Below are 72,089 nucleotides of genomic sequence, written 5' to 3' on the forward strand. Positions count from 1 at the left end.
GCTTTGTTTTGTTTGATCTAGAATTTACTAGATACAACTAAGATTCACCCCTTTAAACTTATCATTAATTGGTTTAGCATTTATTTGCTCAAACACCATTAATACTTTTGAGGCAAAGTACAAGTTAACTGTAGAAATTATTCTGTAGGAAGCTCTAATTCGACACCCGTGTTTGGGGCTTCACTGGTACTTCAGGTTTTGTTGTTAATAATCAAGTTTATGTTCTGACAATGCTTGACGTAGGGGGAATTTGTAAACATTTAAATTTTATAGAATTTAATTCGATAAAATAAGATGGATTATAATTTAAATATATTAGTACAAATAAATATTTTGGATTAATATAATTGGATTAATTATATAAGTCCAATATAATTGGGCCAGCCCATTTAATTGGGCTATAAATGATGAGCTCACTTTATTAGGCCCAAGATATCATCTTCCTAAAGGCCCTGTTTGGTGCCACGTGTGAAATGACGTGGCACGCCAAGACAAACGAAAGAGCCAATAGGACCGCGCCATATATCAAAATGACAATGCATGCCAAGTTAAATTAAATGGCCAATAAAGTTGCACCACATGTTTAAGTGACATGTTCTGGCCAATCAAATGTGGCCTTGTCACGCTTCAATCTGATTGGTCGGAAAGAGTTTGTTCTCATCAAAACTCTTCTCTTCCCCAACTATAAAAAGGGGTCTTCATAACTCAGAAAAGACGCTAGAAGTTATAGCAAGAAGCAAGAGAGAGCTCGTGGATCAAACACTGTAAATTCCTCCACAAGTTTCAAGCAATCAAGTTCAAGTTCAAGAAATCAAGTTCAAGCTCGAGAAATCAAGTTCAAGTTCAAGAAATCAAGAAATCAAGTTCAAGCTCGAGAATGAAGAACAAATCAATGTTCAAGGAGTATGAGTTCAAATCAAAGTTCGTGTTAGTTAAATTCAAGATCATCGTTCGTGGCAACAAATATAGATTCAAATCAAGCTCAAAGGCCCTTGAATTTATTTACTTTTGGAAAGAAGAATTAGAGAAATCCTGAAGATTGTAACACTCATATTGTTTGAAATAAAATACTGTGATTGTTGCAATATTTTTCGGTCTCGATTATTTTCTTGACGTAATTTATTGTCTACAGATGTATTACAATAGAATGAAAGCCTCTATTTATACTAGAGTTATGGGGTGTATGATCTACAAGTTATGCCCCATTAATTGCTAATATTAATGATATAATAAAAGGTAATAAAAAGTTAATAAAGAATAATAAAGGCTAATAAAGGCTGGAGATATCTTGGGGTATTTTGTAATGTTTCTGTAACAGTTATATCTTGAATTGCTATTTATCCGGCCACATGTTTGTATCCGGTGTCACCATCTTATCCGGCCACAGGTTTGTAGCCAATGTCAACATGATTGAAACACTGCTGACTGGTCATCCTTGATACGTGTTGCTATTTCACCCTACTTCTGAGACCAATTTTTATCATATACATATAGTTCTCTCACTTTCCAGTTACTCACTGTGAAGTTACCGGAAAGTAGAATTTTCACCCTTGTTACTGCCTCATTAAAAATCGTGCAGGAAAAATCTAATCTGGATAAAAACCAGATGAAGGAAAAAAGAGTGCAGAGCTTAGGGATTCATATGATAACTCCATCACTTATTATTCTTTCGTCCATGATCGATTGGCGCTGAATCTAGTACCACCATCATAGAAAACTTGATATCGGGTTTTTAGTACCCACCTGGAACTTTTAATCTTTGAATTTTGACTCTTGAATTTTTAGTTGTACTTAAAAACATTTCTTTGAGCTTTGACTTTTGGATTTTTTAGTTGTACCCAAAAGCGTTTCTTTGAGTTTTTAATTGCACCAAAATCTTTAATAACCTCGCGCTTAGAGACTGGGAATATTAATGACCAGTAGTTTTGTACTTCTGATTTTGATAAAATTCGGGAATTTATTGCTTCCGGTTAACTTTATGATTGGGAAACAAGACAACCGACCTTTAGCCATTTGATTGGATGGCTTCATAAGAGAAGGACCTTATGTTTACGATGCTTATGAAGCGGCCATCTCATGTTCATCCGGACACAGTTATTCGGACTCGTAATCCTTATTTGCTTTTGAGTGTGAGCAAATTTTAAGAATGGTTTTGTTCATTCAGTCATATCCGATAATATTCTAGAAGGTGCAAAGTTTTGCTTCATTCCATTCCTTGAACATACACAAGTGTTTATAGCTTTGCATATACAATAGTTTGCAGAAAATGAACAAATACTTTGCAAGAGAATTACGGTCGGGTTGATGTTTATTGGGTCTGGCCCGTTCTAGAATATGATTCCTTCTATTTCTTTTTTTCGGGGCTGATATGGCAGTCCCCAGTCCTTTTATTTATTCCGAAACCACTTCGGGCAATTTTCGATATCCTGTACGGACTGTGTCTGGGCCATCTTCAGATGTTTCCGGTACTTGTTGCGGTTTCTGCTGCTCCAATGCAACAGTCCCCATCGTTCGTAGACATTACTAGTTATTTTTGGGCGACTCGCTACGGGAACGCTCCTCCCTCCTATCAGTCCGGGACCTTAATTGGTATGGTTCAAATTGGTGTCCAAAATGCCTTTGATTAAAGTTCAGTTGACCTTGATTCTGGGCTGTAGAAGATGTCGATGTAATTATCTGATCATTTCTACGCGAATCTTTGACTCGTATATGTTATAAACATCTATCCACGTTGTTGCTTGAAATTCCAACAAACTCTCTTTCAACTTCCTCGAGGCATCGGAGGTTGAGGGATTAAGATACCCCTGGTAAATGCTTCTGTCGCCCACTTATCCGGTACCACTAGCAACATCATCCTCTCCTTTTGAAATCGGATCACGAACTCTCATAGCAACTCTGAGTCTTTTTGAGCAATTCTGAATATACCTGCTTTCCTAGCTTGAACTTTTCTTGCTCCAGCGTGAGTTTTGATGAAAGAATCTACAAGCATTTCAAAAGAATCAATTGAGTATTTGGATAAAAGTGAATACCATGTTAAAGCCCTTTTTGTTAGAGTTTCGCCAAATTTCCTTAACAAGACTGATTGGATCTCATGCGGAGCCAAATTATTTCTCTTCAGGGCTGTAGTGTAAGTTGTGATATGCTCTTGTCGATCTAAAGTTCCATCACACTTCGGAATGTTTGGCATCTTAAATCTTTTTTGAATCAACTCTGGAGCCGCACTTGGTTTGAGCGGTAACTGAAAACACTTTCTCGAGTCCAGACCCTTAAGTACCGGAGGTGCCCCCCAAATTTTATCCATCCGGGCATGAAACCCTTTAGCATTTAAATCCATTCGAGAATTTATTTCTCTCATACATCTCATGAGTTCGTCTTTGAAAGAATCGTCTGCGTTTTTTTCATTTTCAGATCCACTACCGGCACCATCTGCTTGATTGTTGTTTGTTCTGAACTCCCCTCGGTAACGATGTTACTGATTCTTGGTGCAGCTTGATTTATAGGAACGTCAGGAGGGACTCAAATTCCACCATTTGAATTATTTGTAGCCTCCGATATTACTTGTTGAAGCTCAGTCATTATCTGGTCCTATCTTGAGAGATGATTCATAATTTTCCGTTGTTGTGCTCTCAACATTATCACAATATCGACAACAAATGCATCATCCATATCATCAGGGGTAGGACTTCTTGTCCTCCTAATATTTTTATTTACCCGGTTAGGAGTTGACTTATTTCCATCGAGACAGGTTTCACTGGTTGAACCATCATATTGATTTCCTTCATGTAGATTATCCACGAGCTCGATATCATTATTTGTCCCAACATTGAGCGAGTTGTTGATATCATTAAGTTCCATAGTTGCTTTATGCTTACAACAGAAAAACATTAAAGTACGTTAATAAAAGATGAACAGATCAAAATAATACCACAATTTTCTAAATCCCACGGTGGGCACCAAACTGTTTACCCGTAAAACGGTACAGTTGAATTTGTAACATGGTTTATAGACACGTGAATTATTTTGACCCAATAAAATGAAGTAATGAGGTGCAAATAGAGTAAATAAGAATAATTGAAGTAGAGACATGCCTGAGCTTCAGAATGTTCCCACTAGGATCAATAATGAAAAATTTCGTCAACACTTGTATAAAGCTTGAGAGAAAGAATACTAGTCTTTTGCTATCAGTATTTCTTAATGTCTTACAATAGAATGAAAGCCTCTATTTATACTAGAGTTATGAGGTGTATTGTCTACAAATTATGCCCCATTAATTACTAATATAAATGATATAATAAATGAAAATTATCAAATATATCCTTATACTATCAAAAATAGTTTAAATATACCCATCGTTATACTATTTGGTCATTTCGGACCCTACCATTATACTATGTAACAAATACACTTATTTTGGACGGAACATCATGTGGTTGCACCAGACTAAATCAACCCATCCTATTTCTTTTAACCCGATTCATTTAAAAAACCACTACCCGACCCAAAGTCCACCCTCGTTGCTTCTCTCTGCTCTTTTCCTCCTCTCTTCTTCCTCACCTTACTGTTTGACTATGGCCTGGACTTCCACATGTGAACTCGCCAAAAATTACGGGGAATCTTCAGATTGTCACCCCGCACCTTCTCTTCCCCTTTCCTATACCTACACACATTTTTATTTGATTTATCAGTCTGAAGACGAAATAGATAGTTGAAACTCCGACCATCCAATTTTTTCAGCTTCGACGACCCTCTGACGACTTCTTACCCTATGCTGCTGCCTCGTCCTTTATTTCTTGTGTTTGTCACTGACAAGTAAACTTGTGTTTATTTTTGTTTTCACTAGATGAAAGGGCTCTTTTAAAAATGGATGTGATGTTCTTCCTTATGAATCTCTTTATATTTTTTTGAGTTTTTATTTAATGGATCTGTCTAATGTGAAATATGAGGTATCAATTGGTAAATTTTTACCAGATTCTGATGCTCTAGGTTAAAGGCATAAAAGTTCTCTTCTATACTTCCATAAATTCCAAGTCCATGGAATTATATGGTTGAATTATATATATTTAAGGAAGCAAACTAGTATGAGTTCTACCGGTAATGGTGTTTTGCAGTGTGTTACATGATTGGGCCTTTTATTTTGGTCAGGTGGCTCTTTTAAAGTGAATCTGGTTAAAAGAAATGGCTTGGATTGAATTAATTAGGTGCAGCCACGTGACATTCCATCTAAAATAAGGGCATATTTATTCTATAGTATAACGATAGGGTTCAAAATGACCAAATAGTTTAACGAAGGGTATATTTAAACTATTTTTGATAGTATGGGATATATTTGACCCTTTCTTCGTATAATAAAAAGTAATAAAAAGGTGATAAAGAGTAATAAAGGATAATAAAGCCTACTAAAGGCTAATAAAGACCTAAGGAATCTTGGAGTCTTCTATAATGTTTCTGTAACAGTCATATCTTGAATTGCTTCTTATCCGGCCACAGGTTTGTATCCGGTGTCAACATCTTATACGGTCACATATTTGTATCTAGTGTCAACATAGTTGAATCATTGTTGATTGGTTATCCTTAACACGTGTTGCTTTCTAATGCATCCTACTTTTGAGACCGATTTTTATCGTATGTAACGGTAACATACAACTCCTAAGTACTCGAGGATTTGTTAAAAAAAGAATTTCGGAACTCTTAGTGTCTCTTTATGCATTTTTCTATTTTATTTGTGCAGACGAGTTACATTTTAGGAGAGCAAATTGATTTTGAAAAAGTTGATCAGAGTGTTGTTAACCGATGTATAGTATTCGAGCTTTAAATTTAATGTTAATATATCTTTAAGTTATGCGCTTGACTAACCAAGGATATTCCCTCTCTCTTTATATATATATATATATATATATATATATATATATATATATATATATATCAAGAAAAAATTTAGGTACAAAATTTTTAATCACTATATGATGATAGATGGACAGACTCTACAAAATTAATAATAGAATTAACAGAAGTAGACATGACAAATAATGGAGGAATATTTTATTGTAGTCCAAATAATATGATAAATCTTGTAGAATTTGGAAAGCATATTAAAATAGGAATATATATATATATATATATATATATATATATATATATATATATAGATAGATAGATAGATAGATAGATAGATAGATAGATAGATAGATAGATAGAGAGAGAGAGAGAGAGAGAGAGAGAGAGANTGTGCTTGTAACTCTAAGTTAAGGACTACTTGTCCTTAATTTCTATGCTTGTAACTCTAAGTTAAGGATCAAGTGTCCTTAATTTTTGAACTTCTAACTCTAAGTTTAGGACCAAGTGTCCTTAACTTATGAGCTTGTTAATGTAAGTTCAGGACTAGTTGTCCTTAATTTATGAGCTTGTAAGTCTAAGTTAAGGACTACTTGTCCTTAGTTTTTGAACTTGTAACTCTAAGTTTAGGACCAAGTGTCCTTAACTTATGAGCTTGTTAATGTAAGTTCAGGACTAGCTGTCGTTAATTTATGAACTTGTAAGTCTAAGTTAAGGACTACTTGTCCTTAATTTTTGAACTTGTAACTCTAAGTTTAGGACTACCTGTCCTTAACTTTTGAACTTGTAGCTCTAAGTTCAGGACTACATGTCCTTAACTTCTGAACTTGGAACTCCAAGTTCAGGACTACCTATCCTTAATTTCTGTGCTTGTGACTCTAAGTTAAGGACTATCTGTCCTTAATTTCCATGCTTGTAACTCTATGTTAAGGACCAAGTGTCCTTAATTTTTGAAGTTCTAACTCTAAGTTCAAGACCAAGTACCTACCACAACCATGACTCTTTATGTCTTCTGCTATGCATTTTGTGTAACCCGGTAACACCTAGAATTGCACTGACTGTATTTGCCTCGCCAAAAACATCAAGATTACAATTATCAAAATCAATATTAATAGCAAAATTGGGAATAATAATTGATAGATACTTTATATTGTTTTAGGGTATGATTACGAAAATGAGTTGAAAAAGAAAGGGCAGTATATGTTCACAGGAACAAGACTTTTTGATTTGATTGAGAGTGGGAAGAATTTGATAGTTGTCAGCACAAGTTGGACGTTATCTTCATTATTGGTATACCAGGACTTGATAGAGGGTTTGGGAAGGAAAAAAGATAGAAGAAAGGGTAACAGTCTTTTCATATTAATTTTAATAGACTAGTGGCTACTATTGCTAAGCATTAAAAATGCTGGATAAAAAGTAAATACCACTTTAAAAAGTGGCTACCCCACACAACTTTTACTTTATCCGTTCGGCCAAAAGTGTGTATATATATATATATATAGATAGATAGATAGATAGATAGATAGATAGATAGATAGAGAGAGAGAGAGAGAGAGAGAGAGAGAGAGAGTTCTTATTTTAAAAGTATGTCTAATATCTTGAATTGCATAGTTCGACTTAGAACAGTGTTCCTGAAGTTAAACTTTAAGAAGTGAACTATAATCACAATGTTCTAAAGTTCAAGAAGTGGATATTTTACGCTTTTGATTTTTTTGATTATTTTCAAAATACTTTACAAACACTAACAATGTTTCAAACAACAACGAACTTCAGACAATTTTTTATTTAAAAATATCATATGTGTTTGGAGTTTGATTTGATTTATCAGACCAAATAATTCCTGACATTTTCGAATGAACTTTGGTCTAACTAGTTTTACCAATGATACATTATTTCACTAACGATATTTGAATTTTCATTTGATTATATTTTACCGATGGTTCCTCAAAAATCATTTATATTACTCTCCTTTATTTCTCGATTGGTACCTCAATTTCATTTATGCCATTTAAGCCTATTAGCGACAAAGTAAATATAAGATATTATGGGGCTTCATAGATTTAAGATTGATTACATAAATGAATTTTTGGAGATTTACGAACTTAAGGTATAGTTAATCTCACAAATCTGTTGGCCAACGCCTGAACATCTATAGCTAACGGTCTCTTCACAGCTGGAATGAATGCTAAACTCCCCATGATTGGTTCTTTTTATTTGTTACGATAGCAATAATTCTTTCACAACTAGCTGCCAAGGCTTTTGCTAAGCAACATCAAATCAAACTCATTAACATGACAATGTTAATAGGAGCCACTGAGATTTCTTCTTCTAACTCCTTCCTAAGTTGGAGGAACTAATAATCTAATATCATGTTTGGCCAAACTTCTAAAACCAACTTATTTTGAAATGTATTTTTTTTTTCAAAAGTACTTTTCAAAAAAAATACTTTTGGTAAGAAGCAACTTGTGTTTAACTAATTAATTTAAAAAGCACGTTTGAGCAACAATTAGTATTTGACTGAAGCTTTTAAAAAAATGCTTCTAATAGCTTGTTTGGCCAAAACACGTTTTTTCCTTCTAACGTTGAAGTGTTTGGTTAAGCTTTTAGAAGAAAAAAAGGTGCTTTTGAATAGAAGCATAAGTATTTTTTGAGAAGCAGAAAAAAGTAATTTCTCCCGATAAACACTTTTTAAAATAACACATTTGAGAAACATACACTTAAAAGCACTTCTAAAAGCCTGGCCAAACACTAATTGCTGCTCAAAAGTACTTTTTAAATTAATTAGCCAAACACAAATTTTTTCCTACCGAAAGTTCTTTTACAAAAAGCACATTTGAGAAAAAACACTTCTCAAAATAAGCTGATTTTAGAAGCTTGGCCAAACATGCTATAACCGTATTTTCTGAAAAGTACTTTTGAGGAGAACGATACTTTTTTTGCTTCTCAATAACTTGTTTCTTCTTATAATCCAAAGTACTATTCTTTCCGGGAGAAATTAAAAAATAGCCAGATTTACAAGTGGTCGTTCAAAAATAGCCAGTTTCAAAAGTAATCGAAATTTAGCCACTTTTCATGTAAAGATAAATGTGAGCGAAAACACTGTTCAAAACCCGAAAAATACGCCAGTATATTATGCTGGAGTTCCAGCATAAGTATACTTGAACTCCAGCATATTATACTAGAGTTCCAGGATAAGTATGCTGGAACTCCAGCATAATATGATGGACTTCCAGCATAAGTATACTAGAACTCCAGCATAATATACTGGAGTTCCAACAAAGTATACCGGTCCAGTATAATATGCTGGAAGTTCATACACAAGTGCTCGAATCTCCAATATTTATGCTGGAACTTTCCGTGTGTTGGAGTTCCAGCATAATATGCTGGAAGTTCATACACAGGTACACCGAACTCCAGTATATTATGCTGGACGGTCTCTGTTGCAGCAAAATAGTGGCTATTTTTCATTGACTTGGTAAACGCTGGCTATTTTTTAATGACCAGTCCGAAAACTGACTAGACCGTGCTATTTTTACTTTCTTTCCTTCTAAGAACTTGGCCAAACACTTTAATTTTGAAAAAAATACTTTTGGCCCAAAAACAGGGGGCAAAGATTGGCCAAACAGGCTATAAGTGGCCACAAGTATAATATTGCTTTTAAAAAGTGGCTACGCCTTGAATAGCGCTGTGCAAATACTCTGCCCCATTTTACGGTGTGTTGTCGCGTGGCCAGTTATATGAACTCGGCCCAATAGCCGCTCCAACTCCAAGCCCCAAATTTTCCTCAACAAATTCAAAATCCCCAACTGATATCCCTCTCTCAGCACAGCACAAAATGGTTAAATCCAAAAAATCCTTTTCAAATCTCCATTTATGATATCTCTCCTTCAGGCCAACGCACTATTTCATCCGTATCTTCTATCCGGCTCGGCGGAACCCTACACCAGGTGGCGGCCGACGGCAAGGCAATTTCTCCGGCCTCATTCAAAACCCTATGTATAAATAAAACCCTAGCTACTCTCATTGTTAACATGGCCGGGGGACCGATTCGGGAGCAAGCTCTACCGCTACTCGCAGCCGCTAATAACCACGGTGATTTGACAGTAAAGCTATCTTCGTTGAAGCAACTGAAAGATATACTGTTATCAGCTGAGCCATCACAGGTTGCTGAGCTTTTCCCTTATTTAATAGACCTTAAGTCATCGCCCCAAAGTCTCGTTCGCAAATGCCTCATTGAGTAAGTTAATCCTTTTCCATTTTGTATGGTACTAGTACAATTAGGAACTCAACCATTTTTTATATAGTTCGTAAATATGTATAAATTTTATTTTAAATTTAAAAGTATCAGCATTGAGATAAAATATTGAACTTTTGGGAGTACATGGTAGTGTCTCTTTTGGTGATAGGGAGTGGTAAATAGTGGGTGCTTGAATCAAATTGGCTTAGTTTCTGCTAAGGAAATAAATTATTGCACCTTTTTGTGTGATTGAATTGGTTCGTTAGATTTGTATTAGAAGTTTATTGGTATGTTAGGTACAAATATATGTTTCAAGGTAGCGGAGGGTGTTGCATTTATGTATTTCCCTTTTTGTGATTGACAAGGATTGATAATTACAGCTTGACACCTTCTTTTGCACATAATAAAGGTAGGTCTTGCTAAAATTTAATTACTCCTGGACAGGAGAGGTTGCTCTAGCTGTCAGAGCCATCTGCTTCTAACCAAGAGGTTGGGCGGTCAAGTCAGCAAGGGGGTGGGGGTGGAACAGGGAATTCCACTCTTCGTCCCTGAGTAGGGGTATTTATTTGGGGGTGGGGTACCAAATGAAAAACATAATAAAATTGATTACTTGCTGTTGCAATTGGTAGTTGGTAAGTTGCTGTCAGCTGATGCTAGAATAGAGTTGTAACAAATGTGCTTGCATGCGATTGGTATTCTGATTTTATGGATATTGGTTTTTTCTCGATATTGTTTTCGTCATTCTAACCTTATTGTACATCTATGTCAGGGTAATTGAGGTGGTTGGGATGAAAGCAAAAGAGCATTCATTGGTGTTAATGCCCGTGTTATTCGCATGTTTAAAAGATACAAGTTCCATGGTGACAAAGCAATCAATTATATCTGGCATGAAAATCTATTGTGGCGTGTTGGAGGAATTATCATATCAGGTCACATGCTTGTTCATAGTTCTGCATTTGCTTCTTTTGCTCTATCTTGTTGACTGAGCCTTCATGCAGCATAGGCTTGTTCCACTCTGATCTTTAGTCATGGCTGTAAATCTTCTGAGGAGATCTTTGGTCTCTTCATCCCTTATCCCCTCCAAAAAAAAGGTTTGGTCTCTGCAATGCGAGTCTTGTGACTTGGGCCACCTCATTTGTTTTCTGATGTTTTAGACTTGTTAGTATTTTACCATAAATGCATAAATTTCATCTGTGCTCAATCAGAAGCTTGGATGATAACGTGTTGGTTAGGGATGATAAGATTTAAAGGAGGCCGAAGGCTAATCTTGTAGGCTCTCTTTCAAGTTTGGAGACACAATGTTTGGTTCTGAAATCTTCTTTTCGTGCTAGTTCTTTCTGAAAGATTTTAAAACCAAAAATGTAGTAAACAGATGCTAGTTAACATAGCTTGACATTTCTATGTAATCATATAGTGGTATTCCCTTTGTTCATTTAGTAATTATTCATTCACTCTAGAAAGCAAAGTGAAGTTTGGTCGGTTGACGGCAGATTAAGTATTTTTGTGCCTGACTAGTGCCATTAGTGATTGCTGTACTATAGAGGGTTGTGCGGTATAAAGAACGTGTTGGCAGGGAGGTTGATGCTATAAGATGTGCTTTTAATACCTTAATGCTTCATGCCTATCTTGTCAGGTTCTTGAAACTATGCTAGATTTTGTTTTAACAGAACTTATCTTTTTGTGTCTGATATGCATTAGAGTCGCTAGCTTTGGTTGGGTGTGTGGTTGTGTGTATGTATATTATCTTTAAGTTTATCCTCCCCATCCTTGTGCACTTTCTGTTACTCCTTCAGTCCCAATTTATGTGGCATCGTTTGACTTTGCCCGTAAATTATGAAAGGACTTTTTAAAATTTGTGGTCTAAAATTAACCTTAGACATTTGTGGCCATAAATCATCTCTCTAAGGGTAAAATGGAAACTTTGACGTTAAATTGTTTCTAAACAAAGAAAGGCGACGTTCTTTTTGAGACGGACAAAAAAGGAAAGAGTGCGACAGAAATTGGGACAGAGGGAGTACATGTTTAATTTGTCATTCTGTTCAAGCTTATCTTCTTCTCTAATACACTTGAGGTTCTAAATCCTTCTTTTATAAATTATAGTTTTACCGGCATGGTATAGTTGAGAGGTGGCTTGATGAGCTATGGACATGGATGGTCAAGTTCAAGGATGCTGTCTTTGGCTTTCTTTTTGAGGTATCTTGTTTTGCTCGTGTAGTGTGTGCTTGTTGGCTAGTGGACTTAATTATCAATTTTGTTGTCACTTAGATCTAGGAACCGCAGCACCTTTTTGAATTCGTCCTCACAGCAACTTGCCAAAATGTTTATTCTAAAGCTTATCCTTTTCCTCTCCGTTGCTAAACGGTTTACAGTTTTACCTTGTAGAGGTTCCAACAAACTTCATATTGGACATCATCAGGATCATGATATTTTATGAACTTTTAAGACAGAATCATAATATTTTGGTGAACTAATAAAAAAGGATCATAATATTTTGTGAATGTTTTACAAATAATAAACTAGAACTTTTTGGCTGTTGGATATCTCTAATATGGTGAGAAGATTCATCCTTCCGTAGGTACTTATTTATTTACTAGACTGGTATGCCCGTGCAAATGCACGGGCCTGACGTGTGAGTCAACGCATTATGTTTGCCCAGAACAATGAAACTAAAAAAACATAATCTAACAAATTATGAACAACAAATTAAAGAAAGAATCTAGAAAGTCAGTTAGCATTTGGCACGAATAGATAAATTGAAGAATATTGTAAAGCACAAATTAAAAAGCCTTTTATTGAATTGATATAACAATCTGGTAAACTTGAAATCCTAGACCTGTATCTTTGCAACCAATATATGAGATTTAGTGAATATGTTGCTTTACAACTCAAGATCAGTCAAAAAGAAAAAAAAACAAATTATGTTGACACTAGAGTCTTTCATTTTTAGTTATAGAATGACCAATAATCTGGAAGAACATAATGTAGAAGATTTTATGAGAACAGAGATCGGAGAGAACACATGGTTCAATTTGTTTTTTTCTTCCTTAAGTTTCAACGCAAAATTAAGCAAATGAAGTATCTACTTGAAAAAATGGAACAACCTTCTACTGTTGTAGGAGAAAGAAAATAATACACTTTCAGCTTACTTAGCTAGCACTGAAAATAAGTCCAAGAATATTAATCAGCTAAATAACTGATCATCAATAGCTCCAGTAACTAACTGGAGCTTGTGGCTTCTCGTTAATTAATGAGTTCAACTTGTGATGTCTTCCCTTCCGCAGAGCATACCTGTGCTTCCTGCTCCAGTGAGCTAAGACCTCTTTGCTGCAAGCTTTAACCCAAACTTCAACAACCTCAAATCTAGAAACATTTGCCAACTTATGAATAGTGGAAATAAAGCTAAGAGAAGCAAGGCCTTCTAACTATTTTTGTCACAAAATGTCTAACACAATATGTTCGGTATGTGCTGAATTCATGGAATTAACCGACAACTCCGATATAGCAGTTGACTAAGCCTAAGCACATAAAGTTAAAATTAATAAAGTTTCGATATGAAGCACTTAATGGCCTCGAAAACTATTGGTCCATCCGTCTATGATGTAAGAAAACACAGCACCACAACTTAGAGACACGAAAGTAGTAGCATGCACCAAGAAAGATAAATAAAATAAAAGGTTCACGACTGGTTGGTAACAAATGAATCACGACAGACATCATTTTGTATGAGAAGAAAGCACCAAAGCAAATTTATTTGAGTCTTACTTATCATTCATGAACTTCCAAAATATTGGACCATCATTTATCTTTTTGTCCTTGACTCCATGCAAGTCATATTTTAACAATTTGGTACATTGCCTGAAAATTCTCTTTAGTTAATTAAAAGGTAACCCACGATGATCAACCTAATATTCCCTGCCTATTTTAAAAACTTGACCTTCAAGCCTTTATAGAAAGGTTTTCTTTATCTAAGTTTTAACGAATATAAACTAATACTCTGTAATTATTTAAGCCTATATACGATATCTTTTCAATCTGTAACTCTAGTTATCACATTTTTCTTCCTAAAGACTCGAGAGTGATATAAATTAAGCCTACTAATTCATACTCTTTCAGTTATTATTTGGCATTTCTTTTATCTAACCATTCTTCTTTTCGATATTTTACACCAATATATAACCATTTCTTATAATTCTAGTATAAAATTTATCCTAAGTTGCTTCTCTTTATCACTATCCTAGTCGTGAGAAGCCAAGTTTTACAGGATAGGGATTGATATAAGAATATGTACCGCAGAGCATTGTCTCACCGTTCACCAAACATGTGGTTAAGAATTTAGAAGCCAACTATTCAGTCTACCAAAGGTTACAGAATGATCTCTCCTTGTTCCACTTTTACATGGTTGTTTGATGTTTGCTTCATTTAGTGGGGTTTTTAAAACAACTTTCTTTGAGACAAAGATCGTCGGAAAAGTTTTTCCATATTAGTAGTATACTCTAACCTTCAATTAATGTCGATAAATGGTATATATATCATCCTGAAATAGAGAATATCGTTTATTTGTCTGTCTTTATTATTGTTATGGTGGAACTCATCTTACATATTGGATTTTCTAAAACCAAATTCACAAAAGAGTTAGTTATAAGAGCATGCATATGCAGAAATACCGAATAGACCAAAGCAAGAAGCCCAAAAAATTAAGCTCACAGCCATGGAAATTGTAGTAGATCAAAGACAAGAACCGAGACCCAAGCACTCAAGCAGAAAGACTACGCAATCACCGAAAAGTAAAGCTATGGAAAAGAAAGTGAGACAAACGTAAGAAGAGAAAATAAAAAAATCGAAGGCTATTAAAGGTTGCAGATGGCTGTTCTTCAGGAAAGGAGAAGAATAAAAGCAAAATAAGATTCATACAGTGAAATCCAATAAAACAAAATAAAGAAGAAATAAGAGGAACAAACCTCCTGCAAAAATGTTCCATTCTCAGAAACTCTCCGGAATACTCTGCTATCTTTGAGTGAAGATCAGTTAGAAAAGTGATGAGAATAGGGAAAGCAATGTATTGGACAGGGAAGAAGAGAATGGAGACTGAAAGAGTTCGAACCACGTGTTTTTCATCTGAAGCAATAGGAAGGTAAATGAAACTTCTCAACAGACAGCTGGTTTGCTGGAAAAAAAGCTGTACTACACGTGTTGATAGGATTAGAGAAAAACAGTAAACTGCCAATAAAATAGGCCCGAGTGCATAGTACAAGTTGGAAATGCAGTGTTCGTCCTTCTTGAACATTTATATATAGTAGTAATTTATTTGTTTATTTATTTATTCATTCTGGACTTCTGGTTTGGGGTGGGGTGGGAAGTAAAATTATCTCTTTACCCTATGTGACTAGCTGCTAGGTTACTACAGGAGGAGCGGTCTATTCAAAGAAGGAAATGTAAGCAAGAGAATGCCCTTTTAGTTCCTTAGATTAACTATATCGTTTCTTTCATCGTTATGAAGCTCAGGGTCTATTTAAAAAGCGGTCCAAGTCTATCGAGCTTTAAAGTGTGGGCCAGTGTTGTGAAGAGCGTGAGCGAGGAAAAGCGACAAGCCCCTTTTCGCTTAAAGCGAGAAGCGAGAAGCGAAGTGCTCGCTTTTTTGAAGTGAAGCGGAATTTAAAAAAAAAAAAAAAAATAAAAAAAATACTGCATAGGCAATAATGGCAGTAGCTAAAACGAAAAAATTTGGCAGCATTTCGCTGCAATTTAAGACTCAAAAACAGTAAACGAAAAAGAAGAAAAGAAGAAGAGGATGAGAAAAGAAGAATTGAAGGGAAAAGAAAAAAATTGCCAGCGAATGCAATTTTGAGACTGAAACAGTGAAAGAAGAAGAAGAACTTGAAATCACATACCTGGGCTTGCTCTTGATGAACTTGAAGTTGAAAAGTGCAGAAAATGGGAATCCTAGTTGCCTGTTGTTCTCTGCTGCTCGATGGTCTTTTAAAAAAAAGAGAGCTTTTCTAACTTTTAATGCTGGCAGCCGTAATATGTAGAAGCGCTCGCTTCCGTCGCTTCTAATGCTTCTAACGCTTCTCGCTTTTTTTGCGAAGCGCTCGCTTTACTCAACCTGCTACGCTTCACATCACAGAAGCACCCGAGGTAACGCTTTGCTTCGCTTCACGCTTTAAGCGCTGAAGCTAGCGCTTTTCACAACACTGGTGTGGGCTTTAGTTAAAAAAAGCGCAACAAAGAAAAAATAAAAATGTATATGTAATGCAAAGAAAAGTGACAATTTAATTCATAATGATCTCCTCAACAATTAATATATCTTTTTGCCAATCATATTTATTGTTTTGTACACCGCTTTATTCAAGATAGAACTTATAGGCAATGAGGTGCAGGCCTTAGTGTCTTGCCTACATTGAAGCGCAGCGTAAGTGAGGCGAAGCGCAGCCTAAGTGAGGCGAAGCGCATACCCTGATCTTTTCTGAGCTTCAGGGATTAAGCCCGCCTCAAATGAGAGTATGAAAATACATATTCTCGACCTTTTGGCTTAGATCAAGTTAGTATGTATGAAATGACGAGTCACTTTCTCCCGCTTTGTGCCTGTGTGTCTGTGTTAGAATATGTCCTGCACAGTAGGTGTCTGTGTTAGAATATGTCCTGCCCGCCCTACTGTGCAGGATAGGAGAGAAGGAAATTATCAGAGAATGTTTAAGTTGTGAGGGAGAGTCTGGTTATCTAACGTGAAGAAGATGAAGTAGATGTAAGATTTAAAACAGGCTTCTGTCAAGTTCTGCAAAAAAGGGAATCTAAGTTTAACTTTGTGCCTAGGTGTCAAATGATGATTTACTCTTTGCATTTATGTACCTATTTTAGCCTCATTTTAGTAGCCAGTTTCGGAAGTTACTGCATTTTGGAAATAAGGAGATGAATGGATATCTGCGAGCATGAGGTTTACTTATATATATTGTCCAGTCTCGAACCTTGAAGTGCAGTGTTTCATGATGATGTCTTTGTGAGATGTGCTACCAATTGTTTACCTAATTTAGACTTACGGTTCCTTGTATTTTGCTCTGTTAATCTCTGGGGTGCAGGAGGGCTTAGCAAAGGGGAAGTAGAAGAAAAAATAAATCCATTTTCGGGTCTCCCTGATTTGCTTTAGGGATGTCCTTCCGCTAATTGTTTGGCACATACAAATGACATGCTTTTTGGATATGTTTTTACAGGCAGGCCCAATTGGTACAAAACTGCTGGCATTGAAGTTTCTCGAAACGTATATTTTACTTTTCACACCGGATACAAATGATTCTGAAAAGTATGTAGCACAAGGTAAATTTTTACAGAACATCAAGGATGGGAAGATTTATCATGATTCGCTATTATTAAATGTAGCTTATCAGCAAAGAATCACTAGGATAGTTTTATTCCTTTATCCGTTTTCCATGTTTTCTGTTTGCTGATTCTGATATTTGTTTGTGCTTTTAATGCGTCATTTATTTATGCCTGCAGCTAAGCATGGATGGAGTTTTAATATTTCATGGGTAGTTGGTCATCACCCTGTTCTTGATCCGGCTGTTCTTACATCAGATGCCAAAAATACTGTTGGCACTCTATTGGATTTATTGCGCTCAGCTAGTTCTCTTCCTGGTTTACTAACTATTTCTGTAATTAATAGGTGAGCTTTTATCTGTTTTACTCAAAAACTTGTATTATTTATTCGGTAAGTGCTATGCTTGATCTCCAGGGATGATTCGAAATTCATCTATTCTAGTTGAAAGATTTCTGTGTGTTGTTCATTCTTTTCTGTATGAGAGGAGTCCTATTTGTGAATGGATAGAGGTTGAGAAAATAGACTTGAAGAAGTTAGTGTTAGTTCAAGGTTAGGAAATTGCATGAGTTGCAGTTTCAGATTGAGGGCTGTCAATACCGAGATCGGCTGATAAGTTTCTAGTTAGGGTGGGTTTGTTGGTGCCATTATTGGTGATGCTGATCACCTAGGGTACATTCACTAGGAGCTTTGAATTCCTTTACGTCATACATAAGCCACATTTTTCTTCTGTAGAATATAAGGAGCACATATGAACAAGATCTGTGTTGTGAGTGTGCTTCTCATGTTGAAGTTATATATGTGGAGCCGTGGAGGTCTTTTAAGACTATGTGGATTTTCTGCGTCAATGCCTGTAAGGACTTTGGGCCACAGTGTTAAGTGGGTAATGCCTAACAGTGTTAAGAGCTTGTTGGAACAATGGCATCATCAGAAAATGGCAAAAAGGAACAAACAGTATGGAGGACAATTCTTTTGTGTTTTATGGACAATATGGCTGGAAAGAAATAGTGTTTGTTTTGAGGGGAGATGACAACATGTTTTCAGAATTAAGAATAGCTGTCTTTTGAACTTGTATTTTTGGTGTAATACAAGTACTATTGAAACTATGGAGCAATACTTGGACTTTTTAGAAGAGATAGGAGATTTGTAGTTGCCATGTAAGTGGCTTCGGCAGATGCTGGACTGATGTAACTTGTACCATCTTGGTACCTTCTTAATAAGATCTGACCTTATAAAAAACAAGGACTTAGGGCCACAGCTACTTAGAAAACTACATTCTGCTAAGTTGTGATTTTTCTGCAATGTGATATGCTCTTCTAGGATATATTAATAAATTGTTTTGCAGATTATGACTGAACTCAATAAAAAAATACAATCCCGCCACTATTAACTGCTAGAAAGATCTCTCCCTGTCTGTTTCTTTTTCTTTTTGGAACGAATTTCTTCTATGTTTTTCAGAAATGTAGTAGATAGGTTTTGACAACAAATTGGTGTGGCATCAATGAAATGATCTTTGAGTTATCATGAAAAAACATGCTTTGAAAGAATAAACTGCTTAAGAGCAAGGTATGTATTATGTAATGAAGATAATTGAGTTATTATCTTTCTGCTTAGGGAAAGCCAATCTTTCTGGTATTTGTTAAATCACTATAAGCAAAGGAGTACCTTTGCTCAGCTTCTCTATCCTCTTTATTTTTTTGGTGTTGAAATGTGTGAAATATATTGTACTTAAAGGTGATATGCAAAAGTCATGCTTCGAGCTAGGTACTAACATTTAAGTGCTCTATCTGTGATTCTGCAACTGTAAAATTGTTACGGTAAAAAACTTCAAGTATGGAAGCAAATCAAAAGAGAACAAACTTTTATGGACGCAAGTGCTTATTATCATAAGGAGGCAGATTTAACATTCAAATCAGATAATACGTCTTAACCCACCTCTGTAAATATAATGCTGTTGTATTCTGAAAGAAATGAGCTGAGGGAGAGAAAAAGTTCTCTACCAGCAAAGTAAGAATGCGTCCTGGTACATCCAACAGTGTGATCAATGTGTCGCTGTTTTGCACCTATTTAATGTTTTAGGACCTCTGCACATAACATTAAAAGAAGAGATGGAAATAACAAACTTCTCTAACTGGTTGTGCAAGCATGCAATCAAGTTGAAATTGAAGTGTAGGGTCGGTGTTTAAGTAATTGTCTAGAATGGTGTTGTTTGGAGTTAATTAAATCTTATTACTTTATAAAAAAATGATTATGCTTATGTAGAGTTTTCTTCTAAGAAGTGAAAACATATGGGCTGTTATTTTTCCTTTTGAATTCTTTTTATCCTAAAGGTACGTGTGCCCCCGTACTAAAAATGTTTTTTTTTGGGGTTTCAGATGAGATGGTAAAACCAATTCAAATGTTTTTTTTGTTCTTTATATTGTGTATGTTAAGTTAGAGTATCTTTTCAAGTCAAATACATTTGGCAACAGGACCTGTGTATGTTTTGACAGATGGTTTCACATTGGTGTAAGACATCAGGATTCTTATTTATCTCTATGTGATGGGGCTAGACGAACTTACTCTGGTTCCTGTACTTTTGTCTCTGTCTTTCTTGATTTCTTTCTAGACATGAAGTGTCATTTTAATGTAAAATTCCTTTCGAGTAAAGATAAAAGGATACATGACAGATCTAAACTACAGGAGTGGAAATAAACAAGAAATTTGTTTGTTTTTCTGATTTCGTGATACTAAAGTGTACAAATTTCCGATAACGTGGTGTCTGTGTCAGCTAGCACACCTTCACTAATTTACAGGCACCTGTTACCTCCCACCGGTACAAGTACATGGTAAATCTGTCCACCAAGGCATTGACAAATGGGAACCTACGTAAAATGTACATTAAATACCATGTTGCTCCCTCTCTCTTAAAGAAATCATATGACTTCCCATTTTGTCTTTCTTAAAATTGTCACTTCAGTCTTCCCTAGGAATCTTATTCCTCACTATTCACTTTATACTGCTGTTACTTTATTAAAGTATATCACTATAAATGTCACATGTCTTCTTTAAAGATCTCAATAACCTTCAAGAGGCTAACTTTTAGCTCTATTTTAATGTCACCTTTTTCTTAACGTATTAATTAATTTCAACTCTACTCTTATTACCCGTGTCAAGTCAAACTAAGACTAAGTCTGGTAAAGCGGGAGCATGCTCTGGGGTTACTGGCTGCTTTCATCAACAAGACAAGTTGTTTCTTATGCCTATTTTAAAATGACTTGAGATGACATTTACTTCTGTATGGAAGCAACTATAATGTGACAATTAGTTTTGACTTGCTGTTGGTATTATTATGGTAGTTGATAAAGTTTTGTTTCTTTTCCCGGTGTAAATGGCAACATGCCGCTGATCTTTGCCGAAAGTTTTTGTTACATTTGCCAGAAAGATCTAATCTGAAGATCCCTTGTCGTACCTCTCAGTAGATTCCATGTTGCCCCAGCTAGATAAAACTACTTGCTGCCCTTGCTTCTGAAATCTGAACTCCAAAATTTTTTGTGGTGATTTCTGTTTTGTTTATTATTTTGAATTTATGGAGAGATGACAGATGCTTGGTAATGGCTGTAGTTCAGGTTCAACTGCTTATTTTTGCTGTTATTGCAGCATGAGCCCAGCTTTTTAACGTGGAGTTAAAATGGCATTTTGCTTGGAATGCTGAACTGATGGTTCAGATAACTGATCTAAAAGTTAGCTGATTTCCACAAGATTGACAGATGGTAGGGCAGATTAAGCGGTGGATAAATTGGTCACATCATTTGCAATAAGAACTCTTTGGACAAGCTATTAACCAAGCATTGTACTTTTTCGGAGACAACATTAAAGTTTAGCAAATTTTGATCTCTTTAATTGTACATAATCGTTACCTTGTAGTGTCTGAGACAAGTATTGGTTGATAATGTATTGCTATGTTTTGTAACATTGACACACTTCTTATTACCCAGATAATCAAATTTTTCGACAGGGTTTTCTCCCTGGATAAACCTTCTGTTGTCACTTCTGTTTTTTTCTTTTTTGCTGCTGTTACATTGTCAAGTTTACTGTATGACATGCCGTATTTCACATTACTTTTGAACTTATAAATTGGTGATACTGTACTTAGACCTTTTCTATAGGTAATTGTGAATCTGTGAAGTTTTCCTAAATAAAAAATCCCTTGAGGAACTCCTGTTATGGTGCCACTAAAATTTCTGTGGTATGAACACTTTTTTCTTCATCTTGTCAACATTTTAAATTCCTCCCAAGTGTGGACAGTGTCGTACCGCGAATCCTGTAAATGTGAATTGACTCTTTGCATTATTTCAAGCAATAATACATCGTTATCAATTGTAATAAGCAAAGAATACATTAAAAATTTGCTACTTAATGGCATTTTGAAAGCAGAAACAGATAAAATGCCACACTGGTTTTTGAATGACAAAATCTATAGACTCTGGGAAAGACTGCATGTAGATTGTTATGTTGTGTTGGAAATTTCCCTGCTTTTATGAGCACTTCTTTATCTTGTTTAGAGTGTCTTGGTTCGATATGACTGAAAAGGAATGTGATCCAAGTTTTGCAGGGCATGTCTTTCCTTTAGGAGGAACACATATGTTGTCAATTGCAGGATATTATGTTCTGTTCTCCTTTTCCCGGGAATGACAAATTCTGATATATTGTGATGTTAAACGAGTTTAAAGCTCTCTCTTGTCAAGCAGAATGTTTTAGTTGCTTTGGAAGATGAAATCAGTGGACTTCCATTTTAGTTGGATAACAGGGCAGCACAGTATTGCCTTAGCATCTCCTTGACACCAAGTAACGAGTAGCTTCATGTAACATATTTAAATGATGAAACTAATGGCCCTCATTGTGGCAAAACATTAGATTAGAAAAGAAATTGAGGATGACATATTCTTTTGATAAAGTAATAAATTTCACTAAAACAGGGCAAAAACGCCCCCGTATACATGATGTAATTGAGGATGATTAACTCGAGCTTATTGTGGTTATTTGATAAGGCAACAGTTTACTAATTCTAAGAAGTTGTCGTCATTATACTTTCAAATGAAAAGAGATACTCAGAATCATGCCTTAATATATTGAAGTTTGAGCTAGTTGACCGAGCATATGAAACTTGATGTCTGAAGTATGGAACAAGATCTTGTTAAGTTGTTCCAGGAAAATACTCCAGATAATTGTGCTTCTAGACGCTTAGCATTATGTGGAAAACATTTCAAAAATGTCGCATGGTTGTACATGGATTAATTTCTGTGTTTTTCATCTTTTATTATGGTTTTGCTGGCTACTTGCCATTTGGAAGTGTCATGTATTATAGAAGTTGCATAAACATTGTTTTAACACTTGACTACTGTGTTTACTTGAATACATATATTCTTAATTATGATGGTGGTGTCTAAGCCAACCTGAGCCCACTTGTGGTAATCCAGATAGGATAAGGTAGGGTCAGCCGAGTCTGGATCTAGTGGGGTTGAAATATATCCTCCGAGCTGTTTGCTACAGTTCGCAAGTTTAGATGCTACATAATCCTGCCTGCCTAGATTGGAGCAGATGGTCTTACACTGAGTGTTGTAGTTGGGTTAGGACCTGATAATCTTATTTTGCTGAGGACACTGTATTACCATGTATTATAACAACTGATTAGGTATATGTGTGTGCACACATAATAAATATATATGTATTATGTGTGTGTGTGCGCGCACACATAATAAACAGATATGTGTGTATGTGTGTTTTTGTATGTGGTATGTTTATATGATGTATGTATGTATACACGTTGGACCTCCAGTTCCCTGTTTTACCTTTTGAGCTAATTTACTATGAAATTAATGTTGGAAGAAAATTGAATAAATAACTTTGTCAAGTATCAACCTAGAATTCCAACAACTTTCACTTCATGGACTGCTTTCATTATTGCATATAGATTGTCTTGGGTGGGGATATGAGTTTGTTAATTGCGTGCTTTATATCTTTTTAAGAGAGGGTAATAAGTGCTAATCTTGTGAAAATATCTTGCATCAAGAAACAATGCTTGTAAACGCAAAAGCAAAAACATGCGAAATTTCTTTGAGCTAAAGATTGATGAACATTCTCAGTACGATGTGCCTCGGTGAGTAAAATATTGATCGTGCCATTAGCTCCTGATTGTTAATAGAAGAGTTAGACGAAATTCTTATGGAGTTTAGCTTCATGTTTCTCCATGTTCAAGTATCGTTGGACACTTTAATTTTTATTGCAATATTAGTTTGGTTTCGTTACACCTGATTGTAGTGTATGGATCTTGCGTAGCAAAGCAATAACTGAATGATTCCCACCTGCAATTAGGGTAGTGAAAATAGTGACATGATTTAGTCTAGTTGCCAACAATGGTCAGTGTATATTCTGATGCCGTTGGCAGTAGTGACTAGAGAGCCAAAGTTTGGTTTTGGTATGCCTGGTTGAAGTGAAAATAGTGACATGATTTACAGATTTAGTCTAGTTGCCAACAATGGTCAGTGTATATTCTGATGCCGTTGGCAGTAGTGACTAGTGAACCAAAGTTTGGTTTTGGTATGCCTGGTTGAAACCAAGCTTTACTTGGGATTCATATAGCCGACCCCAATTTGTTTGGGACTGATGCGTAGTTGTTGTTCGTGGTCATTGGATGTTACTTGACCCATTGTGGTGGCAGATATTGTAGAGGGGCCAGCTTGCTGTATAACATCTGAAGATGTGGAAGTTCTGCTATCATCTTTTTTAGCAGCTGGGTTTGTTCTTAAAGTCTAGTGATTCCATAGATAAATATAGTGATTGAAAAGGGAAGCCCGGTGCACACAACATCCCGCATCACGCAGGGTCCCGGGAAGGGTCGTACCCCAAAGGTTGTGATGTAGATAAATATAGTGAACGTGCTTGTTAAAAAATAGATAAATATAGTGGTTATTATTCAGTATAGATCTGTTAAAACGAGGATGGTGTTTATGTTCCTAGTAAATAATGTAACCTCACTGTAGAGGTATGCATATTGATGTTCCTTAGTGTGTAATGGTTAGTGTGTAATGCTATAATAAGCATGCGATTTGTCCTAGTCTTGATTTTGTAATAGAGTATGGTGGACGCATTTTTATCGTAGTACGATGTGCGCAATGTAAAGATCTTATTATTGTCCTTAACATCTTCTCCCTCAACTCAACACTCTTGCTGTGTAGTTGGTTTCTAAGGCATTCGGGAATAAGTTAAAAAAACATTTCCTCATAATATCAAACACGTATTCATGCTTCTACTTGGTGTTTCTTTTGATGCTTATGTGCTGAAATGTGTCAAAAGCTGTAAATTACATGAATAGCAAAACCATGATGTGGTTAGCCTTTCAAAATGGTCAGATAGCAGTAATTCATGCTTCAACTTGTGTAAAAAAATTCTCTTTGATGGAATTTGCTTGTCTCAAGAAGATATGGACATGGAATGCACAGGTAGTTTTTGGTTGGAAAAAAATGTGCGTGCTATTAGAAGGATAAAAAAGAAGAGAGTACAGCTTACACAAGTGTATCCCAAGCTAAGAAACTATTCTTTCTATTCATTGAAAAATATGTTGACTAATCTTCCAAGCTATAGCTATGTCTCAGTTTCTCTTTTGCCTATACTTCCATCCTCCCATAATGCCTCTTTAACAGATTCAAGGACTTCCGTAACTAGAGTTATTACTGTTAACTTTGGATTGAAATCTTCTGCAATTTTTCTCCATCCAAATTTAGTATACAGCAACAGATGGCATCAGGTAGAGCAGTAAGCTGTTTTTTTTGAGATCGAACATTATCAACGTGACACTGGAGATGATAAAGAGTTGAATATGAACATGTATGCTGGCCTGAGGATACTTTATCTCAGAAATGATACTTTGCTGCAACAGGACTAGTAGAAGGGCTTATCTGTGCTTGTTTCTGGGTTGAGATAGCACTTAAAGTGTCTTTCGGCTGGTAGCCTGGTACATTTAAGCTGTGTAATTTATGGGCTACTTTGCCTGCTGCTTATGAGAGACCACTGTGGTGCATTAGTTAGTTTTGTGAGAAAAGGTGGACGAGTGGAATAGATTTGGTAGCTCTGTATGTCAGAATAGTATTTTAACTGTGGTAGATTATTGAGGTGAAGCTGTTACCTTATGTTTCATACTGTCACTTCTGTTTTTTTGTTTCCTTTTCTTTTTCCTTCCCCCCTTGAATTCGTGTTTGTATTTAATCATTTCTTTTATTTCATCTTGAACTTGTACAATTTTTTGTTTTGCTTTATGCTTGATCTGATAACCTGAAAATTGTTTCCAGTTTGGCAGTTATAGCAAGGAGGCGACCTATCCATTATAACCACATTTTTTCACCATTGCTTGATTTCGATCCAAACTTTGAGATGACAAAGGGTGGACATGCTGCCAGCATTCGGTATTCTCTGAGAACTGCCTTTCTAGGATTTTTGAGGTGTACACATCCTGCCATTTTGGAGGTATACTTGACATGTCATATCAGAGCCTCCTAGTTCGTTATCTATGCATCTCTCTGTCTTCCAATTTCTGTCTTTTTTTCAGTGTGTCCATTGCTGCAGCCTTCTTTTCAACTTTTTTTTTTTGGTTATTAAACAAAAGTGTTTCTTTTTATGCTGTGACTGAATTAAACATTGATAGGGAGAATGAGCTGTAGTTCATTTATAGGCTGTTGAACGATGCTCACTTTATGAACTAGCTTTTGTGGTTGAGTTAGGCTCAAGGTCCATTTTCTTAACATGGTATCAGAGCCAGACCTGTCCCTATTCTTTGGTTATCCAATGTTGGGACTTGGGCCCTCATGTTAAATTATCCACTTTCCAGTTGTCCGAACCTGGACACGCAGAGAGTGTTAGAATATTCCACATTGATTGAGGGTATATGTTGTAGTCTCCTAATATGTTCTTGTGCAATACTTACCTCATCAACTAGCTTTTTGGGGTTGAATTAGGGTCAAGGTTGTCCATTTCTGTAACAAGAATCTTTTTCTTCTGGCTCTTTTTGTTTTTAGGGGATAAAGTCAAATATTTCATTCATCGGCATCAAGAGGATGCATAAAGTGCAAAAAGGAAATTAGCTCCTCTAATAAACTTCAAGGAACAAAGAAAATCAATTTCTCATAAATATAATGTTTCCTTCTCAATATTGTATTGACTTTGGTCTGAGGATCTTACAGTTTGAAACAATTTAGGAAATTCCTTCTTTAGGGTGCTGTTCTTTTGGTGCCCGTCACAAAGAGTTTGAAATTCTAAACCTTCCTTTATGTTCAACCTCTGAACAGCATGATTCTCAATTTTACCAGTGCACTGAAACCAATTCAAGTTTTGGACCTCGCCCTGTTCCATATTCCAATTTATAAGTTGTGGACCTCATTATGTTCCACAATCTGCTATCTATGACCTTTATTTCTGTTGCCGCTTGCTCTCTGATTAGATTAAATGTCATTTCTATTTTCCATGCTGCAAAGCATGTGTATGCTGAACGGGACTTCTATGTCTCTCTCTCTCTCTCTCTCTCTCTCTCTTTATTGTATCTGTATGTGTAAACATAATGTTTTTTTAGTATGTTACACTTTAAACTGGATTTATACTCCTGATGTTTTGAAAATCCATTTTAATCTGTGACCATATTTCTAGATTCTACCCTCTGTAAGATTTAATGTATGATCCTAACAATGTGTCAACTTCGATCAGAATGTTCAATTTTAAACTAGACTGTGAGATAATGTACTGATGTTATTGAGTACTCTTACGTAGTATTTTTTTTTGATAATGATGAGCCCTCTTACATATACTCATTCTTGATTCTTGTAATAGAAAACTATAAATCAAAAGGTATTTTCTTTTCCTTAAACTTCAGCTGAGGGTGGTTATTTCACTTACACTTGGGCAGAGCCATACATACATGAAGTTTAAAGAAGCAATAAGAGTACTAACATTGAACACGGTTTGATTTGCTGTGATGAGTAATGCAAGACAAAGTTGCATAGCTTCAAAAAGATTTTTGTGTTCTATACTGTAAGATGCATGATAAGTGCTATCGGTATCTTTTAACTCTAGCACTAGAGAGAGTTATTACTGATATTCTTTAAATCTAAATTGAAACGACTATCTAAGTGAGTGTGTTTTTGAATTTAGTCGAGAGAAAGATTGTTAAAATCATTGCGAGCAATGAATGCTGGTGATGCTGCTGATCAAGTTCTTCGGCAACTCGATAAAATGATGAGAAATAATGAGCGAGCCTCACGTGATTCTAGATTGATCAAGGTAATTCCCTCAGTAACGGAGTCAGTTTTATTTGTTACTGAAGAACAAAGCATCAGTACTTCAAGTTATGAAATATTTTTTTCAGAAGCGGTTCTCAGAACTTTTTACTTTCTCTTTCAGGATGAGCAGTCATCAAACCACTTGCCCGTTTTAGGTGATCCAACAAAGAAGAGGTCGACTCCATTAGATAAGGAAGATCCATCTAATAACTATGATTCAACTTCAAAAAGGGTTCACTATGGCCCTAACAATCACATAGCTCCACCAGTTGAGAGAAATGATTCTGGAAAGGAATATGTCAACGGGGTGAACCCAATGGTTGAACAAATAATTGGCATGATTGGTGCTTTGCTTGCAGAAGGAGAAAGGGGTGCCACGTCTCTTGAAGTTCTAATATCCGAGCTTCCTCCTGATTTGTTGGCTGATATAGTCATAACTAATATGAAGCACTTGCCTAAAAATCCCCCACCTTTAGCACGACTTGGAAGCTTGTCATTATCTCGGTCAAGTGATTCTAGTAATCTATCCCAGGTTATGGCACCAATAGATTCCTCATTAGCCACACAGGCTTGGGTTCCTGGATCCCAGACACCCACCTCTTTATCAACTGCCACTAGCACTTCATTATTAGAAATGTCTGCTTCCACAAGTCTCCCTTCAGATTCGAAACGTGATCCTAGGAGGGTGAGTAAAACTAAATTATTTTAATTATTTGCTCTGCTGTTTGTACTCCATTTCTCTTACTAGGACAATCTAGTAATACATCATGATGTTTCACAGGATCCACGGCGCCTTGACCCAAGGCGTGCAGCTGTGGCTGTTGAAATATCATCAACTCTCGTTGCAGAAGATAATACAAGTGCTATGCAATCTCCAATGCTGCAATCTGAAATGAATCCTTCTAGTTCATCTAATATTGACATTGCAGTACCCCTGGTGTCAAATTCTGAATGTATGCCGACTGTGTATCCCAAGATGGAAACTAACTCTATCACTGCTGAAAGTTCACCGACACCAGGAGCCAGTCTGTCAGCTCCCAAGGAGGAAGTTCATGATGATGACCTAAATGAAGCTATTCCTGATGACAAGATGGATGCTGCGATACATGTTCCACTATCATCTCCTGGCAAAGTAGAACAGGAATTGGTGCCAGAAGTTCCATCTGAAGTTGGAGTGACAGATGAAATTTACTCTCCATTGCTAGAAACAGATCAATTTTCTCCCCCTATTTCAACTGCTGCAACCCCTGAAGATGCATGTGCGGAGTTGCCTGAGCTTCCGCCTTTCATTGAGCTGACCCATGAACAGCAAAGAAATATGGGAAAACTGGTTGTTGAACAGATTATTGACTCGTTCAAAAAATTAAAAGAGACAGACAACAAGCATACAGGAATGGCATTACTTTCTCGGTTGGTTGCCCAGGTGGGGGTCAGATTTTTAGATTTTAGTTATTTGTTTTTGGTTTTATCATGGGGCTACATTTGTTTCATTAAGTTACGAGATACTGGTTTATAAAAATTTAGATTTGAGCGATAATTTAACCATTCTGTCTCGGCTGCTGTAATATAATATTTTTGGAGGGAAAGCAAACTATTCAATTGAATAAAGTGCAGTTTACCACTGAATCATTGTTGTACACTTCTTCTCTGAGACTCATTTGTTTCATACCTCTGTTGGTATACCACTTCATCTCCTTGAAATACTATTAGGTTCCTCCAGCATCATATAATAATCATGTGCAGGGAGACACTTGAGTTGTTTTTAAGAAATGTCTATATAACTCGGGGTAGTTTCGTCTTTCCCTTTCTAGTTTGGTGTTGAAAGCTATGTAGCGCAGACTCTCCAAAATGCTGTCACACCAGTGTCGGATCCTCCAAAAATGCACTACCTTTGGAGGACCCGGCACGCGCCCGGCGACATTTTTGGAGAGTCTGAGCAACATAGGTTGAAAGTCACTTGTGAAAGAGACCTCCTACCTGTTGGACCAACTCATCTTTTAGATATGATAAGAGTTTCAGCACAACTCCTAGTGTCTTCTCTTGCATGCTAAGTTAGATATGACAAACTAATTTAGCAGGAGGAACTTAATAAGATCTAGGAAGAGCATTTGCTGGGCAAATGATTGCTTTTGTAAAATTCCTTAATCCATTTTGGAACTGGGGCTGGTCGGGATTATGGTTGATAGTACAATGGAAGTGGTGAAAATCGGTATCCAATTCAGGATCCTTTTGTTTCTAGAGCAGTTTGTGTACTTGTTTGTTGTGTAGTCCAGTATTGTTCTGAATTCAACAGGGTGCTAACTAAAGCTACATAACTGTATTTTCAAAGTGAATCAGTAAATAAGTTGATGCTTCATTAATAAGTTACCCTTGAATATACTTTTCGAGTATTGTGCTTGTAGAATTATGATTGATATGTTGACATAGATAACAAACATGGTCAGACTTAGGCCTCATTTGTTTTTGTTAAGATTAAGATGTCTGAATCTGGATACACGTCTGAATATCAAGATGTGTATTAAGATCTGAATAGAAATAATTAAGACTATTTGATTTTTAAGATCTGAATGTATAAAATTTATCTTTATTTGAAAATTAATAAACATAAAATTCAAATGAAATACTAACTAATCTAATATTCTATCAATAAAATATATAGTTTTTTAAAATATGATAGTTGGTGGCAGTGATGGCTAACGGGTGAATGCCAACTAGAGGCGGTGGTTGGTGGTAGTTTTGGTTGATGATGGTGGTTCATGCTAGTAGCTAGTAGTGATTGGTAGTGGTGGCGATTATGATTGAGGATGATGGTGGTGGGTGGTTATAGTTAATAATGGCGGGTGGTGATAGTAGTTTGACTGAGGAGGGTGGTGGTAGGTTATAAAGATGGGCAGTGCCGACTGTGGTTGTTGATGGTGATGGGGTGGTCAGTTGTGGTAGATGAGGTGGATGAGTGTTGATTGTGGGTGAGAATGATAGTGGTCGGAGTGATGGGGATAGTAGGTGGTGATGGTCGATAATGGTGGCGGCTATGATTGAGGATGATGGTGGCGTGGTGGTGGAGGAGGTGGTGGCGGGGGTGGTGGCGGCGGCATGGTGGTAGTTGATAATGGTAGGCGGTAGCGGCAGTTAATAATGAATATGTGATAACATCTTAATGAAATTAAGTCTCTGTTATAGATCTTAATCACACAGACCTATTCAGACCCATTAAGTGGTTGTGAAGTAAAAAAAACAAACACACTTAATGATTAAGATCCGAATAATTAAGATTCGGACTTTAAAAACAAACGCACTTAATGTCAGAGATCTGAATGATTAAGATTCAGACCTCCATTAAGTGCAAACAAATGAGGCTTTAAACCCACCCAAAATATCTGACATGTGAAAAGTAATTTAGGCAGGTCTCAGTTAGATGGATTTATGAAGTCAAAGTTAAAGAAAAACTTTAGCTAAGCTGATGCATGGTTTGAGTGCTGTTGGGATATTAACTTGAACAATGGAGATATTTTGAGAAATACTTTGTGTGCCTCTATGTCTCTTATATAATTCTTTGGCGGACCTCCCTAAATTCAAGTTTGAATCGACAATAATTGCGGGTTGCTTCATACAGCTACTAATAGGTTCTGCAGTCATGACAAGTTTCTTTTTTTGTGTTGGAAAGGCGGATTGGTGCTGAGTATTCTAGACAAATTATGAGAATAAATTGTTAAAACTGTACACTGATGGGATAATCTGTAATCACTCATTTTCTGGAATAACACCTTGACAGTGATGGTTCTAGGCTTGTCAGGTCCATTTTTGGGAATGGATCCTGGGTTTGGGTCCACAGTATTGGCTTCATAGCCTGTTTGGCCAAGCTTTTAGGAAACTAAAAATGCTTATATTGGAGAGTTGAGGTGTTTGGCCAAGCTTCTGGGAAAAAATTAGTCTTTCGAGTAAAAGCTATGAGTGCAGCACATGATGTGTGGTTTAGGCGCTGGTCACGAGTTTGAACCCAGCCACAGACAAGCATGTTATTAAGTGGAGAAGGGTAGAGGGGTGAGCTCATTATCCATCAAGTTCGAACCGTGCCCGCTCGCCCTCGACGATCTCGATTTTAGGAAAAAGCTGCTTTTATGCTGTGCAGAAGATGCTGGAACAAGAGCATCTTCCTAGAAGCAGAAGCTGTTTGCCTGTTTCTATTCTTTTGGAGAGAAAAATATCTTGCCAAAAAATGTATACTTATCAAACTATCTCAAGAGTATAAAGAAAATTTAACCTCAGGCATTGTTGACACGACATCTATACCTCACGTCTCATAAACATGCTTCCTCTCTCTATTTTTGTGATCTTTATATATTTTAATTAATAAAATTAAAAAGCTTAATTAGAGTCTCTCTTGATAAATATTTCAGATCATTTTTTTTACTAAATAATGCTAATTTTAAAGTGAATCTTTACTAGTCCTTTTTCGTAATTGGACGCGCAAAAGCACTTTTGGAAAGATTAGTCAAAAGCAAACTACTTCCATAATACTAAGAAAAGCAAGCATTTCTCAGATGATTTGACCAAATACAAGCAACTGCTGTCTGAAAGTATTTTCTGAAATTCCATTCTTTTTAAGATAAGCTGATCTTTGAAAGCTCAGCCTAACATGCTAGTATTAGTTTGCAGCAAGATGAAAAGATATAGCAATGCTGATCGAGGTACTAATGAAATAATGAGCTAGCCTAGGACATAAACCAGAAAGATGTAAGGTGAACCCATCATGTTGATAAAGCATCTGGTATGTGCTATCATGGCCAGCTTGCCGTCATACCTAGTCCACTTGCTTTCTTCATTTTAGCAAGAGTTGGTTAACCATATTTGTGTGACTAGAAGTGTAAATATTGGTGCTCCTTTTGTTAAATTTTTTATTTTAATGTGCTTAATTCTGTCTATTAACTGATTTACAATGAATAGGTCAAATACTTAGTGCCATTTTTGTGAATTTGATTCGCTTTAATTGTTTTCGTAGTTTGGCAAACACTAGTCCAAGCATGTGAATAAGCGTTTGCTGCTTGGGATAGTTCAATATTTATTTACCTTTTGCTTTGTTTAACCCTGCAGATTGATGCTGATGCTGATGTAGTTGTGATGATGCGAAGGCTTATTTTCTCAGACAACCAGCACCAGAAGGTATCTACTTTCTCGCTTACTTTCAAACTTACGCTATCTTTATTGCTCAAGTTGTGCGGACAATCAAGTATGATTACTTTCTCTTTTTGTGTCGGTTAGCTTGGTTTTTACTAGGTGTAAAGTGTTTGACTCATATGATTTCAGTTAAGTGAAATCTGCCAGTTTTTACAGCTTGTTTATCTTTGCTGCCACTAAAAATCTTCTCTGAGTGGAGTCTCTCCAAACTGGCATGTAGTTGCTGCAATAGAATTTAAGCAAAGATAAAGAGCTCGTCACTTTTCTCGTTGTTCGGATGAAATTAGTCATAACATCTGCGGTAGCTAAAAACTTCTGATCCCTCAACTACTTCCAACAACCACAATTTTTGCAGCATCTACACAGTGAACAAATCACAAAGACAGACAACTTTCATGTAGTGTACAAAATTTATAAACAGTTTCTAGTGAGCTTTTTGTGGGCCATTTTACTTCAGAAGCTTTGATCTTCCCCTTCTTCTTATCTTGTCACGACCCCCCTTTATTGTTCTGTTTTTCAATTTGGGCAATTTTCTTAATGTTTTGTGCTTGGATTTGACTCCATGTCCAGCAAAAAGGCATATACTGATATGGGTTATTAACCATAAGGTCCTTTTATTGCTTTTGTTCTGCTGTATATCTTTATGCGAATGAGTTTTTGGTGGAAAATGCAGTTGCAAGCTAACTATATGTTATTTTGACCCTCAGGTACATGAGCTTGCAATGCATGTACTTTATCATTTGCACTATCTCATGTTGTCGGATTCAGATGAAAACTCTTCACCTGCTGCTGCGCTATATGAGAAGTTTCTCCTCACTGTGGTAAGTACATTCATTTGCTATCCTTACCTACATCATTCCCGAAGTTCCTTATGTATGTTGTTTGCTTGTAGGCAAAATCATTGCTAGATTCTTTACCAGCAAACGACAAGTCATTTAGTAGGCTCCTTGGTGAAGTTCCATATTTACCTGAATCTATGATGAGACTGCTAGTTGATTTATGCTCTGAAAATTGTCTTGGGCAATATGGCCGTGATGGTGACCGTGTAACTCAGGGCCTTGGTGCAGTTTGGAGTTTAATTTTGGGGCGTCCGCCTAATCGTCAAGCATGCCTGGATATAGCTTTGAAGGTATATGACCATCAAATGTTCTGTCCTGATGATTTTCACTTTCCCTATGCAGTTGCCTAAGGAAATATCGTAAGGGGAATCATAGAGCAACTTTTTTAGGAGTTGAAAGAGTTTTGGAAGAAAGATTTAATAAGCGGGCATTTTAATTGAAGCAAAAGAGCTGCTTTAACGTTACTTGTTTAACGTTTTGTGACCTTAAGTAAAGGTTTGCAATTGGGGAAGTGCTGGTTTCATTCTCAATTATGTTACATGGACTCCAATATGAGTATTGGATTCAAGTATTTATCTATAGGACTATATTCAATCTCTGGCAAGGTCTCTGCCTATATGGAGGATTCAAACAGAATTTCATTTTCATGTGTAATCAGACAAACTTGCCAAGGCAAAACATAGGATTCCAGTAATATTGATTTTTAGCAACAGATGTGTTTGAGCATGAAGGTGGAGCAACGCAAAAATAAGTAATCATTAGCTATAGAGAGATGAAAGCGATATTAAGGGTTTGACTTCTAAAAGTGTTTTGAGGAGATGATTGGGGCACAAATATAGACATATATGGTGGAAGGGTGGCTTTGATACCATAGTCCGTAGCTAGTTAGTGTGTTGGGTTGCAATGGAAGATTTATTAGTTGGATTATGAGATGGCTGCAAATTACATTTTGTTATAATGTTGTGCCATATATGATACATCATGTTTGGTTTAATAAATGTTAATAGTAATGTGTGCGCGCGTGTGTCATATATCATCTTGTAAAATGTGTTTGTTTTGTACTTCTAAAAGTTACTTCTTCAATTTTTTTTCTTGCATTAAGTAGTTTGATGGTGTGGCTATTTTTCATGTCACGGGATAATCCTCTTCAGAGCAAATAAAAAACCCTGTAACTTTTGGTTTTTAGCATCTGTCTTTTAACTTTTTTTTGGGGGAAAGGTGGCCCCTGTGTATTGGGGGAACATGGATGATAAAGAGCTAAGGCCCTTGCGAGATTTGACGCTGATAAATGGACCTTAGGCCTATCTCAATCCCAAAAGCCAGCTCAGGAGGTGAGGATTGCCCAAGTCCATATAAGGAGACCACCCATCCCCTTCATTGTTGATGTGTGACTCAACACCCCCTCTCACGCCCAGGACTGGACTTCTGGAGCGTGGACAATTATGGGGGCCAACATCGGAAAATCGGGATGGGTCCTGCTCTAATACCATGATAAATGGACCTTGGGTCTAACTCAATCCCAAAAGCCAGCTCAAGAGGTGAGAATTGCCCAAGTCCAAATAAGGAGATCGCCCATCCCCTTCATTGTCGATGTGGGACTCAACAGTCGCTTTACCTAAATAGTGCAGGGTGGAGTTGCAATCAGAAACTTGCAACTCTAATCTCGCTTTTAGTATCTACTTTGATGTCTATTTCTTTGTTTAATAATTGAGTGACATCTTTTTGTGTGGAAAATCACATGTTCAGGATTGTAGAAAAGAAAAGTAATGCTTGCCTTTGGATTGTCCTACAATTTTGCATTGTAGAAAGAAAGTAATGCTTGCCTTTGGCAGAACGACATTATAATGTTCTCACTAGAGTTCATGCTCTTTCACGCAGTGTGCAATTCACCCTAAGGACGATGTCAGAGCAAAAGCTATTCGCCTGGTATGCAAGTTTGTGACTTCTTTTGTGTTGCCTGCTGTGGGTTTTCACCTGCTGGCGACAATTCTTTTGGTTTCTCATCTATGGATGGTTGTATTTGAATCTCTAAAATGTTGGCACTTTTGATAGGTGGCAAACAAACTTTATGTGCTTGGTGACATTTCAGATAGCATCGAGCAGTTTGCTAAGAATATGTTCTTGTCAGCTGTAGACCAGCATGTTACAGATACAGAATATTCCCGGTCTGGAACCTCGGTTCAGAGAACAGGAGAGGTGTGTTCTTTTTTTGTGTTTCGCCCTTAAATTCTTTGTGACTTTTGCTTTGATTAATGTCGAGGCGAGTATATTTTTAACTAAATATTTTTTCTGATCTTGATTCCTCTTTTTCCTTTTTTTTTTTCTGGCTGCACTTGTTCCTTTAGTATTTGGTCTTGAAGTTGTTGCTTGTGACTCGTTAGTTTTAGAGGGTTAGTTTTAGAGGGTTCCGCTTGATCCTTTTTGGAAAATGTTTGTGGTTGGAGCTCATATTCATGTTTGAATCTCTTGTTTGTTTAGTTTCACCTCAGCTTGACCAATTTCTAAATAAATTTGAATATTTCATAAACTGAATAGATGTACTAGAAGGGGAGACATACCACATTGTAGGTATATTTGAAGCTTGTCGGCTAGGTTGTGTTCGAAGATACTGACGTTTGAATGTCGAAAAGTGAAATAAGACGTGCAATTTTAAAAAGATTTTACATGTTTCACCTTTATCCTTGTACAACTAAGATATTTTCTCTATAGTTCAAATACAAAGTATGTGTTTAACAGTGTTTAGATTAACTATTTCATCGAGAAGTAGCAGTTGCTTCTAGGGACCTAAAAGAGGAGGAATACATAGTCAGTGTATCACTATGAGGAGGAATACATATTCTAAATCTTTTTTCTTTAAACTGCGTGTTGTTTTGTAGTTAAACATTAACAATTGCTCAAAATGGTGTTGTGAATGCAATCCTTGCCTGTTTCGTTTGGTATAAGAACCCCAATACATCCACGTACATATCTAAGCTAATAATTGAATTCCTAGATAGGACAAAAAATGTGACGTGCTTAAAAGGTTTTTGTTAAGAATTATCTTTTAGAGTGAAACTTGTTCACCTTGACTCTGTCCAGAGATGTGTTTCAAATTTCTGAAATGATAGATTAGCTTTTCTATTGCTGCAAGACCTAGTAATGCAGTTGGTGAAGTCCAATATATGGATTGAAGAAAAAAATCTTTACTTCTGGGCTTCAATAAGATGAGGAGCACTGACCTTCTGTTTTTTTTTGGGTTTAATCTGCTCGTTCTGCACTGTTTGTCCTCTCTCTGGTGCTAAATTTTTCTCAACTAAGAAATATATTACTTTTTCCATTTGAATATTAACCTAAGAAATATGATTATCAGACAGGAAATCAAGAAGCCTCAGTTAGTGGTTCTCAGATTTCAGAGCCTGGATTGTCTGAAAATGATTCAGTTAAGAGTGCAGTATCTGATTCTCAAGTTGATTCAGAATTGTCATTGGCTCAAGCGCAGCGTCTTATCTCATTATTTTTTGCTCTATGCACCAAGGTATGGATAATTTGATAAGTGCAAGAGTATCTGCTGAAGGTGCACTTATTATGATGCTTACTCGGTAACTTTTCTTGCAGAAATTCAGTCTTCTCCACCTTGTATTTGATAACTATGCACGTGCTCCTAAGGCAGTTAAGCAGGTTTATTTCTTATTGTGCTCATCTTTTATCATCCTAGTAGCTGACTTGATAGCGGTTTGTTTGAGGTGAATTAATCATTCAAACCAGTCAGAACTATAAATAGGCCAGCAATAATTTGAGTGTCCACTGTGCTCCCTCTTTTTTTTTTTTCTAGTTTTCGTGTATTTACTGAACACCTTAGTGGCTGGTGCCTGGTGGTATCATTGTGTTTCCCCATGTTTCTTTGTCCTTTCATCCTGTACCCTTCCCCTCTTCCATGCTCTTGGTGAATTTCACATTCCTGTTATAAATTCTTGATCTGATGCAGGCTGTTCACCGTCATATGCCTGTTCTTATTAGGGCTATAGGCTCTTCGTGTTCTGAACTGCTTCATATAATATCTGATCCACCTCAAGGCTGTGAAAATCTTTTGACACAGGTAGGTTCCCTAAATTTCACTTTTAAATATTGCTTTTCATCTTGAAATCTCTTCTTTGTCATGATGACATTCTTTTGTCCGCGGCAAGGTGCTTCATATTCTCTCTGAAGGGACAACTCCTCCGCCCGACCTAGTTGCAGTTGTCAAGCGGTTATATGAAACTAAACTGAAGGTTTAGCTTCTTTCTTTCTGTTTTTTGTCTTCTCTTCTTCCTTGGTAGCTCTCAATCAGAAACTCCGCAGTTCCAACAGTGATACCCTAAATTCTTCTGCAGGATGCAACTGTCCTTATTCCAGTGCTCTCCTCATTTTCTAAGAGTGAGGTATTCTTATATTTGTGCATTTTTATTTCGGCAGACATTTTCAGCTCTTTTTCTCTCTCATTAAATAATGATATGTGATATATCTCCATCTCACTATCCCTGTATTTGTGGGGTGCATGGCATCTCGCTTCCTTTGGTTCTCTGGTTGTTATCCTTTAACTTATGATAATATATCACACTATATCCATTTTAATTTTGCTGGCTCAGAGGTAGTACTCCTGTCTATGTTTAGGTTTTTCCTGACAAAGATCGTTGTCTGGTTAACTTGGAAAGCTTTAGGGCTTTGTTCATGTCTAGGTTATGAATTATCCTTTCTTAAATAAATATTCTTAGTTTGGTGAGCAAAGCAATATTCTTTGCTTTCTTAAAAATATTTTCAATTTACCCTTTGGTTTCCTCCTGACCTGATATTGAAGTTCTTCTCATCCTTTCCTGTTGACTACTGCACTTAATTCAGAAAGAATTGTTTTTTATGAATCCTTTTGTTTTCATATTAGGTTCTACCTATTTTCCCAAGGCTTGTTGCTCTCCCACTGGATAAGTTTCAGATAGCCCTGGCTCGGATATTACAGGTCTAATTGAATTTTACTTTTTGCTTTGCTGTAGTTTTTAGTTAACTTCTGATTTCTCCGAGAACAACTTTTATGCTCATTCAATCTAAACATGATTGTCTTCTCATCTTCGTTGCTGTCTCTTTCTTCTTCTGAATATCATGCTCATTCAAATTATGTTACGTTTTAGTCTTTGTTTATTTTTCTTAGGGAAGTGATTTCGTGGTTACTTTTTCAAAGTCCACATGTACCTTTATTGTTTAATAGTCAGATGACAAAAATTCATGATCCGATGCTACTTCTAATTCAGAATTATATGTTACCTATTTTAATCTGAAGTGCACTGATCATTTGTTCTGGAGATGGACAAAAGATAAAAGTTCCTTTACTTGGTTCATGGTAGGGTTCTGCCCATACAGGTCCAGCACTGACCCCAGCAGAAGTGCTGGTTGCAATACATGACATAAATCCCGAGAGAGATGGCCTTCCACTTAAAAAGGTATGCAATTTCCACTTTTAGAAGTGTGTCTTTTGCTTTTGATGGTTGTTGCACTTAAACTTATTGCAACTTGTAGTACTAGGAAATCCATTGATATCTTGCCTCAGATGTTTTGCCTTGTATTTCCTAAGTTGTGTAATTCCCTTGTTTCGTGTTGAATTCTGTTGCTTCTCCCTGTTCCTTACAACAGATTCAAGATATAGTGAAAATGCCTTAAGCAGAACTACGTGCCAATTTTGTGATATTTTGATGTTATTATCTTTCAGATAACAGATGCTTGCTCAGCTTGTTTTGAGCAGCGTACTGTTTTCACGCAACAGGTCCTGGCAAAAGCCTTGAGACAGATGGTATGAAAAATATTGTAAATACAATTATACATAGATTGGGATTTTATGGATAATTTTTCAATCTCTGCGGCATTCATTTAATCAGGTTGATCAGACTCCTCTCCCACTGCTCTTCATGAGGACAGTGATTCAGGCCATCGACGCCTTTCCTACTCTGGTAAACTCCTGATGTTGTATTGTATATTAATCAGTTGGGTGCACGTAATCATGTTCCGGCCTTTTTACGCAATTGATTCGCTATAGGTCATTGTTTTTGGTTATCTGGAATATGAATTCCTTAAAAGTTTCTTTTTTTTTTTGGTTATCATTTGCACAATCTGCACTAATGTCATGAGGCCCTCAACTTGGAACATTCATAAATTCTGCCAAAAGAAGTATGGAATTTATGTGAGTATTTATGGTGTCCATTACTTGAGAGTAAGATTATCAATTGTTAAGGGGAGTGTGATACTGTTGAATGTCTTATTTGTATCAGACAAGAATTTTATAGCTTAAAGTTTGAACTCCCATTGCCACAAGTGTGATTACTACTTTTGAGAAGTAGAATATGGAAGAACGAGTTTATGGGCATGACTTTAACATCTCATGCTTCTATCCTTTTATATACACGCTTTATGATGAATACACTTCTTTAGCATATTCCCAAAGGCACATTATAGGAAAGAAACACCAGTAATCATGAGATTGCTGCCTAGAAGAATAATAAGCAGAAAGGATGAGAGGAGCTTCTCATCTGGCAGCAGAAATATCAACATTTATGGCACTTGATCGGTATTCCTTGCACATTCACTATTTCAGATGACAAGCAGTGAAGGTTATGTTAATAAACATTGTGCTGCTGATACTACTCCTTTAGGGCGAAGATTATGTTGCCTTGAAAGAAATTTAAAATACTATAAGTAACTTCTCTTTGGTGTGTTTTTGTATTCATTTTTGCCTTTTGGAATAATGTTTTGTTTCCTTTGTAAGTGCATGTCCTAAATTCGCTATTTCTCTCTTTTCTCCAGTTCAATATGCTTATCCAGATACACACACATAAGTTAACACGTCTTGGCATCTTAATTTGTTTTTGGATCATGTAATCAGACCTGCACGTGAAGGGGTGTGTTAAAGACACAATGTAAAAAAAAGTGTGCTCTCTCTAACAATTCAAGCTTTTAGATGAGATGGTCACACATTTCAAAACCTTATGCATGTGATTTATTGGTCTTGGGTTTTGATTTAATACAGAAGACCGTATAATCCAAGATATGTAATCCGTCTTTTCTCTTTCCTTCTTTTCTAGGGGGGTGGGGGGTTGGATTCTTGGATATTTAAGAACTAGGTCTTACACGTTCGCATAGTACTGCAAAGGCATTTCATCTAGATGTTAATGCAGATGAGTTAGAATTAGAACTTTAAAGTCGACAGTATGACTTTTGTGCTTAGCATGGGTATTTCTTTAATGTAGCTTTTTACTGAACATATATTTTGTCTGATGTGGAAGGAATGCAGTCAATGCGTGTGATATTATTTTTTTCTGATGTGATGTCTAGGTTGATTTTGTGATGGAGATACTCTCCAAACTCGTGATTAGACAGGTATTTTAATTCAAAATACGTTTAGGTTTCCCACTAATCACGAATTGTCATTATTTCGCTACGAACAAATGGTCACCCTATCACATGTTGGATGCAGGTATGGAGGATGCCAAAGCTTTGGGTGGGTTTCCTAAAATGTGTCTCGCAAACACAACCACATTCCTTTCCTGTGCTACTACAGGTATTATTTGGTAATTTATATTTTATTATATATTGTACATTGTACATGGAAGCACAATATCCATATAAGTGATACCTACTAGTAATAATTGGAAATAGGTTTTAGTCTTGTTGGTGCGCTGATTTTGAACCTATTACTTTTCTAAGAGTACTTTGACCTTATCATAGATTTATATGCCAGTAAAAATATAGAGAACTTTTGATATTTTTATTTATATATATTTAACTTCCACTTTTATTTATTTGATAAAATGATGACATGAGTTGAGCTCAAATGGAGAAACTGGTTAGTGGTGATTTATATAGCCGACATCAACTTGTTTGGGATTGAGGCGTACTGGCGTAGTTGTTTATTGAGCATGGAAGCACATTAACTTTATTGCGGTCTTTTGTCTTAAAATGCCTGGATCTTGCTTGCAGTTGCCGCCACCACAGCTTGATAGTGCCCTAAACAAATATGCTAATCTCCGAAGTCCATTGGCTGCCTTCGCAAATCAGCCAAACGTCAAAAATTCACTTCCTAGGTATATTCTACATCTGATCAACCGTTTTGTTTATGTTCCACCTTGTCTGGCTTGTTAACATTTTTTTCTGGTATTATCTCAACTGTCTCAATTGGTTTGACTAAAGTTCTTCATAGAATTTACCCACGTCATGTATTTTTGAGACATATTTTTGTGTTTTAGTTATTAAATAGTAGAAGTTCGGTTGCGACTTTATGTGAACTTAAGAGAAGAGCGAGATAATTGCATAAATTGTCCGTGATCTATGTTACACGCACTAATTTATTATGCTCAAAATTTTTCTCACGATATTTATAAATCAACTAGTCTTTTTGGTCACTGGAGTCAAAAGTTCTGGCTAGAGCGGGCACATACACACTTGGAAGTCTGTTGAAGAACAATTTAGGCAAATCACCAAACAATTGTTGAAATATACAGCACTATGAAAATCATCTTTAAATTCAGCAGAAGACTAGCTTGACCTTAATGCTGTGTTACACTATCCTTTACCATAGATGACACCTTTTTAACTAGTCCAAAATGTAGCCACAAAATCATGCTTTATCTTGCGAGATTTTTGAGAAAGCTGGAAAACTGCTTGTTCCAGCAGCAATATTCCCTCTATTTCACTTTCGTGCTGTGACAACCCTATCCCTCAAAGATAGCAGAGGGTGTAAATGTGGTGGGGTAGCGGGAGAGCCGGAAGTAAATGAGGATGAAGATGGTAGTAGGAGTTGGCGCATTATTGCAAATCTATTTTTCTCCAAGATATAATGCATATTATTCTTTTTGACCAGAAACTGTCTAAGGTGAAAAAAATCTATATATTAATCCGTTTACCTTGTTAGCATTGGAGGTGTTGGTATCAGTTATTCTTTAAGATAGGAGAAGACACTAGCCATTGTTACAGTTAAAATATGATGTGGTTTGGCGTTGGTGCAGATCAACCTTGGTACAACTTGGTCTTTTAAATGAATCAAATTTGCGGCAACCACATCTCTCATCTTCTATGCATGCCTCAGAGACAGGCTCTTCTGTCCATGGAACTACACTAACATGATAGTGCAACTTCTGCCAGCTGAGGAAAGAAGCAGCAAAGTACTACATGGATGAGGCAGCTTGACTAGTGCAGCAGCCCTTATTGCAACATAGTGCCACAGTTCGCCAGGGTTATGTAAATTACGGCTCATATCTCTGCTCTCCAGTAGTTGCACAATCTGCTGACGACAAGATGGCACATGGAGATGAAGTTCCCAAAAATTTTGGGGGAGAAATCTCTCTTCGGAGATTGTATCATAAATGTAGTCAATTTCCCTTGCTGTTTCCTCTATTATGTTGCTCTCCGCCTGCAGTCATTATTTGCCGGGCAGCAATTTGTGTTTTATGGTATTAGCATAGCTGGTAGGTCAGGTTCTTTTTAATCTTGTGTGAGAGGGAGGTGAGAAGCAAGTGTGTAATTGTATTCCTTCATTTATTAGCCCCTACCCACTTCCCCGATACCCCCCCCCCCTCCCCAACAAAGGGCTCTGCTAAAGAAATAATTAAAAAGGAAAAATTGACACTTTCTTCCGAGTTACCTAAAGGAAAATTAAGAAGAAAAAACAAAGTTGATTGGCGAATGGGAAGCAAATTTGGGGCTTCTTTGGCCATCCATTCGATCAACCTATGGTTTGGTTATTTGAGCCTTAACATGGTATGAACCGATTTTTGCCCGTGAGAGACTGGGACTGTAAACTGTTGAGCTCCCGTAGGTTGTAATTTAAGTTAGATTGACAGCGTTCCTCTATCAGCCTTGGGCTTGTGTAAGACTAACATTTTGAGTTTTTACACACTCCGTCCTCTATATTTGTAAGAACTTTAATTATAAGGTAAAACTTGCTCTAAAACTCCTTGGCGTTATACAACACGTGAGCCAAAATATCTTTATTTGTTATTAAACATTTTCGAGATTGTTGGGATGGCAGTTAGATACGGCAAAAATGTAGATCCGATCAGGAATCTGGATGGGTACCAAGAAGTGATAAAACATGGCTTGTTGTACTGTCTTAAAAATGAGACGTAATTCTTTCAAATGTAGTGAATTATTGGCTAGGGAATTTATAAAATAGGAAGAGAATGTGACAACAGCTTGTGTTCAGTGGAATACCAAGTAAGTCAACTTCAGTTGAATTTCTGCTATTCCGTTGGACATTTCCTATAGTAAGCGGCGACTAGGTCTCTTCTATATTACAAGTCCACCTACGTTGTGACCTCAAACGTTTTCGTACATTTCGGTGTCACCTTCTATACTTTTGCCACACCAAGCAGTGTCCACGCATGGGTAAATTACTTCAATTATTGACTACTATTATCTCAGATTCACAATGGTTTGAATTTCAATTTTGAACAAATTTGCGTGAAACAAAGAACTTATGCACATCAAAAAGAAAAAGAAGTTGCAGTTTCAGGTTTGATTGATTTTGCTTGCAAACTTGATAAATTTCCGTGAGAAACAGAATCGTAATAGATTACAATTTGGACAAAGTGGCACCTGCTTCCTGCTTCCGAGTACGATAATTCACAACCGTTGTATTCTGCGGCACGCACGCATTCCGCTTTTCAGATGGCAGTAGCATCCAATTTTGCAATGGAAACTGAAGGAACCACACTACTCTTGTCGTTAAAGGCAGCAAAACTCCATAATAAAACGAGTTTCGATGTGGTCAAAGAATATCTCCGAGAAAGTCAAAAAGGAAAATCAATCACTCTTTTCTCTATAGCTATCCTGTCATTGAAGGCATGCATTGCTGCTTCAACTTCGGCAATCAAGTAATTCCCCGATCTGCTTGAAAATGACAACTTCCTATTAGAAGTAGCACTGACATGTCAAAAAGTACTGCAGCTGAGTGCTTTCTTGTCTTTGCTTAGTCAAACTAGATATGGACACACCGGCAGAAATAACAATAATGCCAAAAGGCTCTGTGAATATTAGCAACAAAAAGGCTTCTAAAGAGTGCCCTAACCAGTAACCACCATCATATGAAATGCTACAGAGGATACTGTTCGGTGTACTAGGAAATATACAACTAATTAAAGATGAACAAATCCGTTCCAAAGACAGAGTGGAGGAAATGAATCGATCCTGGGAATAAAACTGGGTGATGTTAATTAAAGAAGCTAATTCCTCAACCCACCGCCACTCTTAGTTCTCTCAATTCGCGGTTGACCTTTTCTTTACGAGAGAAGGAGAGTTGTTGGTTTATAAGAGAGAATAAGAGGCACTGACCTTCTTGATGGGCACCATTTAGGGTCTTTGCACCTTGCTTGTGTTTCTCATGTGGTAGAGAAAACGGCATCAAGGTTCTTTTGAAGGAGCCAGCCTCTCGGATAGACAAGTCCATGAGCTTCTAGATGAAGGTGCCAATTCAATACCCTTGAGCAACCAGGGGGGATACCTTCCATTTGGCTTTCGTCTTCAACAATTTGTTCTATGAAAGTGGTTTCCTGCAAGTAATAACTGTGAGTAAATTTCCACCTTCAACCTGATCACACAAGCCTCTATTCCCAAAGTATGAAATCAAGGATTTAAAAAAAGAAGGAATATGACACATACTTGGAAACCCTCCTTCACATTGTCCAACTGTCGAATGGGATCTGAAGTTGGTCGATGCCATTTTTTTGGATCCCATAATATAGTGCTATTGAAGGCAAAGCCAGACATATCGACGTGGAATCTTCTAAGTTGCTTACTCTTCTCATTAGTGTGCCACCCAATAACTTGACTTCCATTACACACAGGGCCCTCCAGTGTTGCTTTGCTTTTACTTTGCGCCAGCATAGCAACAGGCCAAGTGCCAAAACGACTATAAGAGGAGATCATAATGAAACAGAAGCAAATTAGAAATGAAAAGACGAAAAGGAGAACAATGAAGTGAAATCTGCAAAAACGATTGTCTCCTCCTTCAACTTATAGCCTCCAGAAACAGTCATAATCACAGTACGCTACATACATATTACCTCTCATACCAACAATAACAAATAGTAGCTCATGTCCTAGTTCAACCATTCTATTTTCACCATGCTTAGATAAGACCGAACTTCATTTGTACTTCACCAGAAGTGTGTCCGCAAGTGGATAATATATTTCTTGAATAGTTATGCTTACTTTACCATTGATAAAAAGCCCTGTAGCATCTTTCCACAACATATTCAGAAAGCATGGAAGAGTCTACTTTCTTTAAGGAAGTAGAGGATCTGGGAATAAACAATTGGATCAATTACTTCAACACTCGGGGAGAATCTTAAGTCAGGTTTACATATTCCAGAAATTCATATAAAACTAAGGCATATATCATTGCGAAAACTCAACCTTTGCAGCAGGGGCGGATTTATAGGGGAAAATATGGTCTCTTTGCAAAATTATATATTTTATGTACATATTTTCTAAAATTGGTATAATATTAACCGTTGGCATCAATGCTCCAAGAAGGTTGAATTGTGCACTTGGTTGAAGGTTGAGTTATTTACCAAGAGGAAGAGGGATCAATTCTCACTTAATATATTTTTTTCTCTTTTTTCTAGTAGTGCACCCATGTACTAGAAATCCTAGATCCGCCTCTGCTTTGCAGCAGGCCTATTAGGTGTTTCTGTTCAAGTATATGCTAAAACTGTAGATATCTTACAATTAAAGCCTGTTAGATGTTTCAAAATACAATTAAAGATATCTTACATGCATTGGCATTCTGATCATCAGTTTATTGTACCTTTCCAGCAGCACTCACTGGGCCTCACAAGGAAGGAATCAAATGAATAAGACTAAAGTATGGACAAAAAGAATCTGTAGGCCATTGCTTAGGAAATTCTCCAAGGTTTATCAAACATATTTCAGCACAATTAATAAAAGAACAGGGGCGATTAACATGTCACTACTCAATCAGATTTTATTTATTTTCTTTAATTCATAAGTTGTTAAGAAGTCTTATCAGAAGCAAAGATCATGGATTGCTGCCAGAGCAAGCAGAAAGCTTAGTTTCTCTTCAGATAATGGCATCGCTTAAGTTAGAAAGAGCAAAGGATTAAAGGTGGCATTTCGGTGTGGGTGGGTGGGTGGGGGTGGGGGGGGGGGTTTAATCATCATTAGCTTTGCCTCCTACAAAAGACAACAACAACAACTCAGTGTAATCCCACAAGTGGGTCTGAGGACCTCTTACAGAAGAGGAGTCCGCAAATATTCCAAGAGTAAGAAAACAAATTGATTGGATTCATATTGATGATAAGGATGTCCATAATAAGAATCGAAGGTGCGACGACCTTACGTCACTCCGAAAGGTTTAGAATGTGATTCCATGAGTCCAGCATGCACTATATATATGTATCTATTTTACTCTACTGAGCCGCGCTATAATCAGCCGGGTGACACCTATTGTGCAGCCATTGATCAGTTGGGTTTTACCGAGCTCCACGTGGCGGGGTACGATTCTACCGAGCCTTATGATAGCCGGTTACGTTTTTACCAAGTCCTCTTCGAGGCCGGGTACGATATGATGATGATGATACCCACAGAGGCGTATGTTTTTAAAAGTATATATATATGTATCATGCATTTCATGTCAGTCGTCCTCAGAGGCACTCAGATGTTATAGGTTGTATCTCTCTATCTCTCTTTACATTACTATTCTTATTTATGCTTTCCTGCCTTACAACTCGGTACTTTATTCGTGCTGACGTCCCTTTTGCCTAGGGACGCTGCGTTTCATGCCCGCAGGTCCCGATAGACAGGTTGACAGCCTTCCTAGTAGGCTATCAGCTCAGCGGAAGGTGTTGGCGCACTCCACTTGCTTCGGAGTTGCCTATTTGGTCAATATGCTTTGGACATGTGATGATTGAACAAAGATTCAATTGAGGAAAAAACAATAAAAACTGGAAACCTCAATTTGCTACTCATTAGACTTGTCAATGGTGGCAAAGAACCAACCATCTTATCCTCCAGAAATTATATTGTTCCTGGAAGAATTTCGTGAGCTTGTCGGGAAGAATTACTGCCGCCTGTGAGATATATTCAACAAGAGAGATGTTTACCATTTACGAATCAACCTTGGAGTACTTTGCAGGAAAAGTTAGAAACTAAACTGATGTATTTGTAACTAAACTGTTACTTGAAGTATTCGTAACCTACTTTATTACACGGTAGGTACACAAAGAATGGAGTTTAATTTTGCTCAAGGCTGAGTTTTTGCTCAGAATAACTACTTTAGCTAGGCAATTTAAAAACTCCTTTCAAGGATGTTTGCGCGCATAAACCACAATTAGAGATGATAAAGGAGCAGAAAGACCTAGCAAAAGGCGACCATTAGTAAGGTTCGGGAGAGGCGAGGCGAGGCGGGACTATACCTAACTTTAATAAAATTTATAGCTGGATGAAGGGAAGGTTGTAAGCGGAGACAAGTTAACTCCAAAACCAGTTACGTCCATTTTATGGAAAATTGTTCTAGAAACTATATTAAAATTACTTTTCCTTATACAGACAGCTTGACTAAGCGGAGAGACAAATAAGCTTCTTCTTTTTTTTGGTTAAGTAGAGAGAAAAGTAAGTTAAATTCACCTACAAATGAGAACTCTTACGTATATTTTTAATAAGAGCTCTGAATGTTGACTACGATAGCAAGCATGCCATACTAATTATGGTGATAAAATGTATGAATCTTACATTTCAAAATAACAACAAAAAGGAGGGAAATCATCAGTACAGAATGTAATTTGACTCTCAGAATAAAGATGGGAAGGATAGATGTTTCTTGTAGACTTCCTCAAAAGAAGAGAAAGTGGATGAAGGCATCACAAGTATTTTCTCTAAAGAAAGTGGATCACAAGCGACATCAATTAATCTATGTTAAGGATCGAGCAAGCAATCTTAAGTTGGAAGAGTGTTTTTGCAATGATAAGCCAGAGCTCTTCACATCCTTATCAAAAAAAAAGAAAAAACCAGAGCTCTTAACATTCTCTACTAAAAAAGGTTGAAGCACATCTGTCAAACCAAGAGGTCGAAGTACATCTCCGTCAAGCCAAGCTTTTTCTTTGGCATCAATTAAGAAAGAACAAGATCAACTTATTAAAAAAAAAAACAGGAGCATAATTCCATTAATAATGAAGATGCTGCGTTTGGTGGGCATGCCAGAGTTGAAGCCCTTCTAAAGTTAATCATCCAAAGCACATATCTTTTTCTGTCCACTTATCAGATTCACACAGACTATATTTACCAAAAGAAGGGGATTTCATCATACACTAACAAGACGGTCATTTTCTCAGCTTTTAATCTAAGGAATGACATTTTGAAAAAGAATTGAAATGATAATGAAGCCAATTGAGATCCAAAAATCGCACAATCTAAACCCAGAAGGATATCAGGAAATTTTTTTGTTAGTGAAGTCGTAATTAAATGGGAAATAGCTCCGGACTATGCACCACATCGATAAACTTAAATATCTACATAAAGCACATGACATCATCTTGAACTACAGTAACATGGCATGTTCACAGCAGGTCAAAACAAAGACAAGTCATGTAAACAAGTATGATCAATCTCAACTTACTTGATCGATCTAATGCTCTCAAACAACTCAAGGGAGTAAATATTATCATCATCCGCGAAGTAAACAATTCCATCGAGTCTATGATGTTCAATATGCTCCAAAGCAACATTCCTTTGATGCACCCCGCGGTCTTTTATATCCGTCATGTTCTTGGAACACACTAGATGCCGGTACATAACACCAGTCTTCCTCAAAATGTCTGCAGTCTCAGCAGACGCTGCATTCATCTCAACCACAATCCACAACAGAGGTGACTTCACGATCTTCAACACCTCGCTCAATCTATTAAGATAGTAAGCTTGAAGTGCCCTATTATAAGTTGGAGTCACCACAATCAACAGTTTCCTCGGTACATAATCAAACTTCCCTTTCACTTCATCCACCAAACTACCAGGTAATTTAACTGAGTTTACCACAACATTATCAGGTCTAGGGATTACAACATCTTTCATCTCCTCCTTAACATTCACTACAGATGGCTTGATCTCAAATGAAAAATCACGGCTCCTCGCATCATCAAAATCACCAAATGGTGCCATACCTAATATAAACCCTAGCAAGAAAAATATCAAACACCTATAGAACAACTTCTTCCTGGATATATAATTTTTCCGAGAATATAGTATCGAAGAGCTTTTGCCGTTTAAAATGAGCTTATGAGATGGCGATTGAACTGAAGATTGGTTTCCATTCTGATAATGCCGTTCGTGATTCGGTGATAGAGTTCTTCGGATGGAAGCCATTGATTAAGTCGCGAGAATCAACAAATAGCACAGAGAAAAATACTCCTATTACATCAACAGATACGTAAATTCGATGATCCTCTCACACTGAATCGACAAATAGCAGCGAAAATGCCAGAAGAATCAACCAGAGCTTATCATAAACAAAAAATATAGAAGATCATACCAGTGCAGAAGATTCAGTTTGAACACAAGCTTCGCGAAGCACAATTGCTTAAACCGAAACCCTAGAATCACGAACAGAACCTATTTTCTGAATCAATGTTTGATCAAATCTGGCTGATTTGGTTTAAAAAAATTGAATGAAATCTATGCTGAAAAACTGCACTTTCAGCAGAAAAGTAAGCAATTCCACGTAGCAGATTCAAGAGAATTCAGTAAAAAATGATTTAAAATTCAGGTGAAAAGGCAGCTAAGATGTTCCGATTGATAATATTTTCCGGTGGAATTAGAGATTTTGAGTGTCGGCCGAAGAAGGAGTCCAGTTGCGGCCGTAGAGGCGCGGGGGTGTAATGTCGCATCAAGTACGGTGCGCGCCAGATAAGCAGAGCTGGACGTTAGTTGTGACTAACGCGCGCCAGGTTGGTGGGCCCATTAGAAACTGACGCGTGTTTTGTTGTTGCCTGGGGAGGCAGCTTTTTTATTATTGTCGGAGAGAAACTTTAATTCACTCCCTCCATGGTGATTAGGACTTTAATTCACGGTGTTTTGGAAAAGCTATTCAACCAAAAAGTGTTAAGCCCTTTTTAGTTAAATCAATATAAAGAATAGATAAGGGGTGAGTTCTAACCAAAGATAATTAACTCTAGATTAAAGAATAATAAGTAAGAAGAGTTGAGTAAGATTAAGATTATGAACTCATTAAGATAATGGAAAAAATCTAATGTATATGATAGCTTACACTCATTCTCGGCATCGTTAATCCATAATGTAAAATAAAGAAGAAGGAAAGAAATCACCATTAATGATCACGGGGTGTATCTTTATTTATTCCATAACAATGGCTACAGAAGATGAAGAGCAAAGTTCTAAACCTTCTCTCGCCTTCGAGATGGATTCTCCTATTCCTATCCCCCGTTAGTGAATTCGTCAGAATCCCCCCTTTTTCGTTCTCTCACCTAGTATATATACTAGATATTCTCATTTACACAACGATCATTAGCAGAGTACCCAAGTCATTTAGCTGTATTACAGACTGACCCTCTGAAATGCCGTGACATCCAATTCGCCGTACAAACATTCTGAGTACACGACCTCGGCCGTGGCCGAAGTGCTTGTCGCTGTAGCGTTGTACGAATACGACTTCAGCCCAAGTGACTTTGCCGTCCCTCTTTACACAGATTCTTGTTTGGTCAGATTTCGACCCATACAGTTAGTCCCTCCGCCTGTCGGGGTCGCCCATGGGCGAGCTCGGTAGGCGGACCTTGCCAATTCAAAGGTTTTGAGAAATCTGAGCACTTTGGTTGATAAGGGAATACCCTATGGTGAGATAACGGTGTGACGTTTCGAAAGCTGCACCAAACCGTTGCATCAGTTCGAAATATCATTCATTCGTCATGCGTCATTATGGCGCACGCTCTCTGTGCATTGCATCGTTTCCCGTGCCTTTTCCATTTTCAAATATGGTGCTCGATTTTTTCGCTCAGGGTATTTATATCCCTATAAATGGGGGAAACTCTTATATTTGAATGCTGTGTTTCCCAATCGTTCAAGAGAGACTTTCGCAGCCTTTCTTCTTCTCCCTCGGTTTCTCATATTTCCCTTTCTGTTAAAAATTCTTGTGGCCGCTACCTTTTTCCTTTATCTTTCCCGATTTTCACAATCAAAGAAGAGATGGCTAGTGCATCCTCTGACCCAGAGAGAGTTGCTGGTGCCCTTGTGCCGGAAATTGATATGCCTCCACATGAAGAGGATGTAGTTACGGCGGAAGATGAGAAACCGTGGATGAGGTGGTTCCTCGCCTAGGGAAGGCAATGACTGACTTCAAAAGCCTTGCCGAGGATGAGTTTGAACTTGTTATTTCTACGATGGATGCCGCGGCGCTCACAGCATTCAAAACCAAATGGGGAATCCCTGATCACATTGAACTAGTTCCGACGGGTCGTGACATAGTGCATATACACCGCCCGGGCCACTGCGCGTTTTACGCATATCCATTTGTCATTGGATACACGCTTTCCCTTCCTTCCTTGGCGGTGGACTTCTGCCGCTTCTACGAGGTATGTCCGGTTCAACTCTCTCCGTACATATACAAGCTCTTCCTTATGCTTACCAAGTACGCGGAGCTGGCCGATCGGGGAATTTCTCTACAACACATGCTTCACCTCTTCGCTCCCCATTTTTATAGGGGCACGATGATTCACCTTCGTCACCGATGAACCAAGGGTTTGGCGGTAAAGATGGATGACAAGGCCAATCGCCGCTTTTGGGATAACTTCTTCTATGTCCGAACAGAGCATGTGGTATCGAACCCTGCGGGGTTTCCTGAGGCGTGGAATTTTCCCTTTAGGTCTTTCTTTTCTTTTATTATATATTTTATATTTTTTTTTGAAAATGGTTGTTGTTCGTCTCCCTTTAATGATTTCGTCGAGTGTTTTTTTTATTTTCGCAGCCGAGAGAGTAACTCCTTTGCAAGTTGCTAATATTCGCGATTGGGTGAGCTCGATTCTGCCCCACACGATGGGGATTCGCGAATGGGCGCCTTTTCACGAGAGGTTGTGCGCAAACCTTCCGCTGGTGAGTCAGCTTGTTTCGGCCTTAGTTGCTTTGTTCTTTGCTCCGTCTTTTTCTTTACCTTATATCTTTGTTTGGTCGAATGTCTCTCCTTGGCAGGTCGGAGAGGAGCGAGAAGGGCGAGGGCTCTTGTCCTTGCTTTCCGTCAGCCGGCTTCTTTTGCCCGGCCCGTACCAAGGGCAGCTATGGATGAGGGCGTCCAAAGTCTGGCTGTTCCGCAGACCGCGCCCACATCCGAACATGTTCGTTTGGAGGCCGCTCTTCGGTCGGACACTCCGGTCCCCACAGTCCATTCGGCGGACGAACCTTCTCTTGGTGGTGGCAAAGAGGCCCCATTGTTGATACCCAATTTTTCCCTATATATTTTTAAATATGCATAAATAACTTCAAAATAGCATATATATGCATATATAAGCATGCACAAGGTTTTATAATTTTTTTCATAATTTTAAGAGCTTAAATTGATTTATTTTCTCCCATTTTATTCATAAAATCCCCAATAATTATTTCTCAAACTATTGTTATGTTGATTTATTCATTTAATTTCTATACTTATACCAAAATGTGGTTAATATATTTTTTATGCATATTTATAACTGCATTTGGTATTTTTTTAAAGCTAAATTGCATATAATTGCAATGTTAGCCTATTTAGTGTATGATTACATTTTGTATGCGTAAAATTGGTCCATATATTTTCAAAATGATAATTACATATTTTAAATCATTTTGGCACATAAAATTATTTTTAGAAAACTATTTATTATTTATTATAAATTAAATAAGGAAAAATGGCTATATAAATTATAGCCAGATTTAGCTTTCAATTGTAGCCCAAATTGAACCCATTCCCCAGCCTAAATTCATACCCAATTAACCTGACCCAGATCCTAATTACACCTACCCGACCCAAAACCCATCAGATCCTGGCCGTTGATCTTTTAGATCAACGGCCCTCGTTTATTTTTTCCTTTTTAATTCTAAACGACCACCCTAACCCTACTCATTTCCAAACCCCTGCCGCCTTCAGATGCTCTCGACTCTTCTCTTCTCTCAACCTAACCCTAATCTCTCTTCAGACGCCGCCTCCCTCTCCGGTCATCTCCGGCGACCACCTTTCAACCCCAAGCCTCCAATGGTCCCTCCATTGCCTTGCTCATCTTCTCTGAGGCCTTCAAAGGCCTTGGGCCACGCCGACTTATATCTAGGGTTACTGTTTTGGTTGTTCATGGCTTCTCCGGTGTGATTTTGGGCAAAATCACACCATATTTGTTACGATCTTTGAAGTTTTATAGCAGGTTCTTCCGTTTCTATTTGGGTTTCCTTCGAAACCCTAACTTTCGTTTGAATCTCTTAGATCTGCGCTATTTTTAACGATTCAAGTCTGTTTCTTTCTATGCTCTACACCAACCTCTTTTAAAAAATCATCAACTTTAAGCCGTTTTTACTTTCTTTAAAGCTAGGGTTTATCGGAGTTTCTTCTACACTTGTTTAAACTGATTTTCCTTTATGTTTAAACCTCTTTCCTTGCTTATCTTGACTGATTCTATGTTCTTACTGCTTTTTTAACTCACCTATGTTAAAAGCCCTAATTTTTCTTTCTAGATTTTCTTTGTTTGGTTCTGTGTGTTAGCATGACTACTCGAATCTTGTTTAAGTTTCTGTGGTTACCTTGCCTCGAATGTGTTCTTACTGAGTCCTTAGCCTACTTATATCATCTCTGTGTGATTGTGTTCATCTTGATTGTTCAAGACTTGCCTCTTTCTGTCGATATTGCTGACCTTGCCTGTTTGCTACGTCTGTTTGTTCTTCCCTATTTATATGTTGAAGTATAGAATCATAACCCTCTCTTCATTGATTCTGATTTCCTTATTTTGATAGTTTGATTGAAAGATTTTCGTTTAAAACCCTAAAATTCTACCTTGCCTGTTTAAATTGACTGATCCCTTACCTTATTTGCTGTGGTACTTTATTTTCACTAAATCATTCCCTTAATTGAAGTTTTCTGAATTTAGTCCTAATTGACTGCCCTATGCTTACCGAACTTTGATTCTTTCCTTATTAGTCATGTACTGATTTTTCTTGCCTTATATGCTACTGGTTCTTACCGTTTGAATTAGTTCCCTTAATTAAGGAGTACTTGCCTTGATTTTCTGATTGCTTGATTCTGAGTTCCTCAATTATTATGCTACTATGATTTTTACCTTATTTGCTACCTGTTTTCAAACTATAAATACTCTAGTCTTTCATTAGCACAACACACGAACACTTGGGTTCAAAACTATCTCTCATACTAAAAATCTCTGCTCTCTCTCTTATGCTATTTGCTACTGTTCTAAGTTAGCCGGCTGCAAGCCAAGGCTAACCATTTGTGCTCTCTTGTTCCTTCATTCTGCTTACTCTCCTCTTCACTGGTATGTCCTAGTTTCAATTTAAAATTCCAACAACAACATGATTATTATATTGTTTCAGTTCTTCTTGTTTCTGGTTTGCTTCTATTTATGGTTCTGTTGTGAAACTTGAAGTTAAGAGTACATTACTAGCATATTATTACATCTCCCCCCTTCCTTAAGATTAGTATATTCCCCTTTATATGTGTTGCTGAGTATGGCTCACCAATTGTCTCTTACTTGTTGTATACTTACCATACCATATCCCACGAATCCCCTAATCCCTATCACCCCTCTATGTGGCTGTGTTCTTCATGTCTGGTTTGGTGACTGTGCCAGGGTCAGCTGTTTCTGAGCATGTCTAAACCAGTCCTAGACCTTTGCTGGGTTATGTGTGTCCCAACCCCCCTTGACCCCTGTGTGTGACTGCTGAATTTACTTGGTTTTGTGAACTAGCTGTGTATGAACCTATCCTAAAGTGTTTGGACTTTGTTAACTATTCCAATCTCTTTTTCAAACAATCTCTGTTATTTTACTGAATTACTTTCAAAAGGGCTTTTGTTAAATACAGTTTCTTACTTAAACCTTTTCAACTTGTGTCCTTCACTTTCATTCTACTCTTAGTCAATAAGTTCTGCCCCCTCTAGTATGTGTACTGCCTTGGGATCCTTTTGAGAACCCTCTGAACTCTGGCATACTGAGGCTGGCCTTTCCACACTGCACTTGTTCAATCTTTGGTTACTAAGTCTAGGTGTAAGCACTGCCCGAGATCCTTGATATCCTTAGGGAAGTTTGATACACCTAGACTCTGATTTGTCTATGGAATTGAGGCATATGAGGCCATTGGAGACTTTGGGAAATCTGGGCCTAATCGGAGGCTCCCTATAGAATAGCTTCTTGATTTTCTATTTTTACTTATGTAATTCATTGGCCTGTAATAATTTCTAAAAAAACTCTGGGGATGGATAGTGGAAAGGGAAGAGGTGACTATGCATGCTTTAGCTATTAAAAGGGTAGAAAACATGTTATTAGGTTTATATTCCTACTTGCGCAATAGAAACCATGCTTAGGACTCATTTCATGCATTAGAGATCATGTTCCCTAGGACTTACACTTACTGTTTTCAGCATGTCCATTTCACTATCATATCACTATCAAAATCCTGCGTCAAATATGTTAATAACCGGTGTTTTCTGCGATCATGTTCCTACTGCCATGCACACTTAGAGATCCTATTTTAGCACACCCTCACTCTTGCTAAACTGGTGGAGGAATCTTTCATCAAATGACCAAATCAATGAATGGAAAGAAAGGGCCGTAAAATCTAGCGAAAAGCTGGAATATCTGGAATACAGTCTGCTGCAATTGGAAGGAAAAGTGAGGAAGAGAGTCACCGACTGCCAGAACGCTGATGGATACGAAGGAGGACATTTAGCAAAGGCGTTCTTACTGATGAACCTACGCGAGCTGGAGGATTTGATCAACGAGAACATTCAACCCGAGGAAGGTCCTTCTGGGACCAAATAAGCTAGATTTATTTTTGCTTTTTCTTAAAATGTAATAAGGCCAAGTGCCAATAGTAACTCATTTTTATCATTATTTTAGTATCGTTTTGGGATTTGTCTATTCTTACATTATGAAATGAAACATATATTGCCATTAAAAGTTCTCCAAATCTGCTTGTCGCTAGGCCTACCTCGGGCACAACGAGGCTCCCAAATTAGGACGCGAATTATATTTCCGCAATATGTGTTTAAATACTGCAAACATTTCAGGATCCTCACTAACTTGCCACCTTTTGTTTTTGCTTATTTTTATTATTATTATTATTCCATCCCCTTAGGTTGGTTCGATCATACTGGCCTCATCAGCATATCACACCAGATCCAGAGGCCCTCCACCTCCTCCTCCTCCAAGCAACACAAAAGGCAAAGGAAAGACAAAGATGGACGACTTAAGTGGGATACGAAAGGAAAACGTTGAGAACGCAGAGACTTCTGACGGCTGCAGTACTTCGGCCCCGAATGACCTGGTTTTTAAGACTGGAACAAAAGATACTAGAACTGCAAGGAGAACTTGAGCAGGTCCGCAATTTGGCAAATTTGTCACTAACCCTCAATGTCCCTGATATCCACCAACAGAACGCAAAGAACCCAACACCTCCTCAAAACACACAAAACCAACAGCCACAAAATCCTACCGCACCAAATCAATACGCAACTCCACCCCAAAACATCAATCCGCTGCTAGTGCCAAACCCACCACAACAACATCATCAACCAATTCAGTACCCCCCAACCACCACTTACCACACTCCCCAAAATACACCACCACTTGTTCCCGATCCACAAAACTCCACCAATGACCACCACTATAACCAAATTCCTGGCACCCATCAGAGCAACCCCATATACGTGGAAACCATACCCCATTCTACCCAACTAATCTCCTGTACACCGGAAACCTCCGAAAAGGACCTGCTCATTAAGAACATGGCCGAAGAGCTTAAAAAGTTAACAAGCCGAGTTCAAGGTGTTGAAGGCGATAGAGGAATAGAGGGATTGAACTATGAGGAATTGTGCATACAGCCGGATGTGGAATTGCCAGAGGGGTACAAACCTCCCAAGTTCGAAATGTTCGATGGCACAGGTGATCCCAAGGTTCACCTAGGGACCTACTATGAAAAGCTTGTCGGGGTTGGAAAAGATGAAAAGATCCGAATGAAGCTCTTTCTGAGAAGCCTTACTGGGGACGCATTGTCTTGGTATATCAGCCAAAATCCCAAGAAGTGGTCAAATTGGGTAAGCATGGCGTCGGATTTCATGGACCGGTTCAGGTTCAACACAGAGAATGCACCGGATGTTTTCTACATTCAGAGTCTCAAGAAGAAACCCACTGAGACCTTTCGTGAATATGCTACCCGTTGGAGGTCGGAAGCGGCCAAGGTCAGGCCATCCTTGGATGAAGAACAGATGAATAAATTCTTCGTCAGGGCACAGGACCCGCAATATTATGAGAGGTTGATGGTTATTGAAAATCATAAATTCTCTGACATCATCAAACTCAGAGAAAGGATCGAAGAAGGGATCAAGAGCGGAATGGTAAAAACTTCGAGGCTTTGCAAGCCACGAATAAAGCACTACAGTCAGGTGGCATATCAAAGAAGAGAGATGTTGGGGAAGTAATGGTAGCTCAGGGCCTAAAATCTCCACTTGTCTATCAAACACCTCCACCCACATACCAAACACCTCCACCCACATACCAAGCATCACCACCGACATATCAACCTTCATCTCCCAGATACTCCCAACCAGCCACTGTCCATCACACCTATAATTCCCAACCATCCCACTTCCAATCACCACCAACTCGCCAAAATTATCCAAGACCAACACCCAACTTCGACCGCAAGCCACCCAGACAATACACCGCCATTGCTGAGCCCATCGACCAATTGTATGAAAGGTTAAAGGTTGCAGGTTACGTCACTCCTATTCCCGCTGTGGCACTAGAAAATCCATCCCAATGGGTCAATCCGAACAAAACTTGTGTGTACCATTCCGGTATAAAAGGGCACACCACTGCTGAGTGCCGGACATTGAAGGATAAGATCCAAACGCTAATTGACAACAAGGTCATACAAGCAAATGAGGCCTCACCTAATGTCCGCAACAATCCCCTCCCTGATCACAGAGGTGATGGTATACATGTAATAGAGACAAATGAAGAATGGGACCCTGAGGGGTTGATCGGGCTTATTCGAGAAGGCGATAACTCTAAGGTCGCAGTCACACTTACTCCTATCGTGGTTAAGACTCAGGCACCGATCGAGGTTGAGGTAACTGCATCAGATCCATTCGAGGTAAAAGTGGCTCCGCCCGCAGCCAACCCCACTCCATTTGAAGTAGAAGTGGTCACACCCTTCACTGTGACAGTATCAACCACACCCCGATTTAACTCAAAAGCACTACCCTGGGATTATGTCGCTGAGGCTCGGTGGAAAGGGAAGGCCAAGGTAGAGGAATTCGACGTGGCACAGGGAATGACTAGGACCGGAAGAGTCTATACACCTGAACACCTAGGAGGTTCAAGTAAGGAGGCCACTGCTAGGCAACCTATCATTGAGACTGGGCCAGATGACCTGTGGAGGAAAGTACAGGCAAAGGAGTATTCTGTTGTTGACCACCTGAACAAAGTCCCTGCTCAGATATCTATCCTATCATTATTGCAGAATTCTGAGTCACATAAGAACGCCTTAATGAAAGTGTTGAGCGAGGCCTACGTACCCATAACATCACCGGCGGAGAAATGGCCAACATGGTTGGGCAAGTACTAGAAAGCCATAAGATCATCTTCCACGAGGATGAGCTACCACTCGAGGGACGGAATCACAATCGAGCATTGCATATTACGGTAAAATTTGAAGACAAGTTCATTGCCAGGGTCCTGGTTGATGGAGGTTCGAGTCTAAATATTTGTCCGTTAGACACCCTGAAAAGGTTGGACAAAGGTTTCCATGAAATACGGACCGGAAGCATGAATATGAAGGCTTTCGATAGGTCCTAGAGGGCCATGATAGGGGAAATCAACCTTTGTTTGCAAATGGGGCCAACTTGGTTCGACGTTGAATTTCAGGTACTTGACATACCAGCCTCATATAACGTTCTGTTGGGCCGGCCATGGATCCATGCTGTTGGAGCCGTGCCTTCCACGCTACATCAAGCCGTGAAGTTTGAATGGAACCGCCAAGAGGTAATCATTCACGGAGATGGAAGTAACCCCATCTACACTAGTCAGACCATCCCGACCATTGGACATAGAAGAAGGCTAGGAGGGGAAACCTACCATCACATCGAACGGGTCAATGCTGTCGAAAAGGACAAGTGGTGGAGTAACAAGATAGAAAGCATATTAGCATGGTCTGGATATGAACCCGGCAAAGGATTGGGGAAGAACCTCCAAGGTATCACCAAACCAATACAGCTGAAGAATCGTGGTACTACCTTTGGGCTCGGATACCAGTACACATGGCAAGAATATAGGAATTGGTCGCCTCCATGGAGCAGACCATATTACCCTCTTGAGCAGCCAGTGCCCCATTTGGAACAAGCTTTCCACCAGGCCGACACAATATGGGGAATTGCAGAAGAAGAAGCACTAGCTGGGCTAAAAGATTTGTTCTTGGAAGATGAAGATATGGACTGCAGTGCCATAATTGAGGAGGGGGAGGAAGAAGGCCTCACCATTCAGACTGTGGCAAAGGGAGCTATTCTCAGAAACTGGACCGCCACACCGTCCCGAGCCTGCCGAGTCCCTGGGTACCTTGGCAGAATTTATAGCCGTTCTAGGCATTTAAAATTTCCAGCAATTTTGTTGTAAGATTTCTTTGTTTCAAAATAAATGCTCGATTCACCGAGCCAAGCTTTGTTTGAACAATTTTCTCAGTTTTTATCAAATGCATTTGTCCTTTATGATTATTCATTACTATTTTTATACTTTTCCCTTCTACAGTGTTATTATTACTTTTCCTGATGAACCAGTGACAGTGACATGTAATGAGGCAACGCAACAGAGAAGTTGAGAATTTTGAGAACAGGCCTAAGTCCAATCTGGACGGGACCGAAGTAGTAAATTTGGGAGACGCCGAGATCATCAAAGAGACCCGCATCAACATTTACTTGTCGCCAACAGAGAAGAAAGAATACATCCATTTTCTAAAGGAATATGAGGACATTTTCGCATGGTCGTATGACGATATGACTGGTTTGAGCACATCTATAGTAGTTCACAAGTTGCCTACCAATCCCATGTGTCCGCCAGTCAAGCAGAAACTCAGAAAATTCAAACCAGACATGAGTTTGAAAATCAAGGAGGAAGTTACAAAGCAGATCAAAGCCAAAGTTCTCAGAGTGGTTGAGTACCCAACCTGGTTAGCTAACATTGTGCCAGTTCCGAAGAAAGACGGGAAGGTCCGAGTATGTGTTGATTATCAGGATTTGAACAGAGCAAGTCCCAAAGATGACTTTCCACTGCCAAACATACACATCCTGATCGATAATTGCGCCAAGCATGAACTCAATCTTTTGTAGATTGCTTCGCGGATTATCACCAGATTTGGATGGACGAAGAGGACGCGGAGAAAACAACCTTTATTACGCCTTGGGGTGTATACTGTTACAAGATGATGCCGTTCGTTCTAAAGAATGCTGTGGCTACTTACATGAGGGCCATGACAACCATCTTCCATGATATGATACACAAGGAAATAGAGGTATATGTGGACGGCGTCATTATCAAATCCAAGAGGGCCGCAGACCACATAGCATACTTGAGAAAGTTCTCCGATAGACTAAGGAGGTACAACTTGAAACTAAACCCCGTCAAGTGTGCATTTGGGGTTCCTGCGGGAAAGTTATTGGGGTTCATTATCAGCCGTCGAGGGATCGAGCTAGATCCATCTAAAGTCAAGGCAATTCAGGAGTTACCGCCACCTAAGAGCAAAAAGGATGTGATGAGCTTCCTAGGGCGTCTCAACTACATCAGCCGTTTCATAGCACAATCCATAGTCATATGTGAACCCATCTTAGAGATGCTGAGGAAGGATGCCGAGACAAGCTGGACAGAGGATTGTCAGAAAACCTTTGACAGAATCAAGGAATACCTGTCCACACCGTGCTGGTCCCGCCAGAACCAGGGCGACCTTTGCTACTCTATTTATCTGTACTAGATGGAGCCTTCGGATGTGTTTTGGGACAACATGATGAGACAGGAAGAAAGGAGCGGGCCATATACTACTTGAGTAAAAAATTCACACCTTATGGAGCACGGTACTCTCTGTTGGAACGCACTTGCTGTGCTTTGACATGGACAGCTCAGAAATTGAGACATTGCTTCTGTGCCTACACTACATACCTCATATCCAGGATGGATCCCCTGAAGTACATATTCCAAAAACCCGTGCCGACCGGAAAGTTAGCCAAATGGCAAATACTGTTGAGTGAGTCCAATATCGTCTATGTAACTCAAAAGGCAGTCATGGGACAAGCATTGGCAGATCATCTTGCTGAAAATCCGGTGGGAAGAGAATACAAACCCTTGAAAATGTATTCTCAAGCGCAATATCAAGCCATCTCGTAGCATCATAAACAGGCTCTCGGCCTCATATCAATCACAAGCCACCTCGTGGCGTACAAATCTCAGGCCCTAGGCCTCACTATCATAATCAGTATATCACTGTTGCGGCGTGCAGCTCGACCCAAAAGTATGCTCACAATACAGGCCCTCGGCCTTACTAAGTCAGAATCTCATAAGCCCCTCGGGCATTTAGAACATGAAGCTCAGCTAAAAATATCTTTAAAATATTATTTAATGTGTTTAAAACAGAATAACATAGTTGAGTTTTGAAAATAGTGAAAATATAGCATGACTGAGCATCAGTATGAAATCAAACAGTGAGAAAAATATCATTTAAAATCTCCTAAGGGTTCAAACAGCTGGCACGAATTCCACATATGGCATTTAGCACAAAATATAATAATATTAGACAATTAACCGTCAAATACGCAGTAAAATAGTCATTCGGGATGGACTAAGTCACAATCCCCAACGATGCACGACCCCACGCTCGTCATCTAGCGTGTGTCTCACCTCCACATAGCCAAACACTGTGAAATTCCGGAGTTTCATACCCTTAGGAGAGCATTTAAAATCATTACTCACCTCGAACTAGTCCGAAAAGCTACTCTGCAACACGCTTGCCTCTCGACCCAACTTCCGGGTGCTCCAAATCTACCAAGTTCAGATTTTTATCATCAAATTATGCTAAACGAATGAATTCCAATTGAAAAATATCGATTTTTAATCACAAAATCCGAAATCAGTCAAAACCCGACCCTTGGGCCCGCATCTCGGAACTGGAAAAACTTTATACCAAAATATTCTTCATCATCTCACGAGTCCGTACATATAAAGAACTCGAAAATTGGAGTTCGTTTGACCCCTCAAATCATCCCTAGAAGGTCTCATAATCTCAAGCCCTAACTCCACCTTTTTCTACTGTTTTTCATGTCTAAATCCATGTAAGATCACATATTTAACTCAGAAATAGGAAGAAATCACTTACCTAGTGTTGCTTGGTGAAAATCTCTCCTTGAGCTCTCCAAAATCGTCCAAGCCAAATGAAAGAAATGGGCTAAAACTCGTGTTTAAAACAATCTGCCCAGGCCTCATCGAGTTGTACCTTGCGCTGTGCAGGTTGTACATCCTATTACCATTTTTCCCTGCTGTACACCTTCTGTTAAAACGCCCATAACTCCTTGTGGAAATATCCAAATGAAAAACGGTTTGAAGATTTAGAAACTAGGCTCGAAGATCTTTCATTTGATAGGTTTTACACCATATAAATCTCTATATATTCCGAGATATGAGCTTCTAAAGTCGGCTCCATACATCAGAAAATTCTGTCGAAACTGCTCCACCAGCCATCTTCAATCGATCATAACTTTCTGATAAAATATCCAAATCATGAATTGTTTAACTTTATGGAAACTAGAGTACAAGGACTACAACTTTCATGTTTTGAAAATTTTCTGATTCCTTATAGATTGCAAGATATAAGCTTCCAAACTCGGCTCCTCGCATCAGAAAATTTCTGGTGAACAGCTGAAGCTCAAAAATCTGCAATTTTTCCAAAGCATGAAATAGTCCGTTTAACCACCCGAAACACACCCGAGGCCACCGGGACCTCAACCAAACATTCCAACATATCCCATAACATCATTCAAACTTGTTCCAACCTTCGGAACGCTCAAAACAACATCACAACACCAAATTCGCATCGGATTCAATCTTAAGAATTTCAAAATCTTCTAAATTACGCTTTTGATCAAAAACCCAACCAAACCATGTCCGAATGACCTGAAATTTTGCACACACATCCCAAATGACACAACGGAACTACTGCAACTCTCAGAATTCCATTCCGACCCCTATATCAAAATCTCACCTATCAATCAGAAAACGCCAAAAAATCAATTTCGCCAATTCGGGCCTAAATCTACTCCGGATCTCCAAAACACATTCCGATCACGCTCCTAAGTCCCAAATCACCTAGCAGAGCTAACCAAATCATAAAAGTTCCAATCCGAGATCATATACTAACAAGTCAAATTTTGGTCAAATCTTTCAAATTTCAAGCTTCAAACTGAGAACTGTTCTTCCAAATTCATTCTGATCACCCTGAAAACCAAAACCAACGATTTACATAAGTCATAATCTACACGGGGCAAGTCATGCCCGAGAACTGGCGAGAAAAGTGCAAAAGCTCAAAACGACCGGTCGGGTCGTTACATAATCCTTGCCTTCCTAATTTGCATGAGGCTAATCCTTGCCTCCCCCATTTGCATGAGTCTAATCCTTGACTCCATATTACATGAGACTAATCCCTTCCTCCATATTCGCATGAGGCTAATCCTTGCCTCCCCGTCTGCATGAAACCAAACACTGTCCCTCCTTGCACAAATATTGCTCTACTTTTAGTATTGTTCATTTGCTTGCGATCGGGCTAAGCTCTGCCCTCCATTTCACAAGACTAAGCCTTGTCTTGTTAACATCATACTATTGCATATCATGGGATGAAATATTGCCAATCTATCCAAAGGCGTCATAGTCTAAAGGCATCATCCTCATAGCCAGAGACACCATGCCATGGCCTGAGGATCCCTCAAATTTGCATATCATTATTCAAAGGCGTCATGGTTCGGAGGCACCATCTTCATGGCCCGAGAACACCATTTCATGGCCTGCGAATCTCTCATCAAGCAATTCATGGCCCAGGATGTCATGGTCCAAGGACGCCATCCTTAATGGGAACTTGCATCATGTTTAAATTTATGCACCGTATACACTTGTATTGCTTCTATTTGCAGGTAACCCGGCGAGCAACGGCTATCCCAGCGGGAGCAATCCCGCCCCAGTTCTTCTGACCATATCAAAACCAACCTCTTTCATAAAACCGTTCATTCATCCAGCCCCAGATGTTGCGTCCGTTATTGTAATGACTTCACCGGTATACTCCGCCAATGGATCTGGAACTACATATGTCCTGATTCCCGTAAGACCAGGGATATGTAGGCAACTCAAAAATCGGAGTTCGACCTCCGTCTTTGAAAACATCCCATCCGGTCAAAATTGACCATCATTTCTTTACCCGAAAACTCTTTCATCCTTCCCGGGTAAAGAGGGGCAGCTTTTGATACCCAATTTTTCCCTATATATTTTTAAATATGCATAAATATCTTCAAAATATCATATATGCATATATAAGCATGCACAAGGTTTTATAATTTTTTCCATAATTTTAAGAGTTTAAATTAATTTATTTTCTCCCATTTTATTCATAAAATTCCCAATAATTATTTCCCGAACTATTGTTATGTTGATTTATTCATTTAATTTCTATACTTATACCAAAATGTGGTTAATATATTTTTTGTGCATTCTTATAACTGCATTTGGTATTTTTTTAAGCTAAATTGCATATAATTGCAATGTTAGCCTATTTAGTGTATGATTACATTTTGTATGCGTAAAATTGGTCCATATATTTTTAAAATGATAACTACATGTTTTAAATCATTTTGGCACATAAAATTATTTTTTAGAAAACTATTTATTATTTATTATAAATTAAATAAGGAAAAGTGGCTATTTAAATTATAGCCAGATATGGCTTTCAATTGTAGCCCAAATTGAACCCATTCCCCAGCCCAAATTCATACCCAATTAACCTGACCCAGATCCTAATTACACCTACCCGACCCAAAACCCATCAGATCCTGACCGTTGATCTTAGATCAACGGCCCTCGTTTATTCTTTCCTTTTTAATTCTAAACGACCACCCTAACCTACTCATTTCCAAACCCCCGCCGCCTTAAGACACTCTCATCTCTTCTCTTCTCTCAACCTAACCCTAATCTCTCTTCAAACGCCGACTCCCTCTCCGGTCATCTCCGACGACCACCTTTCAAACCCAAGCCTCCAATGGTCCCTCCATTGCCTTGCTCATCTTCTCTGAGGCCTTCAAGGGCCCTGGGCCACGCCGACTTATATCTAGGGTTACTGTTTTGGTTGTTCATGGCTTCTCCGGTGTGATTTTGGGCAAAATCACACCATATTTGTTACAATCTTTGAAGTTTATAGCAGGTTCTTCCGTTTCTATTTGGGTTTCCTTCGAAACCCTAACTTTCGTTTAAATCTCTTAGATCTGTGCTATTTTTAACGATTCAAGTCTGTTTCTTTCTATTTTCTACACTATTCTCCAACCCCTTTTAAAAAATCATCAACTTTAAGCCGTTTTTACTTTCTTTAAAGCTAGGGTTTCTCGGAGTTTCTTCTACACTTGTTTTAACTGATTTTCCTTTATGTTTAAACCTCTTTCCTTGCTTATCTTGACTGATTCTATGTTCTTACTACTTTTTAACTCACCTATGTTAAAAGCCCTAATTTTTCTTTCTAGATTTTCTTTCTTTGGTTCTGTGTGTTAGCATGACTACTCGACTCTTGTTTAAGTTTATGTGATTACCTTCCCTCGAATGTGTTCTTACTGAGTCCTTAGCCTACTTATATCACCTCTGTGTGATTGTGTTCATCTTGATTGTTCAAGACTTGCCTCTTTTTGTCGATATTGCTGACCTTGCCTGTTTGCTACGTCGGTTTGTTCTTCCCTATTTATATGTTGAAGTATAGAATCATAACCCTCTCTTGATTGATTCTGATTTCCTTAGTACCCTTAATTAAGGAGTACTTGCTTTGATTTTCTGATTGATTGATTCTGAGTTCCTCAATTATTATGCTACTATGATTTTTACCTTATTTACTACCTGTTTTCAAACTATAAATACTCTAGTCTTTCATTAGCACAACACACGAACACTTGGGTTCAAAACTATCTCTCATACTAAAAATCTCTGCTCTCTCTCTTATGCTATTTGCTACTGTTCTAAGTTAGCTGGCTGCAAGCCAAGGCTAACCATTTGTGCTCTCTTGTTCCTTCATTCTGCTTACTCTCCTCTTCACTGGTATGTCCTAGTTTCAATTTAAAATTCCAACAACAACATGATTATTTTATTGTTTCAGTTCTTCTTCTTTCTGGTTTGCTTCTATTTATGGTTCTATTGTGAAACTTGTAGTTAAGAGTACATTACTAGCACATTATTATATCTCCCCCTTCCTTTAGATTAGTATATTCCCCTTTATATGTGTTGCTGGGTATGGCTCACCAATTGTCTCTTACTTGTTGTATACTTACCATACCATATCCCACGAATCCCCTAATCCCTATCACCCCTCTATGTGGCTGTGCTCTTCATGTCTGGTTCTGTGACTATGCCAGTATCAGCTGTTTCTGAGCATGTCTAAACCAGTCCTAGACCTTTGCTGGGTTATGTGTGTCCCAAACCCCCTTGACCCCTGTGTGTGACTGCTGAATTTACTTGGTTTTGTGAACTAGCTGTGTATGAACCTATCCCAAGGTGTTTGGACTTTGTTAACTATTCCAATCTCTTTTTCAAACAATCTCTGTTATTTCACTGAATTACTTTCAAAAGGGCTTTTGTTAAATATAGTTTCTTACTAAAACCTTTTCAACTTGTGTCCTTCAATTTCATTCTACTCTTAGTCAATAAGTTCTGCCCCCTCTAGAATGTGTACTGCTTGGGATCCTTTTGAGAACCCTCTGAACTCTGGCATACTGAGGCTGGCCTTTCCACACTGCACTTGTTCAATCTTTGGTTACTAAGTCTAGGTGTAAGCACTGCCCGGGATCCTTGAGATCCTTAGGGAACTTTGATACACCTAGACTCTGATTTGTTCATGGAATTGAGGCATATGAGGCCATTGGAGACTTTGGGAAATCTGGGCCTAATCGGAAGCTCCCTATAGAATAGCTTCTTGATTTTCTATTTTTACTTATGTAATTCATTGGCCTGTATTAATTTGTAAACAACTCTGGGGATGGATAGTGGAAAGGGAAGGGGTGACTATGCATGCTTTAGCTATTAAAAGGGTAGAAAATATGTTATTAGGTTTATATTCCTACTTGAGCAATAGAAACCATGCTTAGGACTCATTTCATGCATTAGAGATCATGTTCCCTAGGACTTACACTTACTGTTTTCAGCATGTCCATTTCGCTATCATATCACTATCAAAATCCTGCGTTAAATGTTTTAATAACTGGTGTTTTCTGCGATCATGTTCCTACTGCCATGCACACTTAGAGATCCTGTTTTAGGCTAAACAACACTAACAAACATATCATCTCTGCATATTCTGGACATCATGTTTAAACGCTGTAATATTTGTGCATATAGAAATCCTGCTTAGGATTCTGCACATACATCATTCTTCATCTCTGCGCGTTAGATACCATGTCTTTAGGATTTCATTTATATTCGCTTAAGCACGCTTAGGCTAACTATGAATGCATAAAAAGGGATAAAACAATTCTACTCAGCTTTTACAATCAACTGGCAATAATTTTGTGTGCTGAACACCTAGAATAGCATGTTTAAACAACTATTTTTCAAACAGTTTTCTTACTTCTGAAAATCGGTATACTATCTCACACCTAAGCAAGCCTTAGGTGACCAAACTGTTAAAATTGGAAATCTGCCTTCTTGTGTATGCTGCCTAATTCTCAACAGGCTTTAAAATCAGTAGGCAAACTGATTAGGCCTTTCTGTGTAGTACGACAAATCTGCTATCTGCTTATCTTCTAAAATCACCTAGATGTCGCGCCTTAGGAGTCTGAATTAAATACTGCCCTTAACTGTGTTTGAGTCGTGCTGTCTATTTGCATTTCCTGTGGAGGTATACTTGGGACTTTCATCTGCTTCTCTGTGTCTCCCCCTAATTGCAGTCCTATATGTTCTTATTTGTCGCCCTAGTATTGTTGCGATCAAAACACTCACGCAAGTGCACGCGGTCGTCAAGTAATAAAGTGACTAGAAGTCGGTTGTCGAACCCACGAGGACTTGTGATTAACGTTTAACTAAATTAGATTTTCTTAATTATCTAAACAAGGATTAGCCTAGAAGTATTTGATGCTAAAGTAATTAAACTAAGAAGAAAATAAGTAATGAACTTTAAACAGAGGAAGAGCAGATTTTTATATTATCAATGTGATGAAAACGATCTAGGGTCATGGGCTATCTAACAATCCTATTGTATTCTTCAATTGAATTGACTGACTAATTTATCTAGTTTATTGGTTAACAGGGTCAATATTTCTCATAAGAATCTGTCGACTTCTTACTCGCCTATTCAAGCTAACCTAACTCCTATATGTCTATGGAATCAGAACTAACAAGAACACATTTATAATTCCTGTAAATTAACCAATCAAGGCAATTAGGTATATGTCTATCCTAACCGCGAATCCGTTCCCCGATGCCCAGGTTCAAGAACTTGCTATACTCAATCCTATATGCAATCTAGAATTCCCACTTTCGAGTTCAATTCAAGATTCGTAGATAGTATTCAATTGGTGATCAAGCAATTAAATAATTAAGTGCAGGATTAAATAAATAAACCAATATTATAAACTAAGAAATCAAAATCAATATCCGAATAACAATAGTCATGAAAGAACCACAACCCTAGAACGTGAAGTTTAGCTCCACATAGACTTGGTAGCAAAACAACAAATCATACAAAGAAACATAAAAAGACTAAGTTGGTGGAAGAAAAGATGAAACCCGGCCCCCACGACGGCTCTGTGCTTGTGTTTTCCTCTCAATAACGTCCTCCTCCTTGCCTCTTGCCTCTTTTTTTCTTGCACTAAACTATGAAAACCTCGATACCTAATCCTTAGGCGAGCTTGACTTTATATAGGTTAAGTGAAATTTCCTCCAGACTTCCAATTTTACCCCTGACAAGTCTTTTCCGGAACTGGGACTAGCGCGAATGCGCTACTGCTCGCGCTAGAGGTCGCGCTAGTTGACTAATATTCCGCCTCCCGCATCTGGACTAGCGCGATCGCTCTATTGCTCGCGCTAGTCCGGGCCTTTATTTCCTCGATTTTTTTGTCTAGTCTTCGCGCACACTCAGCCCCGAGGGGTATTTCTTGCTCCAAAGTAGCTCCAATCTCAATTTTAAGGCATCACATAGGCTCCTCGTCCTGCAATGTGTAACATTCACAATTAGTGCCCATTTTTTATCATTTTAACCATATTATGACATTGGAACATAATCAAGCGGGAGCATAAACAATCGCCAAATTACCTAGATCTAGCCTATTATCAACACCCCACACTTAATTCATTGCTCGTCCTCGAGCAATCAAACTATACTGTCTAGAGGTTCCACTCAACAATTTCCCCTAACGCCTTACACCCAGAATAATTTACATATGCTACGCCTAGTAGTAAACAATCCCAGCCTCAAAAGTCGACTCTCAAGTGCCAAGCAATATTCACGCTTCCTCAAAGTACTCTACACAGAGTCAAGACTTGTTTTTCCTTCACGAATCACATGCCCTCACAATCGCAGCAAAGAGAGTTAAATCAATTCATACATTCGAATCTCATGCTCACATATATCAAAGAAAATCGCTCACTCTCACAAAAGAAGTCACATGCATGTAATTGGTACCATAAGCTTGCCCTTAATGTAAATCTCTACTAATGTAGGCTCTCTCGATCTAAAATCAATTAGGTCTTTTTCATGGTTGTAATGTGGGCTAAGGGACGGGTAGGATATATTTAGGAATAGTGACTAACCCTCCTAAGCACTTTAACACACCTCATAATCAACTTTAAGCGCAAATTCTTCAATCCACTTCACTTCCACAAACGATATCACCCCAAAAATGCTCCCTTCTTCTTTAAGCACTACATTAATTCATACCCACTATCAAGAACAAGACAACAATGTATTCATCTCTATATTTTTTTTCTCTTTTTTTTTAATTTCCGCTAGTGGTGTATTATTTTAAAAAAAATAAGTGCACCTTTCTTCCTTTTATTGGTTCCACTCAAATGCCACCTCATACTTAGTTCCTTCTTACTTCTTTTAGCGTTCAGCTCACAATTAAAGTGCTTTAAGAGGAAAAGGGATCAAAACAATGTCAATTAAGAATAAAAAGGGTATAGGCTTGTAATGTGGGTGCCAAATAAAAGTCTATAGGCTCAAAAGGCTTGACTAGGGATAAATTTTATTTGTGGTAAGCAATTAAGCTCAAAAAGATCAAAGGAAGCCTAAAATCATTTTTCAAACCGAGCATCACCTAAAATTTCACTTCGACTCAATAACCGGGCAAGTTCTTGACACAAGTACAATACATAGACTACACAAAAACCTCGCCACACATGGCATATGACTCATTCCAGATTAACTCATCGAGACACTCCATTATAAGCATTTAAGTTAGTGACAAACATACAAATTAAGGCACTTTAGTGAAATTCAACCTATAAGACTAAGCGTTACACTCTAGTGTCTGTTGTGTTCAGGTGTGTCAACGCTATAGGTTCTCTTTTGATTCTCTAGCTCGTAGCCCATTAAACCTAATCTACAAATCCAAAATAAAACAAAATAAATAAAAAACTACCTATACCCGGTTCAAGCTAAACCCTTGGAAAAGAACCGTGGCCCAAAGAAAAATCAAGGGGGAGTTACTACACTACCTAAAAATAAAAAAAAAATAAAAAAAATCTTTTTGGTATTTTTCTAGACTAAATTCCCTCAAGAAAATTTTCCAAAGGATCCGTCATCAGGAAGAGTCTTCATATTTTCCATTTTTTTTCGCGACTTAGTCCCTCAGGAACCCTGCCGAAAGAGATCCACCGTCGGGATAAGCCATTTACCTATTTTAAACTAATGAATTCTTACTCAATCACCAAAAC

General features: G+C 38.0%; 2 protein-coding genes across 5 annotated transcripts; one reads left to right on the forward strand and one right to left on the reverse strand.

Moving 5' to 3' along the window:
* The first annotated feature begins 9,584 nt into the window (after positions 1–9,584).
* LOC109237828 (symplekin) lies at positions 9,585–43,611 on the forward strand. Of its 2 annotated transcripts, none has more exons than XM_019404215.1 (27): positions 9,585–10,069; positions 10,839–10,998; positions 12,170–12,262; positions 17,275–17,377; positions 17,558–17,723; positions 25,703–25,877; positions 27,552–27,680; positions 27,801–28,364; positions 28,461–29,102; positions 32,771–32,839; positions 33,562–33,675; positions 33,747–33,983; positions 35,572–35,619; positions 35,746–35,889; positions 37,043–37,207; positions 37,288–37,350; positions 37,658–37,768; positions 37,857–37,940; positions 38,043–38,090; positions 38,588–38,662; positions 39,045–39,140; positions 39,407–39,487; positions 39,573–39,644; positions 41,023–41,067; positions 41,165–41,248; positions 41,668–41,771; positions 42,693–43,611. In XM_019404215.1, the coding sequence occupies exons 1-27, from the start codon at positions 9,864–9,866 to the stop codon at positions 42,808–42,810; spliced, it is 3,996 nt and encodes a 1,331-aa protein (XP_019259760.1). In that variant the 5' UTR covers positions 9,585–9,863; the 3' UTR covers positions 42,811–43,611. The 2 variants fall into 2 exon arrangements, with proteins under 2 accessions (XP_019259760.1, XP_019259761.1); XM_019404216.1 differs by having other exon boundaries at positions 42,829–43,611.
* Positions 43,612–44,114: 503 nt separating this feature from the next.
* Positions 44,115–50,661, reverse strand: LOC109237829 (probable beta-1,4-xylosyltransferase IRX9H). 3 transcript variants are annotated; one of them, XM_019404220.1, is made up of 5 exons: positions 50,228–50,661; positions 49,319–50,106; positions 45,343–45,592; positions 45,016–45,233; positions 44,115–44,571 (listed from the first exon to the last, which is right to left on the reverse strand). In XM_019404220.1, exons 2-4 carry the CDS (start codon positions 50,059–50,061, stop codon positions 45,063–45,065), a joined length of 1,164 nt encoding a protein of 387 aa, XP_019259765.1. In that variant the 5' UTR covers positions 50,062–50,106; positions 50,228–50,661; the 3' UTR covers positions 44,115–44,571; positions 45,016–45,062. The 3 variants fall into 3 exon arrangements, with proteins under 3 accessions (XP_019259765.1, XP_019259764.1, XP_019259762.1); XM_019404219.1 differs by having other exon boundaries at positions 44,115–44,592; positions 49,319–50,661; XM_019404217.1 differs by having other exon boundaries at positions 49,319–50,660.
* Positions 50,662–72,089: the final 21,428 nt, after the last annotated feature.

This window comes from Nicotiana attenuata, unplaced genomic scaffold, assembly GCF_001879085.1.
Source record: "Nicotiana attenuata strain UT unplaced genomic scaffold, NIATTr2, whole genome shotgun sequence".
NCBI classification, from domain to species: domain Eukaryota; kingdom Viridiplantae; phylum Streptophyta; class Magnoliopsida; order Solanales; family Solanaceae; genus Nicotiana; species Nicotiana attenuata.

Coding starts and splice junctions, on each gene's coding strand:
- LOC109237828 (XM_019404215.1), top strand. CDS start 9,864: ATGGCCGGGGGACCGATTCGGGAGCAAGCTCTACCGCTACTCGCAGCC. Junction 10,070..10,838: donor GTTCGCAAATGCCTCATTGA/GTAAGTTAATCC, acceptor CATCTATGTCAG/GGTAATTGAGGTGGTTGGGA. Junction 38,663..39,044: donor CCCTGGCTCGGATATTACAG/GTCTAATTGAAT, acceptor GGTTCATGGTAG/GGTTCTGCCCATACAGGTCC.
- LOC109237829 (XM_019404220.1), bottom strand. CDS start 50,061: ATGGCTTCCATCCGAAGAACTCTATCACCGAATCACGAACGGCATTAT. Junction 45,593..49,318: donor GAGAGCATTAGATCGATCAA/GTAAGTTGAGAT, acceptor CTCCTCTTATAG/TCGTTTTGGCACTTGGCCTG. Junction 45,234..45,342: donor ATGTGAAGGAGGGTTTCCAA/GTATGTGTCATA, acceptor TATTACTTGCAG/GAAACCACTTTCATAGAACA.